At 46.1% G+C, this 65352-nt stretch overlaps 2 long non-coding RNA genes across 3 annotated transcripts; one reads left to right on the plus strand and one right to left on the minus strand.

Moving 5' to 3' along the window:
• Nucleotides 1-8532: 8532 nt before the first annotated feature.
• LOC309622632 lies at nucleotides 8533-9409 on the plus strand. Its single transcript, XR_014241047.1, has 2 exons — nucleotides 8533-8683; nucleotides 8789-9409. It is a non-coding gene; the product is annotated as an uncharacterized lncRNA (long non-coding RNA).
• A 17171-nt stretch (nucleotides 9410-26580) lies between these two features.
• Nucleotides 26581-59049, minus strand: LOC309622561. 2 transcript variants are annotated; one of them, XR_014240976.1, is made up of 4 exons: nucleotides 56449-59049; nucleotides 38491-43313; nucleotides 34367-35437; nucleotides 26581-28703 (listed from the first exon to the last, which is right to left on the minus strand). It is a non-coding gene; the product is annotated as an uncharacterized lncRNA (long non-coding RNA). The 2 variants fall into 2 exon arrangements; XR_014240977.1 differs by lacking the exon at nucleotides 56449-59049 and having other exon boundaries at nucleotides 38491-49194.
• Nucleotides 59050-65352: the final 6303 nt, after the last annotated feature.

The raw sequence follows: 65352 nt of genomic DNA on the forward strand, positions 1-65352 counted from the left end.
CCGGTGACACTGTGACGAAAGCAATGGAAACTGCAGTTCTTGGCTCATGACCTCCCCAAAGCCTTTGACCCTGGTGACCTCTCTGCTTGTTAACTCTTTTCCTTGACTTCTTTGGTCCTACTCTCCCTGGGTGACTCATCCCCTCTCACTATCCACATGCTGATGACTCCTGAGTCTGTACTTTCAGCCCAGACCACCCTCCTGAGCTGCACCCCCCCTGGCACCCATCTGTCTACAGGACAACCCACATCTCACAGACATGTCAACCAACATTTCCAGGATGGAATCCATCACCTTCTCTCCCTCCCCCACCAGCCTGTCCTCTTGTGTCCTGGGGATTTGTCCATGCAGATTCCTCTGCTTGGAGAGCACCTCGTCCCCTTGACCCTCTGACTCCTCATCCTTCAGGTCTCAGGTTAGTTGTCACTGCCTCTGGGAATCCTTCCTTGATACCCTAAGTCCGAGTCAGGTGCTACTATGATTGCAGAAGCTTCCATTTGTAACTCTTTATGAAATCATCTATCCTTGCCACTGAAATATTTGCTCCTTGATGGCAGGGATCTTTCAGTCTTGTTCATTCTCACTCTTGGCCCAGCATGATGTCTGGCATACAGAATCCTCAATAAAAATGCATTTATTTGAGAAAAATGAAAGAGCCCATTTCCAGCATTCAGGCAGCCAGAAAAGTGCGGGAGGAAGGTCTCCTTCCCCTTCCTAGTCCCCCTCCAATAGTTTCTGTTCACAAGATCCAGGCTCCACTACCCTTTGCCCGACTCTTCAACCTAAACATCAGCCATGCAGACTTGTGTGTGCCCAGCCCCGCACCTTTTCCATCACGGATAACAATTTTTTTCTACAAGAAAATATATTCTTTCTCCTTAACACTGACTTTAAAATGAGCTTTTAAGGTGAGGACTATCTCTACCATATGTAAATATGGATGACTCAGCACAAATACATTCTAGGTTGGTTCTTCCAAGTAAAATAAATAACCTTGCCACAGGATAATTCTTAAAAGCAGTTTGGTTTATGTCTTAGTTTTTGTTTTCCTTTCTGGAGTCTAACTTTATTAAAGAGAAATGTTCAATTCCAATATAGTCATTTCGAAAAATTGTTTTTAAAGTTCCAAAATGCTCAATAGTTTCTCCTTTTGCTTTGGCTGGTTCTGTTTTTTATAGGTCCAAATACATATTCTTTGATCCTTTAATTAATACTTGTGGCTAACTTATGAGAGAAAGAAATATTTTAATGAGTTTATACAAATGAGTCATATGATTTCCCCAACCGAAGCCACAACACACAACACCCTGCACTGTAGGACATCTGTTTGTCTCTTTCCAAAAGTTTAGAGAGGGATTTTAAGAGCAAATTTGAAATAACAGAGCTACACTCACCACCATGTTGGCAGAAGGGCCGGGCTTTTTCTTCCTGGGCCACTGCATGACAGGGTGGCAGCCATTCAGGAGGTCCAGCTGAGCTGTAGTGTACCTTTTTAAACCAACGATGGAGACAGGGGACATCACGGTATCTTTTCACCAAAGAAAGGTGTTCACTGTGGGAATAATAAGAAAAGTATAAAGAAACTGGAGGGACTAAATGGTCTGTGGGTAGACAAGTTATTCTGGTTCTGTTTGCTACCATTGGATAAGACTTGTTCTTGGTATCACGTGAATGCTCTTCTTCCCAACAGAACTTTCAAGAAAGTGCCTCATCACACTGCTCAGATAAGCACGGCCTGCTAGCCCCAGTTTCGGGAATGCCTTATGAGCACTTTTGTTTCTCCTTCGCTTTTCATGCTCATTTCGTAAGGGTTTGCTCTTGACCTGAACTTGCTTTCCATCTATCATTTTGTTCTCTGGGGTAGGCAACCGTATGGAGTATAGATTGGAGCTGGGGACCCTTCCCTATTTCTCCGTGTCCCTGGGATTTCCCCCCTTCATCCTGTAGATCTCTGCTGGAAGTTTCTCTTTAACTCCCACCATCCACTCATCAGGAAGGAAGGCATCCTGTCCCCTTTGTTCGAGGCGGGAGCGGCTCTTTCCATCATCCTCGGCCCCCTGCACCGCGCTGAGGGTGTATTGCGTGTCCCATCAATATTTAAGTCGGTGCTATTTGGTCTTGTTCGGGGACCAGCAGTGTCAGTCTCACCTGAGCGCTTATGAGAAAGGAAAATTCTCAGGCCTTGTGCTTAACCTACTGAAGCAGGATCTCTGAGAGTGGGGCCCGGGAACCTGTGTTAACAAGCTCTCCAGGTGATTTCTATACCGAATGAGCATCACTTAGCTGACACAGGGGCAGAGATGGGAGATTATTCACGCTCCTTCTAGGAGAAGGGCGTCAAACATCCTGGCAGCAGGTTACAAGGCTCTCCCGAGGCCCTAAACAGACAAGTTTCTGAAATCGGCAGCAAGGATTAAGGACCAAGCGTTACCAGCTGGGAGGTTTCTCTTGAAAGTCCCAAAGTTTCTGTTCTTTTCTCCCACCGCACCCTCTTCCCCATAACTACTCCGTAGCAACCAGTCTGATGTGCTCACTGTCTGGCAATGCTACATCTTTTGCCCATTTGTGGGTTCCTGAATCTCCAGCAATCTAGCACTGACCACACCCTGTGTCAAGGCTTGTTTCTGCCAGCAAACAGATATTTATTGAGCACTTGATAATGATATATGCAAGGTTTCATTAACCGCCCTCCTCCCCTTGCCAACCTCTTCTGCCCACTGCTGCCCGTTCCCTGTGGAACCCCTGCCTGGTGATTGTCTGACCCACAGCAGGGCACTCAGTCACCGAAACTTAGAAAGCGAGAGCTGAGGTCCCTGAGCAGTCTCAGCTCTCATGATTTTCAAACCGTTTAGTAAAATAACCAGATTAGAACACCTACACAGAAAATGAGACAAGGCAGTATTTTATTAGCATGAATGCATTTTGGAGTTAAAATGAAGTTAAATTGTAGGTTAAGCAATGAGTATAATAAGGCTATCATGACCCCCCAAATTGAAGTTAGATGGATAAGAGCAGTTGGGTCTGCCTCTGCGTCCAGTTTATTTCTGGAATAGTTGGTTGCATAATATTGAGGAAAAGAAATCCTCATTCAGATAAGTAGCTGCACATGGTAACAGTTGTTGGTTTTTTTAAAGATAACTTTCCTTGCAAGCTTGAGATACTCTTCCATTAGACAGACGGCAGAATAGCTTTATTCCAAGGTTTACCCACAGAGAGGTATTTGGAAGGCATTATAATGAACATGCTGGCAGTCTTCAGTTAAAAATTTGCACTTGTCATAGTTGTATATTTTTTTGTCCAGTTGGAAAATGTTTTAATGCAATTTCAATCAAATGTCTGTAGAAACTCTAAAAACCTCTGCAGCCCTCAGGGCTCTACAAAGCGCAAGTCACTTCACAGGTGAGCGACTGAAGTCACTTGCTCAGGTCCTGTGGCCTTTTGGTGTCAGAGCTGGCTGCATCTCATGTCACCTGACTCCTGTTTTTCTTCTATGTTTCACATGGGACATCCAAGCCCCCACCTGAACCCTCCCTCCACCCCCCACCCCGTAGATTCCAAGTGCCTTTTGCTCAGGGCCGAATCTTCCAGAGCAGGAGCTCTGTTTATCCTGCTTAAGTGAATTACAGAATGGAAATTCCCCAGAGCCATCTCTCCTCTCCGGCTGGAGAGTGCCGGGCAGGAATGAAGATGCTGCTAAGTGACTCTGCCTCTTCCCGGTGTCTGCCCGCGGGCTGGCACACACAGTCCTCTTAAAATAATATGGTTACCTTTCAGCAGCCAGGGATTGGCACGCTGACTGAGCTCTGCTTGGCTTTTCTTTCATCAGGCCTAGTCCCAGAAAGCACTTGCTCATTTAGATGGACTACATCTGGCATGTGCTCAATTTAGCTAACAAAGATATTATTCTAGCAATGCTGGGGGCAGGGAGACGGGGCAAAGAAATGGTGCGGTCTTGGAGGAGAAGCAAATCGATCCTGGCCGCTACAGATGGCCTCAGATATCACAGGCTGCAGCTCACAGACCCTTGCTCTTAGCAGCTCACTGTTTGGAAACTAGCACCCTGAGGAGAAAGCCTTATTAGGGTGAGGGCAGAGGGTTCCTAGAGAAAAATGGAACTGTTCTACCAGGCTTACTGTTTCATGAAGAAAGGTCGAGAAAGCTTTTCTCTCCTTCAGCAGCTTGCCTTCTCCTTTCACCTCAGAGGACGGGCGGCAGCAATTCCTCCAGAACTTACTGAGGCCCGGTGAGGGGGTGTTTCCCCTGCTCAGAGCTGAAATGCTGCCTCCCTCCACACAACTTTGGAAATTAAACAGGTGTCAGGCATGTCTGTCATCAGGTGAGAGAAATTCAGTCATGTAGGCCCCAAACAGCTCACCCAATAAAGGCCCTCAGGTCTCCTAGCAACTTGCTGTGCTTGGATTTTCCACCTACTTTTGCAAGGTGGAATTTAATTTAAAAAATTATAGGGGCTTCCCTGGTGGCGCAGTGGTTGAGAATCCGCCTGCCAATGCAGGGGACACGGGTTCGAGCCCTGGTCTGGGAGGATCCCACATGCCGCGGAGTGACTGGGCCCGTGAGCCACAACTACTGAGCCTGCGCGTCTGGAGCCTGTGCTCCGCAACAAGAGAGGCCGCGATAGTGAGAGGCCCGCGCACCGCGATGAAGAGTGGCCCCTGCTCGCCGCAACTAGAGAAAGCCCTCGCACAGAAACGAAGACCCAACACAGCCAAAAATAAATAAATAAATTTTTTAAAAAAAGTTTATACTTCTGTAAAAATAAAAATCATTAAAAGAAGAAGACATGGGGAAATACATTTATAACTAACACACACACAGACACCAACAAAAAGTAGGGTTAATGCATATTCATATAAAGAGTTCCCTTACAGTACTTAAATAAATCATATAAAGAGGTCCCTGACGGTACAGTAAATAACCTATGGTATGTTCATACAGTGGAATTCAATTTAGTCATTAGAAAGAATGAATTGGATCTTACAGTTTGTCAAAATGGATAAATCTCAGCAATACAATAATGAGTTTATAAAGAGCAAGTTACAGAATGCTAAGGTTGGTATATTATCACTCATAAAATTAAAAAACTTACAAATCAATACTGTGTGTGTGTGTGTGTGTGTGTGTGTGTGATGACCAAAGACTAAAAATATTAAAATGTGGAATGGAAAGATATATAGCAACTCTAAGTGGTTTACCTCTGGAAGAGGGGGTGGAAAGTGGGATCCAGGAAGTTTATAAAAGGAGCTCTAAGTGTACCTGTTACTTTTCTGTATGTCTGAAATATTCCATAATTCATAAAAGAGGACTTATGCATTGTTAAGGAAAAACCCTTAAAACTCCAAAATAAATATGTGAAAACAACATGAACAAACAATTCACAGGAAAGGAAATATACACATAGAAAGATGTATGGCCTCCTTAGTAATCAAAGAAGTTAAGACTAAAATGAGATACCAATCACACTTATTAAATTGTGAAAAAAAAAATTTAAAGGAAAAAACATTGTCCCACATGGTCCAAAAATTAGTATGATGTTTTAAAATACTTATACAAATACAGAATCTTAAATTTTCAGAGTGGAAGGAATGGCCATCTAGAGTAAGAACAAGAATATGTACTTAAAAAAGAAATTAAAAAAAAAAATTATATATCTGAGGGCCCTGTCAGTAAAACCAAAAGAGCTGGAACCTAGCTAGAGGTTTAGCTGACATTGATCTCTCTAACTGCCCCACTTTATGAGGAAAACTGGCCCAGGACTGATCGTGATTTATTCTTTACTTCCTGGTAGAATTAGAATCAAATTGAATGCTTTAATATCTTTGTCTTTCACAAAAACAGTAATAAATCTAAGAAGGCTGCATGCTGTTATGTTCAGGCCTAATATAATCACCCCACAGAAGATCCTGCTGGTTGCTTCCCCAGCATCCATTCTCTTCCTCCTTGCCCAGAAATGATTGACAATGTGCTCAGGTGAAAATATTCATATCCCCAGACTCTCGTACACATGCGAACAGCCATACTACCCAGTTCTGGCTAATGATCTGTAAGCAAAGTCTATGGGATGGGGTTTTTCATGAAAATGTACAGACTCAGATGATATGGGAACTTTGCACATCCTTTTTTCTGTCTTCTTCTTGGTTGGAATGAAGGCTGGAGGCAGAGCAGCCACTTTGCAACCATGAGGGTGAAACCCTCACGCTAAGATTGGTGGAATAGCAGCTACAAGGGGTATGGGTCCTTGATGACTACCTTGAACAGTGGTAACAGCCCTTGACTGCCCGCCTCAAAACTTTTTCTCAGCTGAGCAAAATAAAACCCATTTGGTTAAGACTCTGGGTTTCTCTTAAAGGCAGCTAAATGCGATTCTAACCAAAACCCTTTCAAAACACAAACTTCAGACCATCACTTTAGGCTAAGGAATGTTCCTGTCCAGCTGGTAGACAGAACAAAAATCTCTTTTCTCATTTCATAACATGAGGAAATTTGGGGGAGTGGGAAAATATAAACTGAGTAACTCCACTCCAGCTGAATCCAATTCTACCCCTCAGCCATTGACTACCTGAGCCTTCAGCAGCATGTGGGCCATTGGCTACCTCCTCCTCCTTGGAATTTTCTCCTTCCTTGCTTTTGTGACACCATTTGCCATGCTTTTCCCTCATCTTGTTGGCCCACTTTCTGCTCTCTCATGGGTCCCTCTTCTTCCGCCTGCCCCCTTAATGCAGACGTCTGCCAGGTTTCCCCTTCTCTTAGCATCTCACACTCAACGTGGGTGGTGATCATGTTTACCCGCACATCCATTCTAACTACGCAGTATTGGGAACTAAAATGGTATCTATTGACATTGGATCAAGTTGTCTACAATGTACTGCTAAGAGACAAACAGCAGCTCCCAAGAGAAGATAGGCTGTTAGATTCCTTTTCTGTAAAGTAGGAGGAAGAAAAGCATATATTCATAGAAAGAAATATCTGAAAGTCTATATAAACAAGATGTTAACAGTGGATAGGTGATGGGGTTAAGGGTTTAAAATCCTTAATTCAAATATGAAATTAACCCTTTAATCCCTAAGGATTGAGAGGAAGTAGAGATTGCTTCAATAGATTTTCAGTCATTTCCAAATTATTTTTCCTTTTTTATTCCACAGGTACGTTCTCATTCTTTAGTCAATCACCCATTTATTCACTCAGTGAGTGTCAGGTGTGTGAGGAGCATTGTAAAAACAAACCCAAGGTGCGAGGTGCTCTCATTTAAAACAAATGGGGTATATATTATTTCCTTTTTAAGTTGATAGAGAAAGGGCATCATTTGAATAATCACATTTAAGGGATTTTCTGGGTAGAACACAATATGTGCTACACAGCAGCTCCCCCAGCCTCTTTCCTGACTGAGCACCAGGCATTCTATCCAGGTCCTGGGCTGATTGCTGCTACATGGTCCCTGGAGACTTCCCTGGACTGGGGCTCTGCCCCCAGAATCTGCTGGACCTGTCTTCTCTGGGTGCTCTACAAGGTGACAGCCCCAGGATGTTTTCCAGCTTCTCTGATTAATTCTAAGCCCTCCAAAGTGAAAAGTTTAGAAAAATTAGTATACTCTAGAGCTTGTCTAGCTCTAACTTTGCACTTGCAAAAATACTCAGGTGCCATAAGACAACTCTTGCCTACACACAGAATTGGATGTAATGGTGACAGCCTCAAACTCCTTCCCTCCCACCACCAAACCTACAAACCTGATGGCATCTGAGCCTGGGCTTTCCACCTCCCCTCCGGGAACAGTGAAATAAGCCACCTTTCCCTGTTTATAATCAATCCCTCCTCCTGTCCTCCGGATTCTGGCTTCTTGCCTCTTCACAAATCTCTCTCCGTTGATCATCCTCGTTCTCTCCTGCGTCTTCAACCTCTTTTTCTCTGTACTGGTTCTTTCCCATCAGCATTTACACGCTCTCAAAGTCTCTTCCGACTGGGGCAGCATACTGAAGGGATTGACTGTGTTATAAATTTTGGATGAGGCTGGAGCCCTGTGCTCTTCAGGCTGTATCTTGTGCATCTAAAACAGTGCTGGGCCTTCTGGGGGTTGTAGGGCCATGAGCAGATTGCTTTTTTTTTTTTTTTTTTTTTTTAAAGGATTCTCTTCCTTTTGGCTTTTCTTAGCTCTCTTTTGTTTTGTTTTGTTTTAATTTTATAGCTACTTTATTTATTTATTTATTTATTTTTGGCTGTGTTGGGTCTTCGGTTCGTGTGAGGGCTTTCTCTAGTTGCGGCAAGCGGGGGCCACCCCTCATCGCGGTGCGGGGACCGCTCTTCATCGCGGTGCGCGGGCCTCTCACTATCGCGGCCCCTCCCGTTGCGGGGCACAGGCTCCAGACGCGCAGGCTCAGTAGTTGTGGCTCACGGGCCCAGCTGCTCCATGGCATGTGGGATCTTCCCAGACCAGGGCTCGAACCGGTGTCCCCTGCATTAGCAGGCAGATTCTCAACCACTGCGCCACCAGGGAAGCCGAGCAGATTGCTTTTTTACTGAACATTCTACAACATGTTTTCAGTTCTGAGATCTCCCTTCGGTTGCTGGCACCAGACCACTCCCTTGCGGATCAGCACTTGGTTTCTCTGGAAAGGCCTCTGGTTCCTCACGTGTGCAGCGTGGCTCCCCTCCCACGGCTGAGCAGCTGCTGGTGGACAGAATGGAGGTGGACAGAATGGAGGTGGACGGAATGGAGGTGGACGGAATGGAGGTGGACGGAATGGAGGTGGACAGAATGGAGGTGGACGGAATGGAGGTGGACAGAATGGAGGTGGACAGAATCTGCCAGCAGGTGCTGTGTGCGGCACGCCAGGCCCTCCACTCAGAAGCTTCCTTAAGCCTGCGTCTTCAGGACATGCTGGCTCCGTGCGCCACCAGTCCTTCAACTTGGAGGGGCGGGGTGGGAGGGGGGGTCTGTATATCTCGTTCCCTTTAAATGGGGGCCACTTAAATGTGTGTTTGTGTCTAAAGAACTAGAACACATCCTTGGTGTATAAGTGGGAAGTATTTGGAAAACTGGCTAAAAACTTCATAAAAATTATTTCCATTCTCTGAATATAAATGTCCATTAGCGGGCTTCCCTGGTGGCGCAGTGGTTGAGAGTCTGCCTGCCAATGCAGGGGACACGGGTTCGAGCCCTGGTCTGGGAAGATCCCACATGCCGCGGAGCAACTAGGCCCGTGAGCCACAATTGCTGAGCCTGTGCATCTAGAGCCTGTGCTCCGCAACGGGAGAGGCCACGATAGTGAGAGGCCCGCGCACCGCGACGAAGAGTGGCCCCCGCTTGCCGCAACTAGAGAAAGCCCTCGCACAGAAACGAAGACCCAACACAGCCATAAATAAATAAATAAATAAATAAATAAATAAATAAATAAAATGTCCATTGGCATTTTTTTTTTTTACCCATCCTTCGGAAATAAAGGTTAATTTTTTCACTTGATGAGTGTGAGGAAAATCAGATACATTTCCACAAAATCTCCTTCATGTACCTGGAACGAGAATTCGTTAGCCATTGAAGAGTGAGAAGGGCTTCCCTCAGGTGACCCTCCTGGGAGCTTTCGGGTGAGCAGGGGTAAAAATGTGGGTTAGAAGTTGGCCAAGCCACAGAGTTGTTAAAGACTCTATCATGACCTCAGTCTCCCAGGGGCCTGTTTTCCTGGAAAGCTAGAAACTCCCGTAACTGTTGAGCCTCCCCATCCGCTATCACCACAGGGCGTTCCCCAGTCAGCTTGCCTAGCGCCCGAGGCTGAGGGAACCACAGCACAAAGCGGCCAGCTCCCACGGGACTTTTGTGAATTTGGCTCCTGACATTTTCAAAAGTGTGGGTGCTCATCTCCCCATCCCCCCATGGGCACAGCACCCCCTGTCCCCACCCCACCACTGCCCCCTTCCCACTGAAGGATGCCAGCCCCACAGACCTGGCAAATCCTGCCTGAGCCGGTCTGCTATTGTGTTCAGTTGTGTTGAATGTCAAGACAGGTCTGAGAAAACAATTAGCTTTGACAGACACCAGGAGAGGCCTGCGAGAAGACCCCTGCAGTCTGTTACAGAGAGGTGACAGCTTTGGACAGCGTGCTTGTTTATCCATGTCTCAGGTCAGTGTGTCCATGTGTGTCTGTGTGTGATCTTTTTGCCTTTGCCCAGAGGTGAGTATGGGCTTTATTGATAACAAGTGATTCTGACTTTGAGGGTATCATGTGTGCATAACCTCTGGTGTCTGTTTGTCCAGGTTGAAAGGACACATATCGGTGTCTGGTCGTACACATCATTTTGACCCTTTCCTGCAGCAGCTCTATTTGTTGGAAAGGGAAAGCAGCTCCTGGATATCACTGTCTTTTGCTGTGTGCTCTCTGATCTGTCCTCTGCACCGTCCTACTCCCTTTTCGAGTTCTCCCTTCTGCATCAAACTGCCAAAGTCCACTTTGTTTTTAACTCCAGCAGGGGACTGACTTACTCTATGTTTTTATAGTAAGAAACCCTGTTGGTTCTAGCACTCCCTACTGCCTGCTTCCCAGATGAAACTTCCTTGGGGCAGAAGAAAAGAAGAATCAGCCTCCCTTGGCTGCACAAATAGATGTGACATTCAAACCCAGAGCTAAATGGAATTCTTGAACGTTTGCAGGCTTGTGCAATGACCTATGAAGTCAGACTCTAACATTTTCTGATTGAACACTTGTGTGCAGTAACTTTAATACTTTGAAAACATGAAAGAAACAAAGAAATGAAATCCTTTGCCATCCTGGCTACCTATGGAGATTTACTAAGATTCCGATGAGGGTTACCTTCCTCTGATGACACTGAGTTCTTTTCTTTGTAAAGAACTGCTGGCAACTGAGGAGTTTTGCGAACAGAATTCAAAAGGAGGGAAATATTTCGTGATGGCGTGACTCTGAGCCCAGCACAGCATTCACTGAATGGCTGCCCCGTCAGGTCAGCATGGAGACAGAGGAGGGGCATTTGTCAAATCTGAAAGCCGAGGGCGAAGGGGTTCCAGAGCAGAGGAGGCCGACACCATCAGCCGTCTGTCTATGCGAGTGACAGCCACTCTGCAAATATTAGGTGGTAAGTGGGACGCTCCAGAGCTTAAGGAGGAGAATGTGAGGGAACATAAGGGTAGCTGAGAGTGTTGGACATTCCAGAAGAGGGCTGGGGAGGGAAGGGTTTCTGGCAGGTCCTAACCCAGTCCTGCTGGTTTGGATGAGAAGTGGGTTTTCTATATAAGCTGACCTTCCAGGGGTGGGAGACAAGAGAAGAGAACCCTTAGCTAAAAAAGGGTTTCTGACGTAGGCGCAGCTCAGTCCGTGGGGAGCTGCAGAGCAGGGGTGGAGGTGGGGCTCCCTGAAATGAAAAACCCCCCAGTGGTCACAGCCTGAGTGGAACCCAAGAAGCCACTTGGCCCATGAAACAGTTCCTCTTCCTGCTTGCCACACTGAGGGGATTCTCTTCCCAGGTAATGTAGTAAATTCCCCTGTAATCTCAAAATGCAGGTAACATCTTGGCCCTGGTGAGAAATGGCTGGCTTCATGTTTCTCCCCAGTATGATTTCCTGTACATCCAGCGAGGGGCCCTGCCCACTCCCCTGCAGGGCTCCGGAGCTGAGCTGAGAAGGAAAAAACAAGGCTGATTCATGTTTGTGATTAACTTCTCACCTAATGCTGTAATCCCATCCGTAGCACTGGCCCAGCTGTCAGTGCTGAGCTGGGAACTCAGCTCTTGGGGGCGGAAGGGCAGGGTAGGCTGCGGGTTCTGCACCAACCTGGGCTCCAGCCACCCTGCCAATGTCACCTCTGCGGGCTGCGTCTCCGATGTCACCTCCTTTGGGGATCCCTTTTCCTGCCTCTGCCATTGGATCTTTGCCTCCAGATTACCCTGTGTCATTTTTAAAATTTGCACCTCCTGCGTAGTATTGATACTTGCCTTCTCTTTAAACCTTCTGAGGTGCCAAGCCCAATACCAGGCGCAGGTTTAGGACTCAGTGACTCACAATGAAGTGAACGGAAGGGCACAGGATGCCCGCCCCTGGAAGACTGCACTGGACAGAAAAGAAGCCCAAAGCAAATGCCGCCCTCTCTCTCGGCTGCAACTCAGCTGGCCTGGCCAGCAGTGCAGATGCGACCTCCCTCTGCTTTTCTCAACAATAATCCCAGCCCCTTGTTATGATAAACTACTTGCTCCTTTCTCGGCAGTACATTCAGGAACTGGACTGCCGCCAAGGAAAACTCAGGAGCAGTGGTAGGACTATTGAAATAAATTCATGGCCTATGATAAATACAGGAAAAACAGTGCTGGTTAATAAGCTTATATGCCAACAAAATCCCGTGGTTATTTAAGAGGAGGAGTTTTTACATAAATGTGTATGATTTTAAGTAATAAGGCTGGGTTTTTTTTTCAAGCAGGCAATTCACAACCTATTTAGCCAAGTAGATGCTAGCCCTTCAAAGTGGATATCAATACTGTGGGAAGCTACGACTGCCTGAAACAGCTCTAATTCCTCTTTTCAGAGGTCTTCAGAGCTAGTCCAGAAGGAACATTAGATACATTACTTGATAATGTGCTTTTTGGTTTCAAGTCCCAAATGGTCTCACCCAACTTGATTACTGGTCTGATTCACCAGACTTGGCTCTGAATTATTTTTGACAGTTCCCAAAAATTAAATCCACCTTCAAAAAAAAAATCATTGCTACTTCTCAGGCATGCAAAAGAAAGGACTGTAAGTTCTGGAGTTCCCAAGAGAGATTCCAAAATTGTTCTGGGCAAGAAAAATGTCAGTGTCAACCTCACAGGTGACCGCTGTAAATATGCAAGTTCTGATTTCTTTGTTTGAGGATCTGTCATGTCATTTTAGAATCAGAGTTCATACCTACTTATTCTGTGCAGACTGTCATCAGGTTCGGTTTGCACGGAAGAGTTGACCCGAATCAAGGAATTTAAACTTTGAATACCAGACTAGCTATGACATTTGGATCAGTGGGAGCCTTTGCAAAACCATATGAAAACCTGAGCAGCCCACACGGGTGTTTCACCAGCTGGCCACCCTGCAGGAGGTGCATGGAGTGAAATAACTAAAAGCAGCCTCTTTACTTCGAACCTGGCATAAATCACCCTGATTCGATTTCAAGGAGGTGGGGTGGGTGTGCAGGAGTGACTGGCCAGCCCCAGCATTCAGTGGCCAATGGAGAACCTTGGTGTCCTCCCTGTGGTGTTTAGGGCTGGTTTTTGCCTTCAGGACAGCAGAATGTATGACTCACTTCCAGATGAGAGTCCAAACACTCCCGGCACTAACTCTGTGCTTAATGCAAAGCAAACCCCAAAAGCCTGCTTAGGAGGGAGATCCTCTCCCTCAGAATAGCTCTCCCAGGCTACACACCTTGGGGATGAGCTGGGCAGAAATTTCTGTTACCCAGGACTTAATTCATGTTGCCCCAGGAGGTCCATCTCTCTTTTTTCCTCTCCCTCGTCATCTCCCTCCTAAGAACTCTAAGTGAATGAGAGGGTGGTAACTTACTGTGTAAGTCCCCACTTGTTTGCGAAGCTAAAGATCTGCTTCCTCCAACCCCCAGCCCCATCTAAGGCAGTGGATAGAACTCCCAGCAAGTCCAGGACACCCCCAGCCCGTAAAGCCCTGGTTCTGGCATCTACTTTCTAGACGGAAGGTGATATGGGAAAGGCCTGACTCCAGGGCCTTCAGGTTAGTAAGACTCCAGCTGGCTCAGCTTTGACGTGTCATTACCAGAGAGCAAGCACACACGTTAACACAGCTGGGGGAAAGAGCCTGCTGGGTTCTTCCCTCACCACAGGGGGACACATCGGCACAGAGCTCAGAAAAGGGAGGACTGTGAGGGAGGAGAAGGTTGTGGTGTATACCCAAAAGTGGCCTTGGCTGTGAAACCCATAAAAGGACATATTGAGAGCTTTTTGGAAGCTCCAGTGCCCGGTAACCTACACTATAACACAGCCAGGTCTATGGCAGGTCTAAGGCAGCAACTCTGTTGCCCACTGTTCTTTACGGATATTACTGAGATTCTTACCACTGTGCAGGGTCCATGGGTTAGTGGGGAGCAGATGTGACTGTGGCCCTTGAGGGGCTTCCATTCCACTTAGGATGATTAGAAGAGCATGGATTCTGAAGCCAAACTGCCTGGGTTTGAATCCGGGCCCTGCCACTTTACGTACACTGTTGTGTGTCTCTGGACAACTTAGTTTAAGTTTTCTGTGCCTCCATTCCTCTTCTGTAGAAGGGTATAAAAACAGTACCTGCCGTATAGGGTCACTGTGAGGATTCAATGATTGAATACATAACCAGGCTTCGAACAGAGTTGGACACATAGACTGCAGTATAAGAGGGTTAGCCATTATTACTTGGAGAGAGAAGACCCATGTCAGAAGTCAGAACCCATAAGGACAGGCCATCTGTGAGGCTGTGCAGAGAGATTGCTTTGGAGTTGGAGAAAAACCAGGGCTCTGTGGGGTTGATGTAGGCAGGATAGGCTTCGAGGGAGAGGTGGGGACCTCAAGGTTCTGAGTCAGGACCTTGAGGCGTGGTCTCTTCTGACCCTTTTCCTCTAACAGAAGCTGACCACCCATGACTATGGGCCGCCACCCTGCAGAAGGGCCTCCAGCATCTTTTCCCAAGGCTTTGATGAAAGCCGGGGGTCCCTCCCCCCCGCCATGCACTCTGCTGCTCACCTCCCAACCTGGTCTTTTGGCTTCATCTTTGATTCCTGTGTTTGTCCACGTGGTGTTGAATCAGGTGAGAGATTTCAGTTTGGGTCAACAAACTTTCCAACAGGTCTATTCTGAGTAAGGAGCTGGGGCAAGAAAAGTGAGCATCAAATAATATTAAATATTGCCCTGAGGGAGCTTCCCAGTCTGGTGACAGACAAGGAAACAGTTTTCTAAGTCAATGTGTTGAGAGTGGTTGTGCTGGAGGGGGAAGAGGAGGGCTTGGCCCAGGGGCAAGAGTCAGCAACTCTTCAAGGGTGTCTTCATAGGAAGCACCAGGGCCGGGGTGGGGGGCCTCAAAGTGGGGCGCAGGGGAAATGGCAGTCCAGACAGAAGGCAGCGCTTGAAGTTTGGTTTGGATCCCCATACTCTCTGCCAATGCCAGTTGGGACTTTCTTTTTGTCTCCTTCTTCTTCCAGCTGCTCTGAAACTCCCCAGAACCTGCCCGGGGTCCAAGGAAGAGTGCCTGGAGTTCGCCTGAGCCCCCCAGCAGCTCTGCTGGGTGCATCATGGGCCTCCAGACAGGCCTGCTGCAGACTGGGTGGGTGGGGTGCGGTGGAGGATGGGGCGCTCCGGGCAGGAGGCAAGCAGAAGCAAATGCTGCAACAGGAAGGGGAGTAAAGCTGTGTACACAGCCCCGGCTTGAAAGCCAGACCCCTCCTATCTGTCAGCTCTGTCATCTGGAGCAGGTTCTTTGCTTCTCTTGAATTTTGATGACAAAATGGGCAGAATAATACCTGGTAGAGTGGTTATGAGGATTAAGCGAGGAATATATACCTCAGGAATACCTAACAAGCCCCTACAATATGCTCGGCCAGAAGGGATTGTCGAGGTCCTAGCCCCACTCTTTCATTCTGCTGTCTGTTTTTATAATACCGAACGGCACTTGGATCATTTGCTGTCAAAGAAATCAGGGAATTCAAAACACCTCTCTTTGAAATAGCTTTTAAAAAGAAGGCAGTGTTTGTCAAAGGTGAGGCATGATGGTGTTGGTCTTTACCCCAGCAAGAGCCGAGTTGGGTTGTAGCTATACAGACTTTCTCAGAGGGTCCCACTGCCATGGGAGGCTGGCCTCTGGCCTGGAGGAAGGGCCTGTAGGCTGGGAAGTTATATTTCCTGTTTAGATTAAGGAGGTGGCCAATTAGAGTTAATTGTGGAGAAGAAGATTTTGTGATGTGGACATCCGTTCGGGAGATGCTATATGTAGGCCACAGAGTCATTTCACGGAGGTCACAGAACAGTCATTGGACAAGAACATTCACTCACCACCAACCTGTCCCCTTCAGTGACCTGAGTGAAATGCTCCTTATCTCAGTACCAGCACTCGCTCGGCCATCCACATTCCCTGTTACAGCAACTTGAATCAGTCTAGCCAGAGATGCAGAAGTTGAGCCTGAAACTGCCCAGGGAGAAGAGAGGAGAAAGAGAAAGAATAAGAATGCTATTTTTTGCTGGGCTTATGGCATAGTTTATAACATTTCTAAAGTTTGAGCTACTAATATTAAAAAGTGATAAAAATGAATGATTCAACATATAAGTAAAGATGTGAAGAAACAAACACTCACACATGGCTGATGGGGGTAGAAATGGATGCAACCCCTGTGAAAGGCAATTGGCAATGTCTATCACAACTTCATCTTTTGACAAAGGAACATTTGGTGAAGTAATTCCACTTCTAAGAATTTACCCTTCAGATATTCTCACTTGTGCAAAATGACAAATGTAATGTTACTTATTCATTGCAACGTTATTTGGAAAAGATTTTAAACAACCTAAATATCCATCAATAGAGGACTTAACAAGTAAATTATGGTGTAGAATACCATGCAAACATGTAGACGTGTGTGTGTATGCACACGTGTGTATACTTTCTTTTTTCCTTTTTGGCCGTGCTGCGGGGCAAGTGGGATCTTAGTTCCCCCGACCAGGGATTGAACCCACGCCCCCTGCAGTGGAAGTGTGGAGTCTTAACCACTGGACTGCCGGGGAAGTCCCGTATATATACTTTCTATGTATGTAAACATCTCCAAGAAATGTTGTTAAGTCAAAAAAGCAAGTTGCCAAACAACGTGTAGAGTATGTCACCATTTCTACATATATGTATAAACAACTCTGGAAGGATCTTGAAGAAATGAGTTACATTGGTGGCTTTTGGAGAAAGGAACTAGGTGGCTGGGGGACAAGAACAGAAGAGAGACTTTCACCATTTACTTTTTTATACAGTTTGAATTTTGAACCATGTGAATATGTAACCTACACAAGACATTAAATTAAAAAAATAGTTGTCTGGGCTTCCCTGGTGGCGCAGTGGTTGAGAATCGGCCTGCCAATGCAGGGGACACGGGTTCGAGCCCTGGTCTGGGAAGATCCCACATGCCGCGGAGCACCTTGGCCCGTGAGCCACAATTACTGAGCCTGCGCGTCTGGGGCCTGTGCTCCGCAACAAGAGAGGCCGCGATAGTGAGAGGCCCATGCACCGCGATGAAGAGTGGCCCCCACTTGCCGCAACTAGAGAAAGCCCTCACACAGAAACAAAGACCCAACACAGCCATAAATAAGTAAATAAATAAATAAAATTTTAAAAAAAATAGTTGTCTTATAAATGAACAGCTGTTGTCCATTGATGGATGAATAGATAAACAAAATGTGGTGTATACATACAGTGGAATATTATTCAGCCTTATAAAGGAGTGAAATTCTGACACATGCTACAACATGGATGAACCTGAAGGACATTATGCTAAGTGAAATAAGCCAGTCACAAAAAGATAAATACTGTATGAGTCAACTTATATGAGATACCTAGAGTAGTCAAAATCACAGAGACAGAAAGTAGAATGGTAGCTCTCAGGGGCTGGGGGGAGAGGGGAGTAGGGAGTTGCCATTTAATGTGTGCAGAGTTTTAGTTTTGCAAGATCAAAAGTATTATAGAGATTGTGTGCACAACATGAATGCACTCCCTGTGTTGACTATACGCCTAAAAGTGGTAAGATGGTAAATGTAATGTGATATGTATTTTACAACCACTTGATTAGATTGATTTCATCATCCCCCTCGGATGGCAGCCAGGTAGTGTGATTTGTTGGTGGATTTCAGGGATCTACTTCTCTGTCTGGCCTTTCCCTTGGCCAGATTTTCTGATTATCTGCTTGCAAATCCAGATGATCTGATTGCTCTCTGCTTTCATTTTTTAATCTGAAAAGTAGGAACACCGTTTCCTAACCCTGATACCTTAAGTAGATTATTACATATTGATGCTTTTCCACTCAGGTTCCCAGCCATTATGTATGATAAAACCAACCCTCTGGGATTGTCTAACCTCATTCTGTGACCTTCCCCCTACCCAGGTTTTGGAGAAAGCTACAGAGTTAGTATTCCTGCAATGCTTCAAGTCTCCTAGATTTAAATGAGGCTGAGTATAAAGGACCCTTTGGACGACTGGGCATGCCTGATTGTATGTCTTCTGAACACTACTTGTGATGGTCATTCGTACACCAAGGGGGAAGCAGGAAACAGAGATCACAGAATCCTCTGGCCAAACTGTGAAACTGGCCTTGAAGTGCAGAAGCAGTGTCAACATCCCGAGCCCCATCAGTTCTGTGAGGAAAGTGGCAGAGAGATGGGAAAGATGTACAAAAGGCTCATGTTTGTTCTCTCAATGCCCCTGCCAAATACTCTTATCCTGCCCCAAACTGGCAAACCAAACAGTACCTGCCATCCTCGTGAGCTAGAACTTGGAGGTTACAGTACACCCTGAAATTAGCATTAAAAACCAAACTGCTTATTTAAGTGCTTTTCACAGCCAGCTAACTTAATCCCTGACTAGTGCGGTGAGGAGGTGTCAAGAGAGTCTTAGGTCTCCCCACACATCCTAATAAAGAGCCCCCCCCATGACCCACCCACCAGCCTTCCCTCCGCAGGGCGAGGACTCAGAATGAAAGAGAGGAGTATTCTCCTCTCCTTCCTTGACCTAGATTGACCTGAGTGGGATTTTTAAGGCTGGTCCCTATTCTTTCTTTACATACCAAGTCTAAATTCCATGGCCCGCCTTTCCCCGCCTGTCATGACTGGACGCTACCTTTCTATCCAGCCAACCTCTTACTCACTCCCGCCTCATCCCCAGGACCTGGAGGGACCTTCTGAATCCTCTCTTATCCCTCTCCTGCAGAGCCAGGCAGCAGTCCAAACTCCACCAGCCCAAATCCATCTTTTCCTCCTCTGAATTCTTATGGCATTTACAGTTAACACCCTACAATTTACTGAACCACTTAATTATATCCTCTTGGTTCTGCTCAGTGATTATTTCTTGCCTTTTAGTCTGGCCTTCTGAGTAGATATTGAATCCCAGTGAGGTAGAAATCATACTTTATACATTTTTATTATGTTCATAGAGCACATAATAATAGTAATGGTGGCCATGTATTAAGCACTTAGTGTATACCAGACACAGTACTTTATATATGCTATTTAATATTCAGAATTCCTCTAATGAGGCATCATCATGTTTATTTTTCAGATGAGAAACCAATGCTCAGAGGACAAGGGCTGAGTCTAAAGTCACATCAGTGGTCTCCAAAGGCTTTAATCAAACTTTTTGACAGATATAAGAAAATTGAAGTAAAGAAAATACTTTCCCAGGATCGTCCTCTTATGAAGGGAGCAAGCCGAAACCATTCCCAATGTTTCTAAGAAAATGCAAGCTCTGCTATAAAGCAAGATCCCAAGAGCAGGGACTTTTGTCTGTGTTGTTTATTGGTGTATCCCCAACCCTAGAAGAGTCCCTGGTTCACAGTAGGTGCTCAATAAAATATTTGCTGAATGAACAGATGAAATCTAATCAGCAGTGCTCAGTCAAATGCCCACCAATAGAGAATGGCTAACACTATGAGAAAAATAATGTAAAAACACTCTAACTGACTTAACTTCACTCACCTAGGAATACTTACACAGGACCATCTAGAAAGAGAAATGGGATGTGAGCCCAGGTGGCCAACTTGATGCCAAATTTGTCCTTTTTCTACTTGGGAATGCTGGGGGCTTCCTATTTCTTGTCTGTTCCTCTCGTTCAATCCTCCCTCCATTAAAGCAATCCGCCACCAAACAAAACACAAAGTCCCAAAATGATTATCTGAAATTATTTAGTTTTTTTCCTCCTAGGTCGTAACCATGTAAAAGCAATAAAAACAAAACCAAGACTTTGGGGCCTTATTCTCCCTTGCATGACACAACAGGTGAAAATCACCCAAGCTACACAAACTTCAACAGGCCTGGGCCCTAATTTAAGCAGGAGAGAAATTTCTCTCTCAGTCTCCCACAGATTCAGTCCCTTTATTGTTTTTAATAGAAAAACTTAGAAAACAAAATAAGTGCCCATCAATAGGAGTCTGGTTAAATAAATAAGTAAATGTGGTGCATGAATGCAACATAGCCCCATGTGGCCTGGCCATTAAAAATGGTAATACACCTGGCAGTATCTACTGAAGCTGAAAATACATGTACACTATGACACAGCAATCCCACCCATGACTATCCCCACCAGGAACGTGTGTATATACATCCACCAAACAACATGCAAAAGAATGCTCACAGCAGCCCCAGTCATAATAGCCCCAAGCTGGAGCCAAATGTCCATTAACAGCAGAATGGGTAATGCGTAAATGTGGAAGCAGAGAATGCCATATAGCTGTGAGGGTAGGTCAACAATGATGTGGATGAACCTCGCAAACAGAATGTGCAGTGAAAGAGGTAAGAAAGAGTCATTCTGTATGATTCCATTTATATAAAGTTCAAAAGCAGGGGCAGCTAATCCCGCAATGGTGGAAGTGAGGACAGAGGTTATCTTGGAAAGGGGTGACTGCAAGGGGGCACGAAGGGCTTCTGGAATGTTGGAAAGGTTCTGTTTCTTGATCTGGCTACTGGTTACATTGGTGTGTTCACTTTTTGAAAATTTGTGGTGTTGTACATGTATGATTTGTGCACTTTTCTGTATGTATGTTATATACCAAAAAAAAAAAAAAGGAAAAATGATGCAGATCCACATTTATTGACATGGAACATGGGAAGATGTTCAGGTCCCATCACAGAGAGGATACGTATACCCCTCTGGTATATTCCATTTACGTTAAGTTGTAGATATCAAGCTATAAGTACCTATATGCAAAGAAAGTCACTCTAGGAAACCGTTCTCATAAATGTTAACAATGCTTACCTTTGAGTCGGATGTTGAGTTTGGTTTTGTTTTGACTTTTTTATACTTTTCTGTATTTGTTTGCATTTTTACACAGCATATGTATCATTTTATACTCAGAAAATGGTTTTTATTTTTTAAAAACTCCTCCTTGATTAAAAAGAAAACTAAAACCTGCTTTTTATTTCCCCTAGAAGCAAACCAGTAAATACCAAAGCCGACTGACCAGAGACAGGACATATGCCATGTGCCTCTAATACACTTCTCAATGGCTTCAGTTTGTAAGCATTTCCAAGGCTGGCTGTGAACATAGCAGCCACCATCTTTCATGTCAATGGACAGTACACACCTGGGGTAAAATCTGAGGGTGGATGAAGGGTAAATGCAGTAGAAATTTTAGGTGATCTGGTCTTCCTCCCTTTGAAGCTCAGGGCAGATGGGTCGGTTTATTAAAGGAAAGTAATCTCCATTTATCTTTCTTCTGCCTCTAATCCACATACTCTCCATGGTGCTACCTCTCTTGCTCCGGTCGAGGGGATTCCACCAGTTGTTTTTTTTTTTTCCCCCTGTCCTATCTAGCTGGGGAGAGTTTCCTATTTCTCCCTCAACTCCCTTTCCCACCCATAGCCTGCTCCACATGCCCGCATACTCGAAATTCTTTTAATGGGGGATAAATTACTTTCTTTTACAATCAAAGCCCAAGCTTAAAATGTAAATAACCGCGGGTGAGTTAACACATGGCCTTAATAGTCACACTAAGGTGTAAATGTCTAATATAATTTCTAAAGAGTAAAATTTGCTTGGGGGATGGGCATAGAGAAAGAAAGGCCTCAGTTTTGCACAGAGCCGGCCAGGTTGCTGATGGTACCTGCTTTCCCTCCATCACAGTCCCCCGGCCCCCACCCAGGCCTGTCCAGAAGATCCCGAGCCACCCAGAAGCAGAAGGCAGCTGCCGTCACCCTGACCAGATCTATATCCATTCCAGACTCAGGATTACAATAATTTGGGAGAGGGTCAACCAAGTCAGAGCCCCAGATGGCAGAAGAGCTGCTTTAGCTTAAGACTCTTAACTCTTTTTCCTCAGGGCAGGAAAGGTTTGAGACAATGAAGGATGAGGCTTTCCAGGCCTGGGACACAACCTTGATCCAAAGCCTAGTCATGGCTTTAATTTTTGTAAATCAAAGCCTCAAGTTTTTCTTCAGTCTTTTAGCTGAAGACATGTTTCCCAGGGTGCAGGAAAAAAATAAATAAAAGGTACTAAATTGGAGACTGTGTGACATCCTGTGCCACTTAAACCCTTTGCAGGCAGGCAGAAATCACTGCTTTACTAAATTCCATTTCCTAAGCTTTTTTTTTTTTTCCCCCTCCCAACCATTGTCTTCACAAGATCATCCCATACTTGGAAAACATTTGTCTAATTATCATCACACACGATGGGCCTATTGCCAGCTGCTTTTTATTTTAACTTCAGATTCTTTCCAGGGTGTTTGTTTTTTTTTCCTTGGGGGTGGGGAACGGGAGAGAGGGGTGTGTGTCTGTTTTTGCTATTACACAGAACCGATCAGATTTCCTTTTATAATCACAATTAAACTTCCAGATCCGAACATGTGAATACTTCACGTTTAGAGGATTTGAACGCCCATTGATTTGGTCAATCTCACAAAACTTTCCAAGTCTGGAGGTGAGAAACCGATCCGTGAGGTTGAGCAAACCATTCCTGGGACACAAAGATCACAGATGGACTCGAGGGGCCCGAGGCTGGCTCCCAACTCAGTGTTCTCCCCATTAGCTGAGACAGGGTGCCACGGGGTTAAAGCCCCAAATACAATAGGAAGGTAAGCCCCACAAGAGCCGGGCCTTTGTCTATCTTGTTCACCAGGGTAGCCCCACCATCTACTTGTTTGGCATAATAATGGGTGGGCAGCAAATACTTGTTGAATAATGAATTACCCTGCACCAGGCCCCCTGCAGTGGTTGGGGGTGGAGGAAGGGCATACTTCATAGAATCTCTATACAAAGCAGGACTGTCAAGCATTAAAACTGGTCAGACCGGTGACAGCTCTACAAGGAGCTTAAGGACGGCAATCTGGCTGTAGCGGAAGGTATTGGGGCTTTGGGATGCACGGGCATAGCCAACACAGTTTTACCTCTATTGCATTTTATTTCAGGGTTCCCAATGGAGTCTACGGGGAGGGGAGAAGGGGGCCTCAAACTTCCTCCCCCACTCCCTGGCACCCCACTGGCTCAGACCAGACTAGAGGTGTAAAGCTGTACTAATGGGAATCTGGAGTCCAGTGACCAAAAAGATGCAGGGGACCAGGGAGAGGATTTCCTCCTGCTCCCAGCAGTCGGCTTTCCTACCCCTAAAGAGCAGAGAGCATGAGGAGGACCATCTGTGAAATTTAATCTGGCTAGTCATCTTAACCCAGAACTTCAGTTATAATATTTATACATTCTTAAGTGAGAGCATCTTCACCAGGCGTCTACAACCTTTCAGGAGTGGAGCCCTAAGTTACCACTCACTGTTCTGCTGCTGCAAACAATGGCCCAATGTGGCCCACTCCACCTCCCTGTCCAGTGTGGAGATTCAGTGGAATAACCAGTTCTCTGAAAATGCGTGTGTATTCTAGAGGGGTTAATCCTGTACACTGGTCATATCTCAGTGAGAATTACTTCAATAAGATAATCTAACAGATAATATTAACTCATATTTAAGAAAGAGAAAGGTATTTTAATGTTTATTGAAGTTTCCTTTCTTCTTTTATGGGGGGTGGGGAGGGAGAGAAAGGAGGAATAGTGAGGGAAGTGTTATTAACTGAAAAAATTATTGCTTGCTTTGCATGTACTGTTTTAAAATCTAGGAGAGGAAATGGCACAAACACCCAAATGATTATTCAACACACCTATATAAGTGGTGTCAAAACAAATCACTCTGAGGGTCAGGGGAGGAAATGATATCAAATGGCTGGGGAGTGAGTAGTTTTTGAGCAAGGCCTTGAAGAATTTTGACCAGTGGAGATGGGACAAGGGTCTGCCAGGTGTTAACAAGGTTTGAGGAAATGTCTGGGGGCAGGAGAGCCTGAGGGATCAGATGCTAGAGAAGAGGGTGAGACAAATGCTTACAGCAGAGGGCTGGCAGGAGGAGAGGGAGGGGAGCTGAGGTCATCCCAAGGAGATAGGAGTCAGCCAAGCTGAGACGTGACCATCTGCAATGGGTCTGATGGGTTCTTGACCTAGCAGCGGTCTGCAGCCTGGCAACTTAGTGGCAGTGGAAAGCCTCAGAGGTTAGTGGTCAGATAAGGGACATCAAAGTGGGCCTCAGATGATCGATGTGGCGAGTGCAAGGTGGATTGGAGGAAAGGGAATGGAAGAATAGGAGGCTGGTTGGCAGGCTGTTCCAATGGTCCAAAGAGGACCTGGAGTAGTGGCAGAGGAAAGGGAAAGAAAAGTCCAAAGTCGTGCTGTAGAAGAGGAAAAGCATGGACTTGGAGAACTGCAGGGAGAGATGACTGGACTTCTCCTCTGTGTGAAGGAAAAGTCACAAGCAAATCCCTTCCAACCCTGCTGAGTTTGACAGGCTAGCGGAACTCTAGGCGGTTGTGTGGGCAGGATTAGGGAAAGGGAAGGTGACAAGCAACAACCTCTAAGGTGGGGATGGCCCTCTTAGAGACACTGAATGGTCAGTAAGTGCACAGGGAGTGCCAGGAGGTAGAAGCAGAGCAAGGAAAGGAGTGGCTAGGCCTTTTGCGAAAGCTTGCAGTTTTCTCCAGAACAATTCCCAAGAATCTCACAGTGGTGGTCACCTGTAGGAAGGGGAATGGGGGAGGCTGAGAGAGATGAGAGGGTTTTCGTGGTATACCCTTTTGTACCTGTGAATTTTGAACTTCTTGTGTGTACTACCTCTTATAATTAAATTTGAAAATGTTGGGGTCCAGGGCCCTGGTGGCTGCATGCTGCAGTAAGAAACCCTGCTTTTCACCCATGTGAAGTTCACCAACCCACTAAACCAGTTAAGGAATCTCAGTGTTACACTCCCTCGGGCCCCTCATCCCTCCCCAGCTAGTTGAAGGTTATTTTCTGTGTTCTAGCTTCCACTTCATTACCGCCACCAAAGAAACACAGCAAAGTTCTCAGCTTCCTCTGAAAAGCCTAGGGGTCAAGGATGTTTTAGCCAGGCCACCTCTTACTGGGCATCACTGTGCCGGAATCTGGTGGAGGATGAGAGAGTGTGTGAAAAGTGGCAGAGGTGGCTGGCTAGGAAAGGAAGCTGTGGAAACAGGTCCTTAATCAGTGCTCTAGTTGGACCGACCCAGAAGCAGCATCAGTATCTCCCTCCTCACCATTCCTGCTCCCTTAGGTCAAGCAGGCGGTGGGATGGCGCGGTTCGGTCCCGGAACGGCCGCTTTTCAGAGAGTGGGTCTGTGTGTCCGACTCCCCGGGGTCCCTCAAGTCTTCCTTGGGCTTGGGACAAAGACCCCCAGTCTCCAAGTGGGCTGGGGGTTCACCCAGGCCGGGGGATGGAGCTGCCAGCCTGCTCTCCACCCACCTCGGAAGTTTGCCCACCGCCTCCAATCTTTCCGGCAGATTCCACCACAAACCCTTTTCCCTAGATCATCCCGCAGAGCTCTCCCGCCGCTGGCACCCAACAAACACGTGGCGGGTGACAACCTGGAGAAAGCGCGGGATCCCCGCGGGGGTCGCGCAGCTCCGCCCCCTCTCCGGTCCCCCAGCGTCAGCGCCGGCGCTTGGCGCTGCAAGACCGGCTCGGGCGCGCGCCTCGGGGAACCGGGCCCGCGGGCGGAGAAGGCCGGGGCCCCGGGGCCCCGGGTGCGCGCTTCGCTGAAGCGAGGAGCGCGCCCTCACCGTCCCCGCGCGGTGTTCGCGCCGGTGAAGCCTCAACCCCAAGGGTTCGCGAGGTGCTTCCGCCCAGTGGGTACGAGCCCGGACTGTCCTAAATTCATTTTTTTCCCCTCCCTTATAGTCTGTTAAATTGACTAATAAACTCAACACAGCGTTCTCTGTGCGGCTTCAAAAAACTCGGTAATTTCGTTAGAAAACGTTGAAATTCAACCCCAAAGTATTCAGCCCAAATGTTTAGTTAAAGTAACCCCGTGGGTTAATAAACTAAACAAAGGCAACCCATGCAAAACTGGAGCAATGAAAACCAGGCTAAATAAACGAAGGGAAGTTTATAAGAACGCTTTCGGAAGAAAAAAAGAGAAAAGGCACCGGGCACGGAGGTTTAATGTGAAGCATGTGAGCGGGGCTCAGCTTACAGGTACGCGGGCCCACGGCGAAGAGCGCTGTCAAGCCGCCTCGCCGATTGCGGGTTGGTTTGCACCGCCGGGAAACCCTACCCGGGCGGGCGCCGTGAGCGGCCTGGAGGCGCGGGCGCCCCAGCCGGCTGCAGAGCCGTGCGCCCAGGGCGAGGTGCGCGCCCAGGGCAGGGCGCGGCGAGCCACCCAGCGGTGGCCCTCTCCCCTCCCGGGAAGGGTGTGTCAGATCGCTTTAAAACAGTGAGGAGCACTTTGCAGTTGGGAGACGCAGAGGTAGTGGGTCCCGCGTCCACAGACGTTCTCCTTCCCACCCCTCTCTTCCCCACGGCCACCCCCCTCCCGCGCTGGCAGTGGAGTAACAAAGGCGCTGCCGCGCCGTTGACCCCGAAGAAGCCCTGATGAAAAGGAGGGCAGGCTGCAGGATGGAAGTTTCGGCAATTATTTTCTTTTGCCTTTACGTTCCCGAAAAGAAGCAGAGGAGGTAGAAGGAAGAGAGATCTGGGAAAGGCAAGGCCCAGAAATCAGGAGCCATTGTGTTTCTCCTTGGGGAGAAAAGCTGTAAAACCTGGGCCTCTTGTCCACTTCGCCTTCAAAGAGGTCTAACCATGAAGAGAAAAAGGCGGGCGAAGGAGGAATTTTTCACTCTAACTTCCTTCTCCCAAGCTCCTTCACACCCTCCCTCCCTCTGCTTTCTAGGAGCAGCGGCCCCCAACTTCGGAGCCAATGCTGGGCGCTCCGCTAAGACATCAGAGGAGATACAGGTTCGACGCTAAATGAACCTTCAGGCCGCGGCACAATGGCGCGGACCTCACACGGGGGCACCGTGTCTTCCCCCAGCGGAGCTCGGCTCCCGCCGCTTCTTTATTCCACGTGGTGAATCCACCGCATCTCCCACCGCCGCGGAACCAATGGGCCGGCCGGGGAGAGAGGGAAGCGCAGGAGAGGGGTTGAAAGGAGGTGTGGGTTTTATTTTTAAAGAGCATAATTGGGCTGAGGAGGGTTATTTTTTTCCTTTGCAGGAGAAAAAAAAAAAAAAAAGGAGGGGGGAAATCGGGAGAAATACAACACATTTATCTATCAACCGCTAGACAAGACAAAGAGGTTTTAACAACAGTTTGAAAAGAGCGGCCTGTGAATGGTTACTATTCAATTTGTATTTTATTCCCCGCTGGTCATGGAATTGAGATCAGAAGAAAAAGTGAAAACACATGGCTGAGGTCAGGGGATCAGAGAACCACCACATACAGCAAAGGGAAGGGAAAGCAATGGGAACTCGTGTGAAGAAATGGATTATATAAACAGAGCTTACCATCGCCTGAGCCCCATTATCCTATAATTTACCCTGCATGGGAGCATAGAAATATATTAAACTAGTGATAGGTTTTACCATTTCTTTACAACCCAGCCTCGTGCCAATCAAGCCTACTATATACTTTGAGACATGTTTAGAATTCTTGAACTAATGTGTTTATTTTAAATATCACAGGGAAATTATTACATCACCAGAAAATAATGCCAGAGCGGGGGTCTGCCGCCCTTTTGAAGTCCTGCTGCAACGAAACATGATTTTAATTACATAATCACTTTGAAACTATAATTATACAATAAACGATGAGGATTAAGCGGGAAGTATAGAGTACATTAAAAATTGCTTAGGTCTTGAGAAAACAAACTGAACATGCAGGGGGAAAAGAAAGAGATGAAATCCGAGGTCCTGGGGAGGGGGTTGATAAGTTCTGCAATCGCCTTCCTCTGAGCTGCAGCGGGGACCGGGGCCTGGGGTTCGCTTTGCCGGGTCCAAGGGAGGGCAGGCGGACGGCCCGGGCCGTGTCGCCGAGTAAAAACCCGTAAATCTGAGACAGAATCAAAGAGAAGCGCGAAGGACGGCACCAGCGCTTTTGCTAACCTTCCTACACCGAAACAAATAAACAGAGTCGTTGCTTTGGAGGTTACGAAATGCATTTACATTGAAAACCGTCGTGAATCGGAATGCCACAGGGAGGTTGAGCGTTGCCAAAGACTGGTTCGTTTGCCCTTCCCTTCCAGGACAAAAGGCATCCAACACGAACGGCGTCGTCGCTGCCCTGATGCCCGAAAAGAGTTTATAAACAACAGCGCGTCTGTGGAGGGGGCACGCGAGCGCGCCGGCGAACATCCCCGGGCGCGTCGGGTCCCCGGGGCGCACTCGGGCTCACATTCGCCTCCTCGCCCCGGAGCCCCTTTCCTGATAGCTGCTCCGCCGCTAAATTTTGTTTTTGCGTTTGTCATTCTGGTGAGGCCGAGGGTCGGCGCTTGGTTCTTCCTTTAAAAGGTAGAAACTTGGCTGCATCCAGAGCCCACGCGTTCGCGTCTCTCTCTCCTCGGCTACCCCAGAGCTTCCACACAGCCCGGGGCACTGGCCCTCCTCTTCTTCAAATTCTGTTGGGGGGCGCTGCACGGGAGGGTTCTGGGCCTGGGCAAGGAGTCCAAATTCATGTGGAAGCACCCTAGTGACAGAAATCCTCAAATGAACTGCCAGGAAAGAGGCTGGTGGTTATCTTTTTTCAGTGGCACCTACTTTACCGCCTGTGCTTTGCCAGGCCACCAGCACCGTGGGGAGAGAAGAGGAGTACAGTCCCTGATTTGGGCCTCAGCAGCCATCAGGGCTGATTTTTAGGATACTGCCACCACCAACATTCCGGCCAACGACAGCCTCTGCTCTCCTTTAATATTCCACAGCAGGTGTCCTGGGTGAGGCGATTTGCCTGGCCCAGCCAAGTGTTATATATAAAGGGGTTAAATGCTCCCAACCGCGGCAAAAAGCGGTACCCGGCGCAGGAGGGCACTCCCGCTTTTTGCTCGAGAAGAAAATTATAATTGCGGAAGCGGCGGTATTTAAATTCACTAGCAACCCGGAAAAAATGTTTCCCCAGGAACTCAGATGCGAGGTATTGGACGAGAGCGGGAGAAAGTGACAATAAGAATCTTTCCTTGACCTCGCTTGGGCTTCATGGTGGTTCCCAAGCCTGCCCAGGCGGCCCCGACGGCGTGAGGCTAACGGCTGTCTTCAGCTCGGAACCATTAATATTAAGACGCATCAGCATTGCATTAGTCTGCAGAGGACCATCAACGACCAAGAACAAATACGAAAGAGGAATAAAATAGTCCATCTGAAGAGTCCTACTGTGAATGTGTTTATTTCTTGCTTTGCTAAGCCCAGGATATGATTTACTCACTGCCCTATTGCAAACAAAAGCACGGCGCTAGCCTGGCAACGTGGAAGAGCACCTTTCCAAACCGCCAAGGAAATCACAACTGGGCACGAATTCAGGGGCCATTTTATGTTGAGCCTGAAGCCCCAATTCGCACACGTGCACGTGAGGAGGCCAAGATTTAAAAAAAAGAAGAAGAAGAAAGAAATCTGATTTCCCGGGAGTAATGGTAATACTAATAAATATTCTTTATCCGCCGCCCACTTAATACAGGCAATTTACCTACGTTATCTCATTAAACATAGCAACGCTGCAAGGTGAATATTATAATCCCTACTTTATTAACAATGTCGAATACTTATACAGTGTTTATTATGGCATTTTACATTCATTTATTCCTCACAACACTCGACATGGGTGGGCATCTTATCATGCCCATTTTACAGATGAGAAATTGAGGCAGAAATCAAGTAATCTGCCCTGGGTCACATGTCCATAAATGGCAAGGCAGGGATTGGAACCCAGACTTTGAAATCTTGGCCCTTGACACTATGCCACCTGAAAAGGAGTGATGGGCTGGGAGAAACTGAAGCTTATCTGAGGTTCCAGCGGGTGGTAGTGAGCGGGGACTGTGGTGCGTCGCCCCACCCACGGAGCCACCAGCAATGCGCGGAGGGCGGTGACTGGCGCTCGGGGGTGCACAGCGGGGTCGCGGCCAAGAACCTTGTGCTCCGCCTGGAGCCAGCGCCAAGGGTGGTGTGGCCCGCCAGGCACTGAGCTGTTTCCTCCGCCACCAGCTCCCCTGCGGCCTGGGCAACAGTTTGTTTTCTCAGACACCTCGTAGGAACCTCAAGGAGGGGCCGTCTGCCTGGGACCCCGGCGCGACCCTCCGGAGCACGAGACCCCTGGGGCCTCGGGGATCCGGCCTTCTAGATTGATAGAGGCAGGGAGAGGGCCCGGCCGGCGGCTGACCCGCGCGCCCTGCCGGGAACGCTGGCTTCGGGCTGCCTTAGGAGTGCGCTCCCGCGGACACGCCGCGCGCACCCCAGGCAGGCCACGCGGGTCAGCGCCCGGGCTCAGTTCTGTGCTGTACGCTTCCTCCGCGCCGCGAACTGGAACTCAAGTCAGAGCGCAGTTGAGAGGTGGACTAGGGTGTGGAAAGGTCCTAAAAATTGGCCAGGAGGGGGAGGTTTCGAGATTGTGTCTGCGACGTGCTGGTAAAACCAGCCGGGACAGTGGCCTCCGCCTTCCCTAGCTTCCCCCTGTCTGCAAAGTGGTATCAGCAGCGACCTGCAAATCTGCACCGTGGAGACAACGGTCTGAGACCACTGTTCCCGATTACTGGGGCAGCCTGCAGGCCCGGCCTGTCTCGAAGCTCTTTGCACATGGCCCCTTCCTCATTTCCTCCTCGTAGCTAATAATTTTCAAGGCAGAAGTTATCATCCCACTTGCAGAAGACACTCTGTCCTAGCCACTAAAGCACAATGCCCAGCACTTCCTTTTATACAAGGAAGGCACCAAGAGGTTAATCAATCTTGCTCGACAGACACAGCCAGGAGGTACTCGGAATGGGTCTGGGGACAGTCACCTGTGATCAGGAAGCCCTTCACTTCCACTGACCTCTCAGAAGTGGAAGTCAACAGTCCAGTGTTTCTGAAGACTCAGGGAGCCCTGGGCAGAACTGAGGTTGGAGAAAGGGAAGAAAACTCTCCCCAGATCATTCAAAAGGAAGAAGGTCCTTCAAGGGCCTGTGAGGTTCCAGTAGGGAAGGGAGCTTTGAGTCGTCAACATTATCTTACTCATATGAGAAGTGAATGAATGACTGAACTAGCTAATCACTTGCCCAAGTGCTATGCTGAGCTCTTTATAGCCATGCTTTCCATCTTGGCTGCACAGTTAAAACTGCTTGAGGGAATTAAAAAATCCAGATGCCTGGAGCAACTAAATCACAATTTCTAGGGTTATTACCCAGCCATCAGTGTGTGTGTGTGTGTGGTGTGTGTGTGTGTGTGTGTGTGTGTGTGTGTGTGTGTGTGTTTAAGCTCCTCAGGTAGTTCCAATGTGAAGTCATATATGAGAACCATTGCTTTAGGGAAACTGTCTCATTTAATTCTCTTAAAACCCCATCTCATTATGATTTCATAGGTGAGAAAGCTGAAGGCTTAAAGAGGATTCATATTTTGTCCAAGGTCAGCCCAGGGTCAAACAGAGGTTTCTCTGGTGCTAGAGAACAGGTACACTCTCTGGCCAAGTCTCTTCTAGTTTTAACAACTCCCTCCACCCCCAAATTTTACCCCACTAGGGAGATGCCCTAAGGTGACAGCAGGCAGAGGTAGGAAGACCATGGACATTTTGAAGCTTTAGGAAGAGAACCTCAGACCACCTACATTCAGGGTCTTAAGTAGAGAGGGAAGCAGGATGGGGACAAGGGGACAAGAACAGCTTTGGTTCTCTTTGGAAAAGGTAGGTCACCAAATGGCCCTGGGCCCCAGATAGGGCGCTCTGTTTGGAAAGGTGATATGTGAAGGTCAGGCCCAGCCACATGGGTGTGGCATAGGTCCCTAGGGAAGTCTGGAGTGAAATGCACATTGAACTAGGAAACCTGATATGCGGCTGGCAGTGTTATCTTGGGCAAGCCTCTTAACTGCTGGGCCTCAGTTTCCTGGCCGTGAAAACGAAGCGGTTGGATGGGATTATCTCTAAAGTTGTTTCCTGAGCACACACGTGATAGTTATTTAAGGCCCTGTGTGAATAAACTCAATTCTGGATTAAATTAGAATATAAATGATAATATTTTAGCATCTTCATTTATCTCTTGCTTGCTTTTCACACGTCTCTGAAAGTAGGAATTGCCTCCATTTTGGTAGTTAGAGAAACTGAATGAGGCTCAGGGTTAGTCTGACTCCTCTAGTGGCTTCTAATACTGCTCCTAGAAATACATGTCCTGTCAGCCCCTCTGTTCATGTCTTGTTGGTCATTCTACAGTCAGAGAACCTCAGGGCATTGGGAGAAGTGGGAAGCACTTGACTGAATGGGAAACAACTGAGCTTTAGGCCTTAAAAACACCCTAAACCAGCCCCGGAATTCAAGCAGGGTCAGAGGAGGTTTTGTGCTGGGAAAGGGGTGGAGAACTAGTCTTCTGAATCAGTCTTTTCTCTCAGTCTCAGTTTTTTCATGTCTAGCCCGAGGATCGATTTTGATTCCCAATGGGGCCATGGATTCATCAGTTAATGCCTATACAGAGGTTTGAAAAATCTAGGGCCAGAGTTGTGATTTATTTTCCTGGAGGAGGGCCTAGTGTAGGAATGCAAAGGGGTTTCTGTCCAGAGCACTCCAGCTGTCTACCCTTACGTGCCTTGTGCCTCAGAGTCCTAATTTCTGACTGCTCATTTGAGTTCCCTGGGGAGATTTAAAAATAATGATGTCCAGGTCCCATTCAGATCAACTGAATCAGTAGTAGTTCAGGTGGTAAAGCTCATATATATATATAATTTTTTTTTTTTTTTTTTGGCTGTGTTGGGTCTTCGTTGCTGTGCGTGGGGTTTCTCTAGTTGCAGAGATCAGGGGCTACTCTTCGTTGCAGCGCGCAGGCTTCTCCTTGCGGTGGCTTGTCTTGTTGTGGAGCATGGGCTCTAGGTGCACTGGCTTCAGTAGTTGTGGCACGTGGGCTCAGCGGTTGTGGCTCGCAGGCTCTAGAGCTCAGGCTCAGTAGTTGTGGCACACGGGCTTAGTTGCTCCGCAGCATGTGGGATCTTCCCGGACCAGAGCTCGAACACTTGTCCCCTGCATTGGCAGGAGGATTCTTAACCACTGTGCCACCAGGGAAGTCCCAAGAGTATACTTTTTTAAAGCTGCCATGATTCTAATGTGCACACAGAGTTGAAAGCAACTGCTGTAGATGCTTATAGAGGATCCATGAAGGGGCCAGTGGCCAGCCTAGAGCTTTAAAATATAGTAAACAAGTCTGGCTGGGGATGTAGATGTAAGGCTGAAGCCATGTGTGTGCATATGATCGCCCGGGAAAAGGGTGCAGAGTCAGAGAGTGGGGGATGAAACCTCAGGAAAGCACACCACCAAGGAGAGAAGTGGAAGAAGAAGAGACAACGAAAGACTGAATTGGAGGAACTTGAGATGCAGGAGAAAACCCTGAAGGCATGAGCTCCCGGCAGCCGAGGGAGAAGAGAATGTCTTGGTGGACAGAGAGGTCAACGGCGTCATTGCTGCCACGGGGATGATTTAAGATTAGGACTAAAAAGCCTTCATTGGACTTGACATCTGCAGTGGCCTTAGCAAAAAGAGAAACCTGCTGAGGCCAGGGCGTGGAGAAGTCTATCAAGGCAAACCCAAAGAGGCAAGGGAACTCTTTTCCCCAAGCCAAGGATGCAGTTATGACTGGGACAGACCTTGGCCAGATCTCCTCCCCTGAGCATGTAAGCATCTCTTTCCCACTCCACTGAAAGTATAAAGAGAATTTGGCTGTTAACCTTGATGCCCACATCGAAATGGATTCCTCCTCACAGGTACCAACACGTACTCCAGCACCCAGGGCACTCTACGCCAGAGGGAAGCCAAACCAAAAACTCAGAGCAGAACATGAAACCTGTTTAAAACATGCTTACTTCTCCTCAGAAACAGCATCTAACTTGGGGTGAAATCGTCCACTGCAGCCAGGTGGCAAACTAAGCAAAACCAGCCATGCCTCCAGGCCACAAGAATCAGAGTGGAAGCTGCCAAGCCATGGAGGCCTGACTCTGCTGCCTGACAGGAAGCTGGCGGAGCAAGGCAGCCTCTAACCCCTCCCTCGGAATGGTTGACCACTATAAAGCAACTCAGAGAGCCTACAAGGAGAGAAAACCCACAAAAACACCAAAACAGAAACAGAAGAATCCCTCTGTGAACAGCCGATGCTGTCAAGTACAACCAAGAGCCTGGCCCCAGTGAGGAGACTGGAACCTTACCTTCTCTGGCCTCGGGCAGGCACGGCGGCCCGCGGGCTTGGCTCTCCACCTCCGCTGCCCGCTCCCTCGTCTTCAGGCCTCCTCTCCTCCAGGTGCTGCCCACGCCTCCTCTCCCAGTCGGGCCCTGTCAAGATCCACAGGCGCTGCCGGGCTAGCTAGGACCCAGCAGGCTGCCAGGCTGGGCCTGCAGCAATGGAGTTGTGGGAAGAATCTGGACAGTCTCCACCAGGCTGTCTCCTCTTCAGCTGCCACTTGGCTTCCATTGGAAAGACGGGGCCGAATCAGAATAGCAGTGCCCCGTGGAGAGGGGTGACTGGATGGGACCGGAGGGGATGTTCTCTTTCTTGATCAGGGTGCAGGTTGCCAGTTAGGGTTATACAAGTTCATTGAGCTTTAAGATTGAGTACTTTTCTGTTTATATATTGTACTTCAAGAAAATGTTGTCGTTGTTGTTGCCGTTGCTGTGGGTGTGTGTGCGTGTGTGTGCGCGCATGCGCGCGCCGGTGTTTTAAGGCAGTGATGAGCATGCCCAGTGGCCCAGTGGCGCCAGGCCCCAAAATACCAGCCCGCTGTTTCTCTCCAGGCGATGGCTTGCAATTTTCCTCTTGCCCTGAAGCCACGGCCGTGCAATTTGCACCTCACTAATTTCCTGGCTCAGCCTTAATGCTGTCTGGTCACTGCTCCACCCTCCCTGAAAGCAGCGCTCTGATGTCGGTACTGCCCAGCAGTTTGGGGCTTAGGGGCTGCATCTGATTGGCCACCTGTGACCTGGACGATCCTATTTGGAAATGCAGCTTTAAGGAATCATACGAAGGGGTAGATGCTCTGGTAACACAAAATAACTGTATTGCAGCTTCCTCAAAACTCGTGGTATGGAGGCAGCTGAGGTGGTTTTGGAGTTGTTCTGAGCAAGCAAAATATTACATTTCGCTTAGGTTTGAGGGGGTGTCATTTGGCAGGACCGAGTGATTGACGCTCTTACTCTCCAATTTTCTGCTCGCTGAAGCATTAAAGCAGCAAGCCTGAAGTCAGGAGGAAGCCAACAGCCTGGCACAGGCACTTAATTCCAATCTGCAAATAAAAAGCTTTTATTAGACCTTCTTTCCTCCTCATTTTGCATCAGATCTCAAATTGTCTCTGCCAGGGGCTTGCCAAAGAGCAACCGTAGCAAATTGTGAAGTCCTTTTGCAGGTGACAGTTAAAACGGTTAGGTTCTTCTTTTCCATAATGAAGGGTTAGGAAAACTATATATAAGTGGTGCGTAAACACCTAAGACTCCTTATTTATGCTTCCTGATTCTTAAGGCAGGGTGGGTTAGTGGAAAAATTCACTTGGGTTAGATGGCAGAAGAGCTCAGTTCTGGTACAGATTAGGGAGGTGACCTCAGATAACTTATTTAGGCTCTTTGAGCCTCAGTTTTCTAATCTATAAAATGAGAGGGATGGACTAGATAATAGTCAATGGCCTTTTGTCATCCAATGTTCTACTAAACCATGATATATTTACATAGCTAAATATATATTCATCCACCTTAATTAAATGTGTTACGGTTTTAAGAAAAAAAATCCTGTCCACTTAGAGATGAGTATTCATTCATTAAGCAAATATTAATTTACCAGATTCTCTGCTGGCACACGGTAAAGACACAAAGATGAGTACAAGTAAGTTCTTATTCTCAAGAGTCTGTGAATATCCAAACAGTGCATGTGCACATCTCCTTCGAAAGATAATAACAGTAATGAACATGTAAACGCCCTCCTGCCCAGGTGACAGTCCTGACCCAGGTTTATGCCCAGATTCCTCCATCATATTCTGTTTAAAAGTCATCTCTGTAAAGTTTTCAAACTCTAAATGTCTTACTAGAATCTTTGAATGAGTTGATTAAGAAAATTTGCTCAGTGCAAAGCACATGCACATTTGATTCACTATTGATCTTAAATTGCTCAAGGTCTCTCTAGCCACTTTAAGGTTTTTCTGTGTGTGCATTTGTGTATGTGCGTATATAAATAAATATATACATATATTTATACACACACGTGTGTGTATCTACTCACATTGGGTATATGCATTTGTTTGTACTGGGTTCTCTTTGGAAAAGGTAGGTCACCCAATGGCCCTGGGCCTCTCTACCTAAGAGTTAAAACCCTCCTTACCTAAGAGTTACAAGTGTATTTTCACTGTTATGTGCTTGTACACCCATATATTCAGCAGTGTCCACATACCCCGTGGATCTCTTGCCCCTCAGTCCATGGAGCTGACACCTATGGCAAGGGTGCCCTAACCAGATCAGTCCCCACTAATTCCTGGTCCAGGAAGCTGCCCACTGGCAAGGCCCCCTGCTGGGACTAGCTCCATAATTTGTGGGACCCAGGGCAAAATGTAAATGCAGGGGCCCCTTGTTAAAAAATTATTAAAAATTTCAAAATGGTGACAGCAGAGCATTAAACCAAGTGACGGACCCTTCTAAGATTGCACATCCATGAAGCCAGCCCTGCCCTCCGCTCTGCCTGTCTGTGCTGCTGAGAAAGGGCACGCATCAGGGCAAAAGACTGCCCTAATGTGCTTCTAGACGGCTCTACCAAGGGCACTGGCTAAATGTCGCTGCCATGAGCTCACATTCCCGCCCATTCTACCTCTACAGGCTGACAAGGATGGAAAAATAGGAGACGATGGCAGAGAGGGTGCACTAAAGATGGCTTTTGCTCATAGCATCAGCCAATGTCTACAAGGACTGTCAAGAGATCATGTCACCCAGCCTCTCACTTTTTTGTTTTTTAATAATTAGAGGCTGCAGGGTGGGGTGGGGTGGGGGGACATGGGCAATAATATTTTGGGCATCTGCCCTTTCTCTCTGTCCTCCTGGGCCTGGATTCTTAGTTCCTCACCAGGCACTCCTTGGCTTGGACCACATTTAACTGTAGGGAGAAGGAGCCACCCACGGATTGATCATTCACCTTGAATAAGTGTTTGTAGTTCTTCTGGACCTCCTCAGGGCTCAACTTGGAGAGGATGACAGCCCCTTGCTTTCCAGATGAGGAAACTGAGGCCCAGAGAGGCATTCTGATTCTACCAAGTCTACTGAACTAGTTTAAGCCAAAGCTGAGGCTAAACCTCAGGCTTGAATGTGAGCCCAGGCACTTCAGAATTGCACCTACATGAATAAGTCTTCTGGGAATGCAGCCCATTTATAATGAAGGACACATTTTCAGACTGTTCTTAAATTCTGAGACTAGCTACCATTTTTCCTCTTCAAGTTGAAGGTAAGGAAGGAGGACCCACGATGTGAAGCTATAGTCTTCTAAGCATGTATTCATCACGCCCAGACTCCTCTTCATGGGCCCTTGTCACCATGGCAGCAGCATCTTCCCTCCCCAACATTCAGAACCCTTAGGCCCTCCAAGTTCCCCTCCTCCACCTTCGTCCAGTTTGAGGGGTTAAGACTTCTGGTGTGAACAGGTTTCAGTCAGAGAATGGGGTGATTTCCCAGCTGGGGGAGACCTTGGAGATTCTAGAGAGCAGTCCTGAGAATGGGATGACAAGAGGAAAGTAGGCAGGTAAGGACAACCTCTTCTTTGGACCCAGGAGTCATACTCTGAGGATCTCAGAACACCAGATGGAGAAGGGATGGCAGAGGCGGGGCCCAGCCACTTCACTCCGATGTCCAACCCAGAACTGGCAGGTGACTTGTTGGGGTCACAGACTAAAATCAGTGGCTCCTGACTTCCATCCCATCTCTTTCCACTTTGCTTTCTGTTGATGGTCTATCCACTCTTTTATTTTAAATGTTTTATCTTGGGGCTTTTTACTCCTGCGATGTATCTTTATTAAGCAGATGGGCCCCAGACATCCCTGCCCCCAAGAGTGAGCTGCTGCCTGAGCTGCCAGGGCCCTGATGACCACTAAAACTTTCTAGGACCTGGGCTCCTTCCTGGAGCAGGGTCCTCTTCCTCTGCTCTAGCTGAGCCGGGACAGTTCCCCTTTCTCGCCTCCCCTATTCTTAACCCACCCCTTGCTCTCCTCTCATGGACTCAACCCTCCCAGATTCATCATCCCTGGTTTTTTGGCAGGTTTGAGGTTGGTTCCATCAGTGTTGAATGATTGTCCGTGTCATAACTTCCCCGTACCCGACACCCTCGTGCCTCCAGCGTGATTTCTCCTCCAGCTGCAGTTTTGTGTGAAGGCTGCCCGCCTCTGGAATGCACTCTCTCGGGTACCAGAAGTGTCAGCGTGCAGAGCAAGCCAAGAGGGCTGGGAGTCTGCGCCTGGAGCTGGCCTCAGCCAGGACAATGGGACTTTTATTTCTGTTCTGGCTCGGCTGGCAGTCTCTCTCCCGCTCTCTTTCTCGGTTGGGCTTTGGTTTAAAGTTACTCTTTCAGGATTAGGTTGGTGTTTTCTTTCCCATGCCACCGGGGAAGTTTCTGTTTCCGAAGTGGACCATACACAGACAGATCAGTTAGTCACCGGCCTTCGCAGGGCCACAAGCATCGGTGTTCAAAGGCTTCTGTAAATCACCCTGGCCAACAGGGGCCAACCAAACTCGCTTCTTGCCATGTGGAAAGGCGCATTACAGTGCAGCTAATCTTTAAATAGTTGTTTTCTATTGGGTATATGTTATTATAACCAAGCATTTCTCTCTTCACCTCCCGTCCCCAAATTTTCACAGAAAATCCTGGAAGAACTGCTGGGGGGTGAGGGGCGTCTGTTGAAGCAGCCGTGGCTCTTACTCCTCATTTTTATGCCTCCGGTCACCACCAAGTCTGGCCCTCAAGGACACCCAGCTCTCCTTTTCTCTGAAACTCAGTGACAAAACTAATGAAACAATACAAAAGGTTTTCTTATTCCCCTTAACCCAGCTGAGATGGGCCAACTTTTTTTTTTTTTTTTTTAAAGAAATACTAAAAACCTCGGGGGTTGGGAGGCAGGAACACAGAACCTCTGCAAAATCAGGGAAGCTCTTTAGGAAGCCCCAAGGCCCTTATCCTAAGATTTTTACACTCTTGTCCCTGTGGGGCTGGCGTAACCCTCCTCCAGCCATCCCCATGGCTATGTGGCTGGCCCCCTATTATTCTCTGCTTGGGGAAGCTGTGTCCCCATGAACACATCCCAACCCAGATTATGGGCCCTCAGCCTCCACACAGGGGGTCTTACAGAGACTTGCCCCCTTGCAAGCCTGTAGCCTGTTGTTGATTTAACCACACAATAACCACACACATAGCTACACCCATACCAGAAGGGTAAGCACATTAGGAGCAAGAGGTGGTCTCTCTCAGCATACCATTATCTTATCCGGGGCTTTATCTTTTTTTCTTTCTTCTTCTTCTTAGTACAAAAGTAATACCTACTTATAAGAAGGGAACAGAGTAAATAAAACAAAACAAAATACATCTCTCTCATCTCTCTTCCCAATTCCTACTCCCTGGGAGTAACCAAAACTAACAGTTTGGTGTGCTTCCTCTCAGATCACAGACACTTTCCATGATCCAAATAAATACTCCTGGGCCAAGTTTTTGTTGTTGATGCTGTTTTCAGCTCTTGTTTTAAGACCAACTTTACTGAGATAAATTCACGTACAATAAAATGCTCCCATTTTAAGTGTACATTTTGATGAGTTTTGAAAAATGTATACACCATTATAACCATCACCACAGTCATGATACAGAACATTTCCATCACCCAAAAAGTTCCTTTGTGCACCTTTGCTGGCAATTTCCCACCTCAGCCCCAGGCAACCACTGATCTGCCCTCTGTCATTACAGATTAGTTCTGCTTTTTCTAGAATTTCATATAAATTGAATCATGCAGCATGTACTCTTTTGTATCTATTTTTTTTCCCCTCAGTATAACATTTCTGAGATCCGTTCATGTTGCTGTATACAGTAGTTTGTTCTTTTCTATTGCTGAGTAGGATTCCATCATATGGATGTACCACAATTTGCCCATCCACTCATCTAGCACTGGATATTTGAGTTGTTTCCAGTTTGGGGCTGTTATAAATAGCTCCAAAAGCTGTTATGTTATTTTGAAACACGAAGAGAGAGGGAGAGAAAGTGCAAATCCAAATGTAGTTCAGGCCTATATATTTCAGAACTTAGCAACTGACATATTTGCAAGGCAAATATCTCTATGTGAGCAGAAAGCACAGGTAGGCCATTTTAGTTGTGATCACAAGGATGATCGTTGTTAACATGAAATGGTTACATGACACTTCGCATTTGTAGACTCTGTTTTAGAAGTGCTCTCTGGCAGTGACTTGACACTGTTTGGTAATTCTATAAATGTCAGGCTCTTGATATGTTCTTCCTCAATTTCTGAAAGATTTAGGAACATTTATACATCAAGGCTAAAGTATCACTGTTGCACAATACTTCAGTACAACTGAATCCCTTTTCTAAGAGAACTGACTTTCCCAACACTTTATGCTATGGTCTGAAGTTATACTATGGTTCCCTGCACCTTGCTTTTGTCTGTCACAGGCAACTCAAGCTTTTCATCGTTAGGTTTTGTAAAGACACCTGCAAACACATCTCCTTTCTTGATTTCGTGCGTGTAACTCTTTAAGTAACTTAGAGGTAAGAGCCCTAAGGACTCCCTTATTGAGAGGAGCACTCACTTAATAGCAGCTCTCATGGGCCCCTGCTGCATTCCTCCTGCAGCAGTGTACTGGAGAGGGCTTTCCTCCCCCCAAACCCTCATCACTTTAAACCAAAACTAATATTAAAAAAGTCCATCAGCAAAGTCTGTTTTCTAATGGTTGCTTTAATCACAGTAAGGGAGATTTATTTCTTATTACTCTCAACACTGGCCTTGACCGCCTAGAAATAAGAGGAACTATTCACTCCATAAGGAGAAAACACGGATGATTATAATGTATCAGAACTCTTTTTCTCCCCTCCCTCCTTGTTATAAGTAAAAAGAGAAAAATAAAGCAGAAAGCTGTGCAAAGACCAGGACACGGCAATTCTCAAGACAGTGACAAGGGACACAGAGCCTAGGGAACTGGCTGCCTCAGTGGTTTTTATGTGAGTTGCCTGATCAAAGCCACGTCGGTCATGGCATTTAACAGAGGTACCCAGACAACGTTCTGTTCATCCTGCAGCCAAAGAATCTCTACCCTCTGACCCTTTTCACTGTTTGTGTAGACCTGAGCTCCTTGGATGAGTCTTGTGCCACCCAGGCTGGCCCCCAGGACATGAAGGAGCTGACTGAGTGACTTCCTGAGAATGGGTCCCCAACCTCACCACCTCCTCCACATTCTGCAAGGAGGGGCAAGGCTGGCTCAACTGGTACTTAGAAGACATGAGGGATTCTATTAACAGTTTTGCCTGTGAAACATTGACCTGTGTGCCTGCTCACACAGATCATTTAATTCCTGTTGTGGATCAAGTTATAGGGAGTTTAATAAGAACTATTCCCACAGACCCCTCAAAGATAGGTCTGCTATACGTACACCCATTAATTAAAAAGAACCCATTAAAAAGAACCATGAAAAAAATAGAAAGTAGAGAGCACCAAAACGTGGTTTGACTTACTTTGCTGATTTCATGAGGTAATTTGGATGATGGAAGACATGCCACCCAAAAAGCAAAATCATCTAGTGAAGTGGTGAAATAAACCTATACATTCAAGCCATGATGTCCATACTTCTAGACAGGAATGCAATTTTCCCCTCTTTCGAATTATTCATTTCCTTTTTAATAGGTCACGTCTCATTTACCTTGATTTAGCATCAGACCAAGTACAGTTATGTATTTGGTGAGGGGGAGGGAGGAGAAGGAAAAAGAACAAGAGAGAACTTCACGTGAAATATGGTGACCCTGTCCTTAAAATGCAGTCCATGTGGGTCAGAAATTGTACTACATCTTTGATTCTTTTTATATTGCGGGAAGAGTACAGGGCTTCCTTATGTTTATATACTTGAAAGAATAATGAGAAGTATGCTTGAAAATACTGTTTGATGAATAATGCTTTTGCATGTGTCACTGTGAGGAAGTATCATAATGCATATTTCACCACAAGGCCAAGGAGAATATTTAAAAAGAAAACTCCAGTGTAACGTGAAAAATAGACCGATCCTTACATCTGTCTCCAGGATGAATAAATCACTAAACAAATATTTTAATGGCCTTAAAATACAATCAAAAAGAGCAATTCCCTAAGGTGGTTAGCCTGAGTCCTCATTAGAAGGTTTATTTTCTTTGAGTGTATAGATTGTTATATATCTAAAATTGCAATCATGATAAATGTATAGGAAAAACATCACATGACCACATCATGTTAAATGGGCATTCTACATGATAAGGAAGAGAAATAAAGCATTGAGATGAAGAACAGGCTATAATAACCAACCTTGACAAAAGAAATACCACAGTCTGAGGTTCTAATTCTGACAGAAACTTTAGGTGACTTTAAAAAAATCCACCTAGAACCCTGACTTCTTTCCATGATACTACCCTTTGTGCCACAGTTCCTGTTGTACTTACAAACCTATAAACTAAGAATACCATGTAATAAGTACTTGTTGAATAAATGAATATTGAACCTAATGTAGTTCTCAATATTCTACTAACTTTTTATAGCATTCTTTTTTTTCTTACCACTGGCCTGGTGGTTCAAATCATTTAATGAAAAGTTAGGAAATTATCATGACCTTCAGAACTGATGAACCTTCCTAGACTTTGGTTTCTCTTTGGATAAAAAATTAAAATTCTTTCCCATAGAATGACATAGTAGAGTGCTTTCAACATTGTAAGTGAGGTCTTTAAAGAATTCTAATTTTTTTAACCAAAAAAAAAAAAAAAAAGGTGATACAAACTTGCTCTACCAGGTTGGACAATGCAGAAAGGCAGAAATTACAAAAAATGTGATAGTCTTCTTACCTAAAGTGCAGTCTCAGTCTTCAGAGGTAACCAGCATAAACAGTGCCAGGTGGAATCTTTCAGTGATTTTTCTATAGAGAAAAATATATAGAGGTTTTTTTTTTTTTAATTTTAAGCCAAAAAAAGGGTATCATACTATACATACTGCTTTTCAGTTTGCTTTTTTCTTAGTGGGATTTCTTTAAGTTCATGTGATAAAACACAGTCCAGGCCAGCCTTCAAAGAAAAGGATCTCTTTCATTCATTAACCCATCCAGCAAACAGTTACTGAGTCTTCACCATGCCTGGCACTGAGTTGGGTGTGGGAAATACATCAGGTAAGGGCTACTCAGCATGTCACTGTGAATGCTTGTCACTGACCTCTGGAACCTCTGGGAACACACATTTTAGTTCCTGGCTAAAGCATCTGATGGCAAAACTTCCTTGGGGATATTATACATTAAATTCTAAAATTTAATTAAACCAAATATATTTGCTAATAGGGCTTTATTACATACGTTTTTGTATAATTTCATGGAAAGCAAAAGATATTTTTATCTTTGAGTTTAGACTAGAATATAATTTGTCTTTCTGTTGTTTCCTTTGAGGATCGTTGACATGTAATACAGTGTAGCTGTAGTTTTTAATGTCTAGCGAGGGGGTTAGGAATCCCCCTCGTACCACCCAGTTATGCCTAAGTCAGACCACCAGCCACAAGAAAAAACATTCCTCGGCAGGAAGCAAGCCTGTTCTCACACACTGCAGAGAAACTGCTGCCTGGCTTAGATGATATTCTGGAATGGGAATAGTCAAGCATAATGTTTTAGAGAAAAAAGATAAACGCCTCCTGGATTTTCTTGTTTCGTGTGTTTTCATGACAAGAGGGGTAAAGCACACTTGTGCGTGTGTGTGCACACACATGCACACGCTTAAATCCTTGATTGTGTAGAGACTAAACTCCCGGAACCCTGGGGTCAGCATTAGTTAATCACTGCTGAGGCCCCAGTAGCTTCCTCTGAGGAGTAAAAGCAAACCCTGGCATAAGGAAGATATCTGGGAGGCTGTTTCTTAATGTTATCTCCCTCCTGCTACACCTGACCGGTTATGAGAAGAAGCTGAGCCTCAGTCCCTCCGCGGAGGCTGCCAGCCTAGCCAACCTGCCCTCCAGGTCTCTCGTGGGCACCCAGCTGCCCTGCACGGAGGACTGATCGAGGCTCGGCTCTGGCTAGCTTGCTGGCTTTGTCAGGGAGGCATTTACAGCTGCCCGCTGACCTTGCTTGGCCCAATGTAGACTGTGTGGGCATTTATGCAGTCCCAAGTGGGAACACCTCTGCCCGATTCTCAACCTTGGGCAAGAACTTTCTGAGCCCCGGCAGCTGAAATGAACTGGCAGCCTGGAGGACAAAGAGGCATTTGCTGGGGACTGAAAATGAACCTCTCCAAGGCGATCCAAGGCCATTTCTCAGCGCTGGTGGGGCTGGGCTGAGGGTGAGAGAGCAGCCTGTGGGGAGACGGAGGGACTCCGTGCTGGGAAGAGGCAGCGCAGCCTGGGCCCCGTGTCTCCCTGCTCGTCCTTGTTGAGTTTGCCAAACTGCAAGGTTGACAGTCTCTGAGCTATTTCTATAGCTATAGCTAGTCACATGGACAACTACACACGTCAAGGTGACCATAGCGTGACTACTGTACAGTCCACTCACTCCCCAGCAGAGAGGGAGTGGCTTGTCTAGTGCTTGTTGTAACAGGAGCTGAGCTCCTGGCCCTGATTCCTTCTAGCTCTAACTGTAAGCAAAGGGTCTTTTAATTACAGATGTTATGGAGACAAAACAAATTGCCTGATACCAGCCTTGTGATGAGAACAGAACTATATATATGGTTAACTGTATATTGTTAACTATATATGATTAAGCAAATTGTGAAAATCATAGAGAAGTTTTCTACTATCTGCTACTAATTCTCTCCTCTCTTCAGAAGAGGAACTGGTGAAAACCCACAGCCAGGGTGGTAGCCAGCTTTCAAGATGGCCTCCAATAATCCTTACCTCCTGGTCTTCACACTCTTGTATCTTTCCCTTCCACACTGTAACAGTGTGAGTCTCTATGACCAATAGCACATGGCAGAAGTAACAGTATATCACTTTCACAATTAGGTTATAATAGGGACAGTGGCTTCCATTTTAATCTCTCTCTCTGATCATTTGTTCTGGGGAAGGCTGTCCTCATGTTGTGAGGACACTCTGTGGAGGCGCCCACGTGTGAGGAGCTGAGGCCCCCAGCCAACAACCATGTGAATGAGCCACCTTGGCAGCAGCTCCTCCAGCCCCAGTCAGTGCCTTGACTGCAACTACAGGAGAAACCCCAAAGCACCAGCTAAACTGCCCTCGAGTTTCTGACCCACAGAAACTGAGATAATAACCATTTGTTGTTTTAAGCCATGAAGTTTTGAGGCCAATTTGTCACACAGAAATAGATAACCAATATAACCAGGAATGGAAACCACCCCTGACTTATTCCTCCTCTGGATATCCTGGCTCAATTAACCTTCTTCCCTGACGTCACTGCTCTTGCCTTAGGATGGTCTGCATTGAGGTGGGAGCACCTCTGCACCAGGAATCTCACAACCATCCCTAGCTTCAGTCCATGCACTTGTACAATGTCTACTCTAAGAAGGGATAAAATGAATATTACTAAGAAAGATTTGAAAAAAATAACTATTTTAACTGGTAACCAAAGAAGGCTAAATTAATGCAAATATGAGACTACATTTTTTACTAATCAAAATAGTAAGGTTTTAAAAAAATACTCACACTTAATGGTGAAAAGGTGGTTCAATCTTTGTGAAACGTATTAAGAATATTCAAAAATTTAATACACTTTAATGCAGAGTTGATTACACTTCTAGGAATAGATGCTATGAAAGCAAATAGAAATGCAGATAGAAATTAATAGCTAAAGATGTTCACTGCAGCATTTACAGTAGTAAATCATTGGACACAACCTTTGTCCTATAATAGAGGATTTTTTTGTTTGTTTTTTTAAATTATGGTTCAGCCATTTCATCGGAAGTAGTGTTGCTATTTATAGATTACGAAGGTTTTTTTTTATTATGTGGGCACATATTTAAGTAGAAGTTCAGGATACAAGATTATAAATGTAATATAGTTTCAACTCTAGAAATATAAACATAGATGAAACAAAGACTGGAAGGAAATGTGCTGAAATATTAGTACCACTTATCGTTTGAATAATCCTCCCAGACAAGGATATGGGATAAATATTTTTTCTTTATACTTTTTAGAATTTTTACATTAATAGGTATTTTTTAATATGTCTATTTTTTTAATTGAAGTGTAGCTGATTTACAATGTTATACTAGTTTCAGGTATACAACATAGTCATTCAATATTTTTATAGATTATACCCCATTTAAAGTTATTACAAAATATTGGATGTATTCCCTGTGCTGTACATTACATCCTTATGTCTTATTTATTTTATATCTAGTAGTTTGTACCTTTGAATCCTCTTCCCCTATCTCACTCCTCCCTCCACCCTTCTCCTCACTGCTAACTGCTAGTTTGTTCTCTATATCTGTGAGTCTGTTACTGTTTCATTGGTTTGTTTTATTGATAGATATTAGTTTTATAATCAGAAAAAAAGTTTTAAAATTGCAAATGTGTGGAAAATATAGTTTCTTAAAGTCTCTAGTATTTGCCATTATCCATAAACCTTTATCCATAAACCACAATATATATTTTGGGTGATTTGTGAATGATTCACATCAAAAGCCTAAGCCAACTTAAGCTTCACCCTTCTTTTCAGGTAGGGGACTAACAGGTATTCTCTAATAAGACTGTGGATTGGGCAGCAAGTGTGTGATGAGCCCAGAAGGATGCCTGGAGGGAGATGTATCCATTGGAGCATCCTGACAACAAAGCGCCCAGGGTGAGGGGCTCTCAAGGAAGCCCTGTGAACCCAGGGTTCTCTTTTCTTTACCTAGGGCTGGAAGTGGGAAGATAGAATGCAATTACAAAAAGTTGGTCACTGACTCTGAGACTCAAATTACTGACAGCTTAAAGTAATCAACACTATGAAAGCCATAATTATCCCAATGCTGTAAAGTTTTGGGTTTAAAAAAAAAAAGTTCTTCCAAGCTGTGTCTTTCTGTCTGGATCTCTCTGGTTACATAACTAGAAAAGGGCCCGCTCAGGAATGAATCACAGATGGCTCTGCTCAGTGTTTGCTTTGAAGTCAGTTCAGCTTGATTTATCTGGTCCGTGGTTTGAGGCTGGGATGCAAGGATCCAACGACACACCAGTGTCCAGGCCCCAAATTAGGGACAGAGTAACTGTTTCCTGGGCACAGTGCATGAGGAAAGGATTTGCCCTTCTGGGGTGTTGATTCTGATCCTGGCTACTTGATGGGGAGGGGTGGAGCCTGGGGGTTGGCTGAGGCCGCTTCTTGCCCTGCTCTGTGAAGGTTGTGGCTCTAAGCACGAACTGGGCTTGGCCTGGCTGATCTCTTCCAACCAGGGAAGCATCAGACCACTGTTAGCTGGGTGAGGCCAAATGAGGCCCCGGGCTTCAGCCTCCACTGTGGGTATCGGTAGTTATAGCTTGTTGCTCTGTTCACTTTCTCTCAGGTAGTTAATTGTATCATTTCTCCCTCCAGTTTTCTGAAAGGGATAATTGACTCAGGAAGCAGGAGTGTCAAATACTTGTGGAGGGCGGTGCCATTGAGAGTCGTAGAACCAGAGACAGCCAGCACCAGGAAGGCACTAGAAGTCATCTAGGTCAGGGGCACAGGCCCGATGCCTACAGGGACAGAGGTTACCTACAGGCAGGCACTTGGGAGGTATAACACAGCAGGGAGCAGAGGGGCTGTGAACTGGAGAAGGCACACCCTTCCTAACGGCATGCAAAGTAAAAACCTTAATAATCATTTGTAGGCCAAAGAAAACACAATCGCAGGTTGGATTTGGCTCAAGGGTCAGCCATTTGACGTTCTTGGGTGGTCGCACCCTTCAGTGTACGCATAACAAACAGGTCCGGGGAAACGACCCATTCAGGGAGCAGCTGGGCCTAGAACCCAGCCAGGGGCCTTCTGGTCTGCTGAGAAACTACCTTGATGGCAGCCCCCCTACTCCCCCATAGGGGCCATGATGACAGTTTGACAGAAAAAATCACCCCATCAACCACACGCCACCGCCTTGTTCCAGGAAATGGCCAGCCTCAAAATATCTTCCACTCCAAACAAGACACAATCTTCTTTTGAAATGTCCCCAAACTGCTCACTTGCCACTTGGTAGCCAACGAAGGACTTCCACACGTACCCAGAGATCAATTAGAAAGTCTCCCGCTCCCAAATTCTCACCTCGACAGAACATTTACCAGAGACTCTAAATATTTCCTCTTTTTACTCTATAAAGCTACTTTCAACCTTCCCAACACCTTTCAACCCCTGCTGAAACAAAAGGGACCTGCAGGAGGGTTCCCTGGCTGCAAGTCTGTGAATTCATAGCCTGTGTCCTTTTTGTCCTGGACTTAGCTTTGCATGGGACACTACCCTATGTGAGAGGACTGAGGCTCTCGGGGATTTTGTCTCGTGTCTGTCTGCTCCTGGCAGAGTAGATATAATCAGCCCCCCATCACCAGCAAACTCTAACATCTTTGCAAAGCAGTTCACATTCCTAGGATGCCAGCTGGCAATTTCTGCTCCCTCTGCCCTGGAGCTGCAGAAGAGGCGCCCGGGCCCGCAGGATGCTGGGAGCCGGCCCATCAGTCCCCTGGGGCCTTGCGCAGTGGCTCCTGTGTGGAGGGGAGTCCTGGAGCCCCTCCTGCCCACTCTGCCTAGGCTCCCCACCCCAGGCAGGGCCCTATCCCTCGAAAGGGACCTGTGCTCCAGCGTTATGTCCAGAGACATAATGTCTCTGCACTGCTGTTTTTTCTCAACTGTGGGAACAACATCCAGTCAAAAGCCACTTACTGACTATTTCCTCTGTGGCTCAAGCTGAGCAAAAGCCTTAGTGATCAAGACTCCTCCGTCTCCTTCCTTTGTGAGACTCTGAGGAAGGCAATTACAATTACAATAGCATTTATTAAGCACTTCTTATTCCCCAGGTACATAGCTAAGCACCTTATATTCTTCCTCTCACTTAATTCTCATGAAAATTTGATGGGGTAAGCATTGGTATCCCCTTCGTGCCGGTGATACTACGTTCAGAGAGGTTTAATAAGTTGCCCAGGGTCACACAGGGGCAGAATTCAGGTGTGAACCCAGGTTTAAGCTGGCCTCCTGACCACCTTCTTATATGGCATGTCTTTCTATCACTGGGAGCCTCAGCCTCTCCCCAACTCCCATCCCACATCACAGACCCTTTCCCACTGTTACTGTCATCTCCTAAACCCAGACCGGCCTGGTTATGAGTTTGAGGGTGAGGGTGGAGAGAAAGCAGAACCAATTTAAGTCCTTCACAGATCCAAAGGCATACTAACTTTCACTGGTACCACTCCCACGATATCAACTATATCAAAATACTTCAGCAGCCTATTTTAAATATAAATGCAATTGAAAACCTTTTGAAAGGCACTTTATAACTGGGTTGTAATTTTATTCTTTATTTTCACCTGGCCATTTTATAAGAAATTATCTTGAAATCAATTTAATTTTTCATTCTGAAACATTTTGTAGACCCTTGAAAAGCTGTAGGCACTGGGCTTACGGAGTGTTTAAATGCTTTTTTTAAATCATGGGATGAGGAACAGAGCTTCTCCATATAGTTCCATATCCTCACCAGTGTGTAAACCTTTGATTCAATTTCCAGAAGCATTATTTTGCCTCCTGAGGTGGGCAGCACTAAATCCTTTCTGTTAGTGCCTTCTGGGAATTTCTGACCCCAAGGCTGCTGTTTTGGTGTCCTTTTAACACGTCCAACTTGTGGGCGCCGTGGGAGGTGAATGCATGAAAACGGCCTGGTTTATGCTGTGCATCACAGACTCTCAGTTCCTGAAGCCAACGGGTGCCCTTCTCCCTGAGTGAGGTTCAAGGACTGGCAATGAGGCACTTTAGAGACATTGGCACTAGTTTATCTCTGAGATGGTATATTAGTCAGCTAGGGCTGCCATAGCAAAATACCGCAGACTGGGTAGCTTAAACAACAGAAATGTATTTTCTCCCAGTTCTGGAGGCTAGAAGTCCAAGATCAAGGTGCCGGCAGGCTTGGTTTCCTCTGAGGGCCATGAGGGAATGATCTGTTCCAGGCCTCTCTCCTTGGCTTACAAATGGCCACCCTCTTGCTGCCTCTTCATAAGGTTGTCCCTCTGTTCCTGCATGTCCCTGGTGTCTCCCTGCTTGTCTTAATCTCCTCTTCTTCTAAGGATGTCATATGGGATGAGGGCTCATCCTCATGGCTTCATTTTAACTTAATCACTTTCTTAAAGGCCCTCTTACCAAATACAGTCACATTCTGAAGTACTGGAAGTTAGGACCTCAACATGTGAATTCAGAGGTGAGGCACAATTCAGCCCATAATAGATGGGTTTTCTTTTAAAACACCCTAATGCTCAGAAGCACTCCCTCCATCTTTGCCTAGAGCTCAGGAGAGGGCTCTGCGACGCTCGGAAGAGCTGGAACAAGGTGGGGCGCTTCTGTTCTAAGGGTGCTTGTTAAGCACTGTGCTAAATAAATGCTTTATTAGCAGTAACTCGACATCCTGTGATGTAATTATTATCCCCAGTCTGCACATCAGAAAACAAAGAGGTTATGCCGTTTGCCCAAGGTTAGTCAGCTAATAAGTGACATAGCTGAGAAATAAATGGAAACAGTTATGCTCTTAGCCACTACAATATGCTGGTGTGTAACATCCCTTTATACATGGGGAGAGGGGAATAGCTTTTCATTTCCAAAAGGCTTGGTTTGTTTACTCATTGTGTGTGTGTGTGTGTGTGTGTGTCTGTGTGTCTGTGTGTGTCTGTGTCTGTGTGTCTGTGCGTATATGTGTGTATGCAATGGAGGGAGGTGATAAACAACTTCTTTGAGTTTTGTTTTGTTTTGTGTAGGGTGGTTCAAAGAATTTGCCTGGAAGATCACCCATAGTTAGGCCTTAGAGTTCAAAGATGAAGGCCCAGGGATGGAATTTGGCTGGTGGCCTAATAGTAGGGAGGGAACAGGGGCTGTGAGCTTGAGGTTAAGAGAAGAGACCCCCACCCCAATCCCAGGATAGTCTCCCAAGATTTGGAAGGGGTCTGTGTAAATAGCATTCCAGGAGGGACAGAGGCCTGAGCCCACCCACACACAGGAACACCGCGGTGGCAGAATCAGGATGCCCAGTGCCTGCGGAGGTGGACGCTGACCTCTGTGACTCAGGACTCTCCATGATGGTCCCTGAGGCCACGTCTGGCATGGAGGGAAGAAGATGCCAGGGGAGCCAGCATCCTTCAAACAGACAGTGGTGACTGACAGATGAGGACAGACCCTGCTGCCCCACAGGCCCAAGGGTTCTTACACAGGGAAGATACAGAACCCCAACATCTGGCCCCAGGATTCTCAACATCTGGAAGAGTGGGTATGTGTACCCGATTTATTTTGCTTTAGAAAAATTAATTTCTCATAATTTGTGTCATGGAGCAATTCATATTGTACGTTTATTCTGGTTCCTTTCCAATTTTTCCTGTCTTGTTCAAGCGATGGGATCCCAAACTGGGTATGAGTGTACAGAAAGGGGCTTCAAATTCACACCAACCAACCCAACTGTTCCCCAGTCCCCTAACGAGAAGTAGTTATATACAAGTGTCACGTGTGTGTTTAGCTGCCTCATCTGCATGTGGTCCATTTTTCCAAACCAGGCATTAGGGTCCTCCCAAGTAGGAATCAGATCTTTCCTTGTTCTCTCAGCCCCATCTTGTAATGGTCAGCACAGAGCCCAACACTTGGAGAATGCTCATAGATGGGAAGGGAATGTGCTTAAGATTTGAATGACAGATCTGACCCCTACAATGAGCGTTAATACCAGCCAAGTGGGATTTAAGCAGGGATCTTATGCTAGAACCATCATAATCAGAAACGGTCTGGCACCTCTCGGCAGATGCTGGACAGGCGTGCCCTGGAAGTTGCTAGCAGCTTCCTACCTATCCTTGACTTGACAGACCCTCACCTGGCTCAGTGAAGAGAGAACTGCTTTAGAGTCCAAGAGACTTGGGTTTTGAATGATTTAACCTTGGATGAATTCCTTGGGCAAGTTACTTAGCCTCTCTTAACCTCGTTTCCTGGTTTTTAAAATGGGAAAAGGAGCAATTACATTAAGGAATTTCTAAGAGGATTAAATGATATAACTTATGCAAAGCTCCTAGCACAGAGAAAAGGCTCAGTCATCACTGACAGCCTTACCTTACCCACCCCTGGCCTCTCTCCATCATTCCTCAGGGGTAAGACCAGCATCCAGAACCATTCCTGAGCAGAGGCAAGTAAGTACTAGAAGGTATTACTTGAGGAAAGAAAACAGCCTGGAGACTCTGATCCAGGCTGACAGGCAGACTCATGAAACTCACACCAAAAAAAAAAAAAAAACAGCACAAAGACTTAGGACAAGGGATGCAGCCCATTTGAGGACTATAATTCATGTCCCCTTGGACATGCTAGTGAGAGCCCTGGACCCTGCTTACCTCCACCTGAGAGCCGTCTAGTTGAAAAAGCAGCTAGCCATTGCAGGCTGCCAAGGGGGCAGCGTGGCAGGCTGGTTAAGAGCACTGACCTGAGCTTAAATCCTCACTCTGCCACTTACGACTTGTGACCTTGGATTTGTTACGTAACCTATCTGAGCTTATTTTATCACCTGTACAAGAGGTTGGATGAAGCACTTATCAAGGTGCCCAGCTCCCCGTCAGCGCTCAGAGGCATTAGGGCATCAGAAGGTGGTGGTTAAAACTTGGACTTGGGAGCCCGGCTCTGCCACTTACTAACTTTCTATCCATGTTCAAGTAACCAGCCTCTCAATGCCTCAGTTTCTTCATTTGCAAAATGGGGACAGTAATTTTACCCAGTGTCCTTAGTTTGGGTGCCTCCAGAAGCTCTGAGACAGGGATTTGAGAGTAAGGAGTTTATTTGGAAGGTGCTCCTGGGACACCCTGGTGTGGGTAGAGAAGTGAAACAGGGAAGGGGAGGCAGCTGATAATGGGTTACCTGTGAGCAACTGGGACTCGCTTTGCATGAGGGACTCCAGGAGAGTGTGCACAATGTACCCCAGATACTCCCAGCTGAGGGTTAAGGAAGCTGGGGTATTATCACCAAGTCCCCCCTCTGTCATTCTGAGGGCTGTTTCTGAGGGTCTTAACTCTCAGCACCCCAGTGTCCTACACATGGGGTGAGTGTGCTCCGGCAGCCAGGGAAAAAAAAGGTTATTTCGGCAGAGAATTTCAGGTGCTTGCAGTAGCAGTCTGTGGCATAGAGGAGAGTGAAAGTGGATATGGACAGACAGCCAAAAGCATCTGCTACACTGCCTCGCAGGGCTGTGACCATAATTGAATAAAATAAACACGTAAAATTCTTAGAACAGTGCCTGGCGTGGGGCAATCGCCCTCCCAGATGACACGCACACTAAACAGGTCCAAATAATCTTTCACTTAAAAACATTTCAAAGTACTTGTGAATGTTCTTAATAATTTCTTATTTAATGGAAGGGAAGAATTAGGGAAAAGTAATTCAGCTCAATAAATATTTATGAACAGCTCACCTGTGGCTATGAGGCATTGTGTTCCCATAATCATCAACAGAAATAAAGAACTCGTATCCCTGAGACAAGGTTCTCCACCCACCACCTCTTCCTAAGCATATCGTCTTGCTTGTTATCCTTTAAAAATATTCTTTCTTTATGCTTGATGTCATCCTTACTTCAGTTTGCAATTCGCAGGTGGGGTTGCCAGTAATCTTTGAAAATTCATGGATAGTATATGAATCGCCAAAATCATGGAGACAGGCGAGTCTCACTTTTCAATTCTATAAAATATAAACCAATGAAGATTTCAAAGAAAAAAAATGGTCACCAAGAGCTCTCAGCAAACCTACTCAACAGCAAAAAAGATTCACACCATCCTCTCATATTACTAACCTAGTCCTTCCACCCTTAAATATGGAAGACTCATCAAGATCCCACATGCCGAGGAGCAACTAGGCCCGTGAGCCACAATTACTGAGCCTGCACGTCTGGAGCCTGTGCTCCGCAACAAGAGAGGCCGCGATAGTGAGAGGCCCGCGCACCGCGATGAAGAGTGGCCCCCGCTTGCTGCAACTAGAGAAAGCCCTCACACAGAAACGAAGACCCAACACAGCCATAAATTAATTAATTAATTAATTAATTAATTTAAAAAAAAAGAGTTCTTGAGTATTAAAAAATACTTAGGTGTAGATCTGACAAAGCAGTACAGAACTTGTATGCTAAAATGCAAAGTGATACATGAACCATGAATCTAAGGACACTTGGGCATCACCATCCTGTGGTAGAAAGAGCTTAGTTAGACCTGGCTTTGGAACTTGGTGTGTCATTAGCTGTGAGATTTTGGTAAATTAATCTCAAATATCTATCCCTGAAATATTTTCTTCATGGCTGCTTTAAAATCATTATCAGATAATTCTAACATCTCTGTCATATCAGTGTTAGAGTCTATTGTTTGTCTTTCTTCATTCAGTTTGAGATCTTCTTAGCTCTTGTATAAGTCATTTTCAATAGAAACCTAGACATTTTCCTGTTATATTATGAGACTGAGTCTTATTTAAACCTTCTGGTCTGGTTCCCCCCATGTTTCTTTTTGAACACCACTCCAGCGGTTAAAGAAGGCGGGGTACATCACCTTGTTACTTACAGGTGGAGGTAGAATCCAGATTGCCCAGTTGTCCTCTATGGTATCCGGGGTAGGGGGTTCCTCTTTGCTGCTCTGTAGGAGTAGTAGTTCTGGTCCCTATGCTGTCTCCACTGACATTGAGGTAGGGGTGGCCTCGTCACCACTGGCAACTTTGAAATTGCCAGGCCTGACTCTCCACCGGGCCTCCTCTGACAGCACCCCAGTGGGGAAGAGGAGGGATACCTCATCACCGCTGGGCGAGAGAAAAAAATCTAGGCCCCCCCATGTGGGCTCCACTAAAATTACAGGGGTGGCAGTGGGCCTCACTACCAACTGGCGGGGATAAAAGTCCTGGCTCCCTATTTGGTCTTCACTAACTCCATCATGGTAGCGGGGTGCAGTGCCTCATTTCAGCCTTGTGAGGGTGCGGGTCTAGGCCTTTGCTGGCATGGGTAGGGTAAGGCCATAGTTTTTCCTGTAGTATGTGGCTGGAATAGAGTGATTCTTATTTAAGTTTTCTGCTTTGCTGGGCTGCATTCTTCCTAGTGATTTGACTAAAAATAGCAGGCTTCTGTTGGGGATTTTTATGTCTGCACTCACTGGCATTTCTTGGGTGAGCTTCTGCAGCTCCAAGTATAGGATATACGAGGCAACAAGAAAACCCAGGGAACTCACCCCGCATCGTTCCTTGGGGCCTCATGTCCCTGGCTGGTCTGCCTTCTTCTTTCCGTCTTTCAGAGTCTTCCTATGCTTGTTTCATATATAATGTCAGGGTTTTAGTTGTATTTAGCAGCATGAATAGGGAAAATACGCCCACCCATCTTTCCTGAGGTCAAAGTCTCTCATTCTTCATTTTAAAGTAACTAGTATTGCTAAGAATTTCATTGCAAGGCTTGGAAAATCCTACTGCTAAGAAATAGTCATGATTTTACAGGAACCCATAAAAGCCGATGTTTGAGGGCCAAAACAAACTTTTCTAATAGAGAGACTTTATATAAGTTTTCACTCAATGTTATTGCTTTGTTTGGGGGACCCCTTTTGACCTGTGATAGACATGACATGTCATAAAAATAATATTAAAAGTGCCAGGCCATCACTGTGCTTTAAGTGATGTGATAAGTAAAAGAGATTTAATATATTCAGGAGCAAGCACTTTGAGGTTTTAGGAGGATTCTATGCCCAGTCACTTTGAGTCAGAAGGTAAGTTATTCTAAAGTCAGGTGCTACATCTGAGTGGTCTGCTTAGTATCCCCGATCAATTACATCATTTATTTGTGTGCATGTCAGGAATATACACAGCAAGTCTCAAAAGGTGGGGAAAAATGTTCTCTGGGTCACCTCCACATGGGACTGCTTACATTTGGTTCAGGTTAGAAATGAACGGGTTGACTGTAACTTACCGAGCCTCCAAGATACGGTCTAAGTTCCAGAAAGGGAAAGTGATGATCTGGAGTGTCAGGTCACATTCTGGGATTCCAGAAAAAAAATATTTCAGGAAGGATCCTATTTTTAAGTTGCAGAATAAAATCATCACTTTTGGAAAGGCCCCCTTCCCTATCTTAAAAAAAAATCTCTCAGAGACTGCTGGGCTGAAACTCAGACTTGGGTGACGAAGACAAAGAAATCACGCTGCAGCAGTCAATATTTTGCTGGTGTTGAAATATTTACCTGGTGTTGTTTCAGTCCAAGAGCACCGCATACTTGAGCAATGGGTGAGTCTTGGGATGGGGAAGAGGTAAGGACAATGAAAAAGGAACCCAAAGTGTTCTCGGCCAGAGCTGAAAGCAACTCTCCTTGACACCCATCAATTTTCTTCCCAAATAGTCCTGACAGAGCCTTTTAGTATCAATTAGATGTTCCCAGAGAGCGCCTATAATCCTTTAGACATCATTGTTCTCTTATGTCAATATGTATATTACCAGCAAAGATCTCACTATTCAGAAAGAAAAAAAAGGTAGATGCTGTTCAACTTCAGAGTAGCTGACTCTGATTTTAGTTCATAAAGCTCTATCTTCCAAATCTTATGGAATGTTACATCTTGGCAATGCGTGAAACATAAGCATCTGGATTCTAAATTCCCAAAGACATTTGAACAATGACATGTACAGTGGATTTAAAGATATACACGCTAGGCAGGTAGTCTTGCTAGCAAGAGCCTTTCCTTCAAGATCTAACAATTAGCTCCCTGGCCGGGACCCAGCACACAGACCAAAGGAGAACACTGACATTCCCAGAGGAAAAGTGCAGCTCCGCCAGCAGCTCTCCTATCCCTGCCCAATAGGTCCCTAGTAATGGCACAGGTCTGCATCTAGAGGTAACATTTGCAAAGCTTGACTTTTTTTTTTTTTTTTTTTGCTTTAGCTTCTTCAGAGGGAGGCCATTGTTATTCTTATCTCTGAAAAGAATATAAAAACACTGTAGTACTTAACATAACATACTCTCTACTCTCAAGGAGTCAAATTGCCATTGCAAACGATGATATAAGGAAGGAACACCCAGAAAGACTTAGAGGAAGGGAACAGTCCATCAGCAGACACAATAGCAGGTGCTGTTTTCGTAGTGAAGTGCTAGGAACTGTAGAAAGAGGCAAAAATAAACCAAATGGTAGTCTGTGCACAGTGCACCAGACTCTCCAAGCCACCACACCCATGACGACTGAATAGTCCCTCCATAGCTTAAAGCATGCACACAGCTTACCAAGGGACACAGGGTGGATTGTTGGGAAAGCACATCTCTAGAGCCAGGAAGAATCACAACTGAATCCCAATTCCATTGCTTACTAGCTAGGTGCCCTAGTAATGATTGCTTAACCTTTCAGAATCTCCATTTTCTTACCTATGAGTATTCATTAATTCATTTAGTACCTATTCAATGCTTATTATGTGGCAACTATTGCACTAGGTCCTAAGCAATACAGCAATGAATAAAACCTCTTGTGTGTTCTGATTTAAATGAAATATATATGTAAAGCATAGAGTACAGAAACTAGCAGAGATATGGGAGATGCTCAATAACTATTATAAATTCCTTCCTCCTTTTTATCCTTCGAGGGGTGCAGAAGGAGTTTAATCCAAAACAACCACTTGTTCATTAAAAGATAAATTACATTATGTCTACCTCCAACACAATTCATGGACTCCAATTAGGGAAATTTGGCGTCTTAAGTGTTAGGACCCTGTACCAGGGCTTGAGAGGAAGGGGTGGAGGAAATTCTAAAAGCTCCCTATCAACCATTTGCCCTGACCATTCCCCCCAATTCTGAATCAACTCTTAACTAACTGTTGTGGTGTAGGGGATAGAGTACAGAAAGTGGAAGGTGTGCTAGGTCACTTGCCTGAGCCATTAACTAGCCATGTGACAGAAGGTAAGTCATCTACGTCAATAATAACAGCAGCCATCCCCTGCTGAAGTTCTTAAAAGTGCTCACTAGACTAAAAATTCCTTGAAGTAAAGACTTACTTATTTGAATCCCTCCTTCAGTGGCTATTAAAAGGCAAAAAGTTGGCACTCAAGCAACATTTGCTGAATGTAAAATTGAGATCATTCTGCCTTGCCCATGTTGTAGGTTTTTTACGGAAATCAAATGAGGCCATTTTTATAAAAACTCTTTGAGGTTGTAAAATATTATGCAGATGTAAGGAATTAATATATGCCTGTCTCAGGTCTGGAAAGGAAGTAGGAAAAAGAGAGAAATGGGAAGGATGAAAGAGAGTTGAGGGCAGGGCAGGCAGTTGGATTTGAGAGCGATCGAAGCTACTCTGAGGTGGAGGAAAGATTTCAATTGCTGTAAGAATTGGGGGGCCATTTCCCACACAGCCTGACAGACTTTCAATGACTGTTCCTTAAGACCTACTCCAAGATATTCTACCCTATGACCAGACTCAGGGTATTGGGGAAAGGAATTATGACAGTCATATAATATGATGGATACCACAGGACTTTCTAAGGTCATGCTTCAGAGAGACTGTTAGTGATACTTAAGAATAAATTAAATAATTTTTTTAAAAAAAGCAATGAGGGGGGCTTCCCTGGTGGCGCGGTGGTTGAGAGTCTGCCTGCCAATGCGGGAGACACGGGTTCGAGTCCTGGTCTGGGAGGATCCCGCGTGCCGCGGAGCAGCTGGGCCCGTGAGCCACAAGTACTGAGCCTGCGCGTCTGGAGCCTGTGCTCCGCAGCGGGAGAGGCCGCGATAGTGAGGGGCCCGCGCACCGCGGTGAGGGGTGGCCCCCGCTTGCCGCGACTGGAGAGAGCCCTCACACGGAAGCGAAGACCCAACACAGCCATGAATAAATAAAATAAATAAAGATACATGAAATTGCTAAAATTAAAAAAAAAAAAAAAAAAAAAGCAATGAGGATCTTAATTTTGTAAATAAATAAATAAAAAAGCATATAGAAGCAAGGACAAAAGCAATCTCCAAGAGGAGATATACCAATAAGTTAACAGTAATACTTTATTACTTATAATAATTAAGTAATCTTTGTTGTCTTGTTTATACTTGTATATATTCTATATAATCTTCAATGAATAATTATTACTTTTATAATTGGAAATATATCTGTATGTATAAACAGCTACTCTCTTCTTCGCTGGTTCTTGCATCCCTTCTGGGAACTGATTCAGATCCAAATCAGCTATTCCAAAAACCAAATCACCAGGAACTGAATCAGATATCCCATCCAAGTCCCAGCTGGCAAAAATGAGACCTGTAATTCAGCTTTTTGATTTTGTTAGCTGTACGGCTAGATTGGGCTCTTTTCTCCTTTTATCCCGGAAGTCGGATGCCTGGGTTCCAGTCACAGCTCTAATAGCTGTGTGCCCTCAGACATGTCACTGGCCCTCTCTGGGCCTCCCTCCTCCCCTGTAAAATGAGGGAGCTGGACTCTGACGATCTAGGACCACCTGGGCAATTTTTATACCATTCACCACCTTCCCTTGGCTTTTTTCCTCTGAGTATATTTGTTCCATTTTACTCCCTCTGACAACTCTTCCCAAGGAGAAGAAGTGAAGCACAAATGAGGCTTTCTGAGTTTTTGTTGACACTTTTTTTTTTTTTTTTTTTTGGCTGCATTGGGTCTTCGTTGCTGTGCACGGGCTTTCTCTAGATGCGGCGAGCGGGGGCTACTCTTCGTTGCGGTGTGCGGGCTTCTCTTTGCGGTGGCTTTTCTTGTGGAGCACGGGCTCTAGGTGCGCAGGCTTCAGTAGTTGTGGCGCACGGGCTTAGTTGCTCCATGGCATGTAGGATCTTCCCGGACCAGAGCTCGAACCCGTGTCCCCTGCATTGGCAGGCGGATTCTCATCCACTGCGCCACTGGGGAAGCCCCTTGGTTGACACTTCTACTTGCAAGTTGGAAGACCTTGTTGGCTGGAGCGAAGGGTCTGCTTGTTGGTGAAGTCAACGGGCATGAGCTGGTGCTGTTCCCTCTCCCTCCTCGTAATCAGAGCCCTGGCTACTGAACTCGTGGCTGGCATCAGAGCAGCAACCAACATTTGGTTGACATGGACATAGTTTTTCATCAGGGGAAAGCAGGAATGAATTCAAGAGGCTTCTTTTTTTCCAAGCAATTTTGAGTATCTGCTTTTGGGTTTGTGTCTGCCTGCATTTGGCAGAGCTGGTCTTGGGGAAGACCTGGCATTTGTGACCAAAGGGGGTCAGTCTCCTTCCTTCTCCAGGATGGAAGCAGCACGAATTGTCCCCGAGCTCCCAGTCGGCCGGAAGGGGGCAGCCAATCCTCCTCTGCCCCAGCCGCAGTAGCCCGTGGCCACTCGGCCCCTGAGAGCCACAGGCCTCACATCTCCCCAGCTCCAGCCTCCTTTCAAAGGCCCTTTATTAAACCATGAACTATTTGCTGTCGAGACATTTAGGATGAAATCATTGTGTTAAACAAATAAACGCAGCTTCGTCCAGATTTCTGCTCTGAGGAGCAGAGTAAGAAAATAATTTCTGTCTGCTCGCCACAAAAGCGGCTGGAAAGGCCCAAAGAAAAATATTATTTTTACTCCATTGTGTGAAATATTGTCCTGGAGGATCTGACGCACTAAGCGTTTGAAGAGTTTGTGCTGGCAGGTTTCAAAGGTCCCCTGGGTCGGCCCCCTGGGATTGTTTTCTGCATTAATAAACTTAGCATGATGTGTGTTAAAAGGAACATTCTGTTTGCTTTGTAAATAAGGGATGTCAAACAAGAAGCAGAAGCCTTACAGACACTAGGTGATGTGTTCTCGGAGCACGGAGGGGGAGGTAGGGAGGGAGAGGCACCCTGGAAAAACGGGTAATGCTGGGGCTCCCTGCACTGAGCTGAGGCCTTGTTGGGAAAACAAATCAGTCTGTCTGAGTCCAAACCAGGCCATTTCCTCACTGATCCTGGTGGGAAAGCTGCACACTTTGCCCCGAACCAGCAGGACACAGGCTTGGGAAGGAAAGTTCTCAAGTGTCTGTCAGCTGTGTGGTGGAGGGGAGACGACGGCGCCTGGCAGAGGGGCCCTCCCCCAACCCTGAACCCCGCCCACCCCTTTTAGAGAAGTTTCCTGGCTTGTCGGGATCTCCCAGAGCTGGCAGGCAGGAGGGGGCAGAGGTGAAAGCTATATCTTTGGGAATGATGATCTGGTTATCGCTCCCTCTATCTCTCTCATATGCCTTTCTCAGATGTGTCTGCAGCCCCTGTCAAATTCCTGACGGGCCCTCAGGGACGCCGACATCGTGGGAGACACATCACCCTGGCCCTGTGAGCCCTCCTCTGCAGGGAGCCCGAAGGAACCAGGGCAGGATGTGTAACGCCTCTGGCTCAAGTATTTGCTATTTTCACAGGTGCCTCCCCCTGGTCCCACAGCCCCCTCTGTTGTCTGATCCAATGTTATCGAAGGCTCCCCAGACCTCCCAGGCATTTTCATTTCCGCCCGCTGCCCTGCTGGCTTCTTCCCGTTACTCCCCAAGCTGTCCACTCCCCTCTGCGGTCCTGGAAAGACTTCCTGTGACATCCATTTCTATTCTGGCAAGTCCTGGTTCTCTCCTGCTCAGGAGTTCATACCATTTCTTGAGACTTTGGAGGAAAGTGATGACAGGGAATGCTGCGCTCTCTCTGGTGAGAATCACAGACTCTCAGAGGTTAAGGGTGTAGACACAGAAACCCGGGGGTGTTCACCTTGGACCCTAGTCGTATCACCTGGAGGGTTTTTATAGTTGCTGTTTTCTGAGCCCACACCCAAGTGGTTCTGATTCAGTTACTTTGGGGTGATGTTTTTAACCTCAAAATGTTTTTATGTCTTGGAGATTCCTGTAGTGGGTGACTCCAGTGTGGCAACGAAGAAACCAAGCCAAGCTGTGTTCTCACCCCACACGCTAATTTCATGGAGGAGTAACTCACGTGTCTGACGTCTCTGTATTTGTTTCCTGTGGCAGCTGTAATGAGTACCACAAACTGAGTGGCTTGACCAACAGAATGTATTCTGGAGGCCAGAAGTCCAAAATCAGGGTGTTGGCCGGACTGCACTTCCTTTGGAGGCTCTGGGGAAGGATCCTTCCTTGCCTCTTCCAGCTTCCAGTGGCTGTCAGCATTCCTTGGCTTGTGGCTGCAACTCTCTGCTCTGTCTTCATATTGCCTTCTCCTCTGTGAGGCTCTCTGTGTTCTCACCTTCCATCTGTGTTAACTCCCTTTATCTTTTTCTTATAAGGACATTTGTGATGGCATGTAGGTCCCATCTGGATAAACCAAGATAAGCGCCTCCTCTCAAAATTGCTAATCACATCTTTTGCTATATAATATTCATTCTTTAACCATATAAGGTAATATTCACAGGTTATAAGGATTAGGACATGGACACACCTTTGGGGGATCACCATTCATCCCACAACAGTCCCTTGGTAAGTGGCAGAGTTAGGACTAGAACTGGGTCTTTTGACTTGCCACAGAATATACCTGCTGCTATATCAGGCCCCTGGGTTGCACACATCCCTTTGAAGCAGTCTAGTGAGGAACTTAAGTGCAGGGTTTTTGCATCAGCAGACCTGAGTTCAAATCCCAGCACTTATTCAGTTTACCACTGATTTTTGGTCTGCAAATTGGGGATAATCATTTAGCCTAATTTTAAGGAATAAATGACACAATGTATGTAAAGCACTTAGCAGGACCAGGCACATGGTAAAGGCTCAGTGTTAGTATTACTGATCTGGCAGGAATTAAATATTTTATCATAAAAAATTATAGGAGAGAGTAAATACATGCAATTATATATCTGATAAGGGATTATTACTCAGAATATATGGAGAACTCCTAAAATTCAACAACCAGAAAACAAACAACCTGGTTCAAAAATGGCAAAAACTTTAATAGACATTTCTCCAAAGAAAACATACAAATTACCAATAAGCACATGTAAAGATGCTCAACATCAATAATCATTAGGGAAATGCAAATCAAAACTACAATGAAATACCACCTCATACCTATTAGGATGGCTACTATTAAAACAACAGAAAATAATGAATGTTGGCAAGAACGTGGAGAAGTGGAACCCTTGTACACTATTGGTAGGAATATAAAATGATGATTCTCAAAAAATTAAAAATAGAACTACCATATGACCCAACAATCCCACTCCTGGGTATATACCCAAAATAATTGAAAACAGGGTCTCAAATCAATATTTGTTCACCCATGTTCATAGAAACATTATTCACAATAACCAAGACATGGAAGCAACCCAAGTGTCCATCAATGGATGAATGGATAAGCAAAATGTGGTATATACATACCACGGAATGTTATTCAGCCTTAAAATGGAAGGAAATTCTGACATATGCTATAGCATAGATGTACCATGAAGACATTATGCTAAGTGAAATAAGTCAGTCACCAAATATATATATACTGTATGATTCCACTTATATGAGGTACCTAGATTAGTCAAAATCATAGGGACAGAAAGTAGAATGGTGATTGCCAGAGGCTGGAGGGAAGGGAGGTATTGGGAGTTACTGTGTAATGAGTATAGAGTTTCAGTTTTGCAAGATGAAAAGGGTTTTGGAGATGGATGGTAGTGATAGTTGCACAACAATATGAAAAAGAACTATAATATGCAACCGGTACGTTGCTAACACAACATTAGCAACCTATGAGCTGGACTTGAACAAAGAGGGTAAAGGTATTGGAAAGCCCCCACTTGGGAGGTAGCGGGAGAGTGGGCCACACTGGGAAAGCAGCCTAGACTGCAGTGGGTGACAGGTCAAGTGTGGAGCGATTTCAGAGACCTGCACAGAGCTCCTCTCCCTGGTCTCATAGCTAAGTGCTCTCCAAGGAGCTGGGGCTGCCACCTGCACAGCATTCTGGCGACCCTCAACAGGAGCCACCCCTGGCCTGCTGTTCTCACTGTTAATCTGTTTTAGTATCATCCACCTGGCTAAGTGGGATGAGCCAAAGAAAGGCAGGGAGACCTTAAAGGTAGCTTAAGAACAGTCTGAAACAAGAGGTTGTGTGATCTAGGGGCCATTTAAAGATTTCATGTTGCTTTTGTAAAATCTCTCTTTCACCAGCCCGTATTAAGAGAAAAAAATTCCTCATGGCCAGAGTTCAGTACAAATCTCCCAGCACCACGGAGTTGCAGACCTTCCCCCAAAATGTTGCCATTTTTAGGAAGCAGCACAATCATACTGAAAGATCCATTTTAAAAGGCCTTGTCTCCCCTCTGACCCTCCCCCTCGCAGCCTCCACCCCCAAATACGCACACACTGCCAATAAGTCTCCCACCAAAGCCCCAGCTGAAAATACCCTCAGCTGTTGGCTTCTGTTATAGTTTTCACTACAGACCCACAGTCTCATAGGCACCCAGTGATAACACAGAGGGAATTCAAGAACTGCCACTGAACACACGGGTTCAAATGCAGCTTCCCTGAGCTGGAAGGGTATGAGCAAGCTCCCCAGATCCCTCACAAAAAGAGGCCACCTCCCCTTTGTTGGTGGCCCGCACTCCTCAAAAAATAAACCAAGCAAGGAGGGGAAAGCAGCTTTGGAACACTCAGGAATCTACACACAACTTCCCCATACCCTGCTGTCTCCCAGAGATTTCTTTTCCTAACCTTGCTCCATGAGCAGTGGGTCACCAGAAATCCTAATCTGGCTCTGGAGGAAAGTTCAGGACGGTAAGATATGGGTAAAGCCTAAGTGTTAGGATCACTCCACCCACCTTCACAGTGAGGGAAAGCCAGGCTGGTCTGAGCATCTCCCAGAGCTTCATACTGGAAGGCAGCCCCTGCAAAAACCTGTGCCCAGAGAAAGCACAAGCTGTGCACACCGTGTACTATATAATCAGAA

This window comes from Balaenoptera borealis, assembly GCF_965194805.1.
Source record: "Balaenoptera borealis genome assembly, chromosome: 2".
Classification (NCBI taxonomy): Eukaryota; Metazoa; Chordata; class Mammalia; order Artiodactyla; family Balaenopteridae; genus Balaenoptera; species Balaenoptera borealis.